Raw genomic sequence first — 62449 nt, forward strand, 5'->3', positions numbered from 1 at the left:
CCCTGAGCAAGAGGCAATAGGTTCATGGTCCCATCTGTCTGGGTGTTGGGTGCCCCCTTGTGGCAGAATAATGTTTCTCTTCCCACATTACTTAGAAACCCAGTACCCCAGTCATCTGGCTCCAAGGCCATCCTATCCCTGCCCTCCCCAAAGCTTCCCCATGTGTGCAGAGCAGATTGGGTTTCAGCAAGACCCAGGGATTTGGAGGCGCCCTTAGGGAGGGCCGCTGATGGGTAGATGGACTCGGTTCCAAGGACTCCAGTCTGGGGCTGTTGAAGCATCTGTCTTTGTTATGACCCCAGAGAGTATTGTTGAGTATTGTTACTGTTGTTCAGTGGCTAAATTGTGTTGGACTCTTTGTGACCCCATGGATTGTAGCCCACCAGGATCCTCTGTCCATGGGATTCTCCAGGCAAGAATTCTGGAGTGGGTTACCTTGCCCTTCTCCAGGGGATCTTCCCAACCCTGGGATCCAACCTGGGTCTTCTTCATGGCAGGCATATTCTTTACCATCTGAGCCACCAGGGAAGAGTCTCTTATCTGAACTTAAAGGCCCCTGTACTTCCCAGTCTATTTTAGCCTGGGCTCTAGACCAGTGGTCCTTACTCAGCTTTTCTGGGTCAAGAGGCTCCTTTGGGAATCTGAAAAAGACCTTGATCTCTCTTTGGAAAATGCACACAATATTGTGACTAGACTCAGCGAGTTAGTGGACTCTTTGGGGAAGCAGGGAATAGTCTGTAAAAGCCCCTACTCTAGACCTTCTGCTTCTGTTAGCTTCTCAGAGGCTTGATGCCCTTGAATGACTTGCTGCCTTTTTGGGGAGACTGACAAAGTCTACTTAAGGACAATATCTCTGATGAGGGAGGAAGGATTCAGGGTAAAATGTTCTCTCGTGAGAGAAGGAACATTTGCTTCAAAGAGGCTAAAGAGCTGCCCTGTGTAGAGAAATGATTGTTCCTTTTGGGACAGTATCTGAGAAAGATCAATAACAAAAATAGTTAATGCGCCATAATGAGACGAAAGGCAATCTACTCTCTAGAAGGGCTTCATAAAGCAGTTCCTCTTAAACTCTATTTCAGATAGTCTGAAATGTCTCTGAAAGGTCTCAGCGGCAAGACAAAATATGTAGGAGATTCAAAAAATATAATAACTTGCTTCTAGAATAGAACTTAGACAAAACTCACTGCTTCTAGAATAGAACTTAAACAAACTGACCCACATCCCTTAGAGTTGCACCTTCAAAGGGATTTTATTTTGGTTGTATTCTATTCATTTGCTCACCAGCCATTTACATAATGCATATTGAAGAGGGAATTCCAGAGTTGGTAAGAAATTCAGTTCAGTTCAGTTTAGTCGCTCAGTCGTGTCTGACTCTTTGCGACCCCATGAATTGCAGCACGCCAGGCCTCTCTGTCCATCACCAACTCCCGGAGTCTACCCAAACCCATGTCCATCGAGTCAGTGATGCCATCCAACCATCTCATCCTCTGTCGTCCCCTTCTCCTCCCGCCCCCAATCCTACCCAGCATTAGGGTCTTTTCCAATGAGTCAACCCTTCGCATGAGGTGGCCAAAGTATTGGAGTTTCAGCTTCAACATCAGACCTTCCAATGAACACCCAGGATTGATCTCTTTTAGGATGGATTGATTGGATCTCCTTGCAGTCCAAGGGACTCTCAAGAGTCTTCTCCAACACCACAGTTCAAAAGCATCAATTCTTCGGTGCTCAGCTTTCTTCACCGTCCAACTCTCACATCCATACATGACCACTGGAAAAACCATAGCCTTGACTAGATGGACTTTTGTTGGCAAAGTAATGTCTCTGCTTTTAAGTATGCTATCTAGGTTGGCCACAACCTTCCTTCCAAGGAGTAAGCGTCTTTTAATTTCATGGCTGCAATCACCAACAGCAGTGATTTTGGAGCCCAAAAAAATAAAGTCTGACACTGTTTCCACTGTTTCCCCATCTATTTGCCATGAAGTGATGGGATCAGATGCCATGATCTTAGTTTTCTGAACGTTGAGCTTTAAGCCAACTTTTTCACTCTCCTCTTTCACCTTCATCAAGGGGCTCTTTAGTTCTTCTTCACTTTCTGCCATAAGGGTGGTATCATCTGCATATCTGAGGTTATTGATATCTCTCCCAGCAATCTTGATTCCAGCTTGTGTTTCTTCCAGCCCAGCGTTTCTCATGATGTACTCTGCATATAAGTTAAATAAGCAGGGTGACAATATACAGCCTTGACATACTCCTTTTCCTATTTGGAACCAGTCCGTTGTTCCCTGTCCAGTTAATTCAGGCATTCTTTTTTTATTTGGCCATGTCCCATGGCATGTGGAATCTTAGTTCCCCAGCCAGGAATCGAACCCATGCCCCTTACATTGAAAGCACAGCCTCTTAACCACTGGACCACCAGGGGAGTCCAGGTATCTCTTATTCTGATTCCTTTATTCTCAGACAAGCATCATGAGGACCAGAAAATTAAAATGCCACTCATTCATTCATTCATTCAAGTTTAGGGATCACTTCCTATGTGTTAGGAACTGGACTTTGTGTGAAGAATAAAAGAGGAACAAACACTGAGAATAATCTAAAGGGGGTAGAGAGGTATGTAGACAAGCAACCGTAATTCAATAAAGACAATTGTTCTAAGGGAGGCTACTTCAAAAAAAGAGGAAGCTTAAACCCCAAACCCAACAACATCTGCTAAAGGAAGATGATGTCACAGGGGAGGCAGTGGTTGAGCTGATACTTGGTGGATGAGTAGGGGGTTGCTGTGTTTGCTCTAGGCTTTGGAAACAGTGTACAGGTTGATCCATGCAATATGGGGCCAGGCCAAGGGCTGAGAGGGGCCTGAAACCCAGCCTGTACTCCACTAGCACGAGGAGGTACTTTTTCCTAATTTTCACAAAGGCAAGAATACTTGTGAAATACTTCACTGGTAGTATGAACTACCGGTCCTGAGATGTGGGCATAGGTGGAGAAACATACAAGAGCAAGCGATGTTCTGAGAACTGTTAGTTCTGAGAACCATGATTGTCTTAGAAGGGCTAATGTAAAAGCAGAGGGCAAAATGATGAGTCTGGCCAGGTGAGTGAAGCCAGGTCATGAAGAGCTTTCTCCAAGGTCATGAGGACAGTAATGGTGATGTTGGGAGTGGAACCTGGGTGTTTTCCTGCCAGACCATTACTCTTCCTGCAACACCAAATGAACTACCTCTAATTAAATGCTGAGCTCTGTGCTGGTGGCCAGCAAGGGCACTGTGAGGAATACGCACAAGGCCTTGCCCTTGGGGTTTACAATCAGGGAAAAGCACAAGACCAATGGACAAACAGTAAAATGCGGTTAAGTGGCAAATAGAGGGAGAAAAGCAAAATCAGCACCCAGGGGTGATTTGCGTAAGGCCTGTGCCACAAGCCAAAAAAAAAAAGAGAGAGAAAACTTGCAGTCTAGTGAAAAACCAACTAACGAACCAACATTGTATGGTGTCTAATGATTTACAAAGCACATGCTTTGTCACATTTACTTTTCACTACAGCTCTGTTGTTTCCCCACTTTACAGATGTGGAAGCTCTGCGAGCACAGCCCCCAGTTCTTGCCCAACTGCTCCCTCTGTGTCTGCTCTTCACTCAGGGCTGCCGGTCTGTGGCCTCCTCTGCTCGGTTTCCAGCCATCAGCTCCCTCCCTCCTTTCTCACTTCCTTTTCTGTACTTTTTAGATCCTACCCTATTTCTGACTCTCTTGTCAATATTATAAAATCCTTTGCTTCTCTCTCTCTCTTTTTTTTTGGCTTGGTTGCACAGGCTGTGAGATCTTAGTTCCCCGATGAGAAATAGAACTCAAGCCCCCTTCAGTGGAATTGTGATGTTTTAGCCACTGGACCACCAGGGAAGTCCCTCCCTTGCTTCTCTGACTTTTAATCACACCTTCGTAGGAACACCCCAGTCCTGGATGAACAGAACTATTTCCTCCTCCACGTGTGCCGTTAGTTCTCTGAGCACCCTCAGGCAGCAGCACCCACATGTCAGCATAGACAAGGACTTCAGTTTATGACTAACTGAGCCCCCAAGCTCTGCCAGGTGAGCCTGCTACATCCTACTGGTCGACCTGCTCTTTCCTTCCCTGCAATGACCATTCATACTTCCTCTAGTCAGACTTCCAAGTGCTGTCTCATTCACTTAACAGACGACTTGGTTTCCCTCTTTGCCCCAAATCCAAACACCCCCAAACTGACAGATACACCTGCATTTGCCCCCATCCTCACCCTCCTCCTCGCTTTACAACAGACCAAGTTCCCTGCTCCAGTCTAAGTCCAGTTCCTGCACATGCATTCTGAACCCCGTTTCTTTCAGCTTGCTTAGGAGCCTTCTGCTTTTGATTATTCCTCCCATTCTGAGGCTTCGATAATTTCTTCTCTACTGGCTCCTTCCCCAAAACTTTAAAATATGCTTAAGTTTCTCTTCATCTTAAAAAAAAAAATCTTCCAGTCAATGTTGTTAAGATGTCAGTTCTTCCCAACCTGATCTGTAGATTCAACACAACTTCAATCACAATTTGGTGTATATTGACAAGTTATTTTGTGTATATTGACAAACTGATTTAAAAGTTTATATGAGGGACTTCCCTGGTGGTCCAGTGGTTAAGAATCCACCTTGCAATGCAGAGGATGAGGGTTTGATCTCTGGTCAGGAAACTAAAATGCCACATGCTTCAGGGCAACTAAGCCCATGTGCCCCAACTACTGAGTCCTACCACAACAATGAAAGATCCTACATGATGCACCTAAGACCTGACACAGCCAAATAAACATGTAAATAAAATAAATAAATGTTTTTTAAAAAATTTATATGAGAGGCACAAAGACTCAGAATAGCCAACTCATTATCATAGAAGAACAAAGTCACAGAACTGATACTAAAGCTACAGGTATTGACATTTTTTACTGTTTACTGTATTATTACATTTTAGTATTGTATTTTATATTAAATTGTATAAATATGCTCCAATTGTGTAAATATTCTGTTTATATGGCGTTCACCTTTTCAACTACTGGAAAACAATGCCCATATCAACATCCTCCTGAATGTCTCTTTATGCCTGTGAATAAGAATTTCTCTAAGTCTAGAAATATAATGCACATCACATGTCAGAAAATGTGTCTTCTGTTTTGCAAACTATAGGCAGTTTGCTCTCCAAAATGGTCTTATTCATTTACAGTCCCATTAACAATGCATGAGAGCTCTATATGCTCCAAAGTGAAACTGTTAGTCACTTAGTTGTGTTTGACTCTTTGCGACCCAATGGACTGTATGTAGCCTCCCAGGCTCCTCTGTCCATGGGATTCTCTAGGCAAGAATATTGGAGTGGGTTGCCATTCCTTTCTCCACGGGATCTTCCTGACCCAGGGATTGAACCTGGGTCTCCCACATTGCAGGCAGATTCCTTATTGTCTGAGCCACCAGGGAACCAAATCTGTCCCAGTTCTTGGTCTCATCAGATTTCTTAATTTTTGCTAGCTCTGATGTGTGAAATAGTATTTGTTATTTTAATATGGATTTTCATGACTACTGATGAAGCTGAATGTTTTTTCGAAATATTTTTTTGGCATTTCTTATGAGTGATTTGCTGGTTTACACTTTGCTTTTCTGTCTGGTTGACGGTCTGGTTCTTACTGATTTTTTTTTTTTTTTAACATGCGGAAGAGTAATTCTTTGTCAGTTGTATGAGTTGTTACTATCTTCTGCTAGTCTGTCCTTTGTTTATAGTGTCTTTTAAAGCACAGAGGTTTACTTTTTGTTGTTGTTGCCCTGGGTCTTCACTGCTGTGTGGCTTTCTGTAGCGTCAGTGCTCGGGCGTCTCATTTTGGTGGCTTCCCTTGAAGCGGAGCCCAGGCTCTGGGCTCACAGTTTCAGTGGTTGCAGCCTGTGGGCTTGGTAGTTCTGGCTCTAAGGCTTCAGTTGTTGGGGCGCAAGGCTGAGTTGCTCTGAGGCTTGTGGAATCTTCCCGGACCAGGGGTCGAACCTGTGACCCCTGCATTGGCAGATGGATTCTTATCCACTGTATCACCAGGGAAGTCCAAGTTTTACGTTTTCATATAATCAAGTATACTAACCCTTCACAGTGTTCCAGCTCAGTAAATGACATCGTTACTCATTCAGTGCTCAGGCTACAATTATGGGAGTCATCCTGTCTGCAAAATTCTCCCTTACTTCCCACATCCAACCTGTTAGCCAGTTCTATTTACTCTACTTCCCAAGTGTCTCTAGAACCTATCTTTTTTTTTTAATTAAAACTTTTAAAAAAGTATTTTTTGGCTGCGTCACACAGCATGTGGTATCTTAGTTTCCAGACCAGTGATCAGACCTGTGTCCCCTGCAGCGGAACTGCGGAGTCTTAACCTCTGGACCGCTGGGGAAGTCTCAGAATCCATCTTCTTTTCATTCCCACTGCCACGAGCCTTGCCCAGGTGAGCACCCCCTCCTTCAGGTATGACTGCTATGGGCTCCTCCTAACCCTTCCTCCCTTGCCACCAACCCCATTCTCCCCACTGCAATCAGAAGCACTTAAGGTTACATTTCTGGTGGTGATCATTTAGAAATGTATAGAAATATTGAATCACTATGGTGTGCACCAGGAACTAACATGGTGTTGCAGGTCAACTGTGCTTAAGAAACAGACAAACTCATAGAAACAAAGAGATCAGATTTGTGATTACCAGAAGATGGGAACATTGGACAAAGGTAACCAAAAGGTTCAAACTTCTAGTTAGAAAATAAATAAGTACTAAGGATGTAGGGTGGGTCTTCCCAGGTGGCTCTAATGGTAAAGAACTCCCCCGCCAATGCAGGAGACATAAGTGATGCAGGTTTGATCCCTGGGTCGGGAAGATCCCCTGGAGGAGGGCATGGCAACCCACTCCAGTATTCTTGCCTGGAGAATCCCATGGACAGAGGAGCCTGCTGGGCTACATTCCATGGGGTCGCACCGAGTCAGGCACGACTGAAGTGACTTGGCACACAAAGATGTAGTGTACAATGTGATAAATATAATTAACACTGCTGACGTTATATATGAAAATTGTTAAGAAAGTGAATCCTCAAAGTTCTCATCACAAGGAAAACATTTTTTTCTACATCTCTTATTTTGTACCTGAGATGACAGCTATTCATTAAAATTATTGGGGTGATCATTTCATGATGCATGTAGGTCACTTCACTATGTTGTACACCTTAAATGTACACAGTGCTGCATGTCAATCATATCTCAATAAAACAAGGAAGAAATAAAGTTACACATGTGATCATCTTATTCTTCTGCTTAACACTCTAGTGTTGCGGTCCTCAACCTTTTTGGGACCAGGGACCAATTTCATGGAGGACAGATTTTCCATGGATGCAAGGGAGATGTTTTTGGAATGATTCAAGTGAACTACATTTACTGTGCATTTTATTTCTATTATTATTACATCAATTCCACCTCAGATCATTAGACATTAGAGCCCAGAGGTTGAGGACCCTTGCTTTAGTGCACTTCTGAACCGAAAAGAAAGTCTGGCAAGATTATTGCTCCCATTTGCATAAGAAAATGCCTAGATGACCAGTTCAAGTTCGATGCATGAAACAGGACACTCAAAGCCGGTGCACTGGGACAACACAGAGATGGGATGGGGAGGGAGGTGGGTTCGGGGGTTCGGGACGGGGGACACATGTACACCCGTGACTGATTCATGTCAACGTATGGCAAAAACCACCACAAAATGGTAAAGTAATTAGCCTCCAACTGAAATAAATAAATTAATTAAAAAAAAAAGAAAATGTGACTTTTCTTGATCTCATCAGAGAATTGAGATCAGAGGACCAACCATTAACCTGGAATTTAGAAGGTGACAGACACGGACATGGAGAAATAATACTTGTGAGCTGGGAGCTGAGACACAGAAGGGCTTGTATTCTCTTTCAGACTTTTCCTTCAGGAGCCCCACAGTTCACCCAAAAGAAGACAGTGGGAGTGGTGAAGTGTTCTGAGCAAGTCTCCCCACCCACCCTCTCTGGTGCTGTCGCTGTTAAAATTCTGCTCCTCTTGGACAAAACTTGATCTGCAAGAGAAAGATTGTCAAAACCCACAGGCTGAAGGCAGTGGTGGAAGCCCATTGAAATGGGGGCAGGGGAGAGTTGGGGGGGGCAGGGAAAGAAGCTCTTCCCTTGAGGGATGATGACAGGAACACGTGCTGGGCCAGCAGTGTATCTGGAGACGAGGGGGAAACGCTGGCCCCAAGACCCAGGCTCACAGTGCCTGCCTAAGATTGTGGCTTAGCGATAACACCAGACAACACGAATCCTCCTCCACGTCTCATGACCACGTGAACAGCCTCCAGCCAAGACAGCAGAGACACACCTGGAAGAGCTTACAAGAGACAGATTCTCTCTGATGAGCAGCACGAAAGGAGGGTGCAAAGCCAAGTGGGGAGACACAAACAAGGGTCTCGTTGGAGGAACAGCTAGGAATTGTGGTCCTGGAGAAGACTCTTAAGAGTCCCTTGGACTGCAAGCAAACCAAAGCAGTAGTCAATCCTAAGGGAAATCAATCCTGAATATCCATTGGAAGGACTGACGCTGAAGCTGAAGCTTCAATACTCTGGCCACTTGATGTAAAGAGCCGACGCATTAGAAAAGACCCTGGTGCTGGGAAAGATTGAGGACAGGAGGAGAAGGGGGCGACAGAGGATGAGGTGGTTGGATGGCATCATTGACTCAATGGACATGAGTTTGAGCAAGTTCTGGGAGATGGTGAAGGACAAGGAAGCCTGGTGTGCTTCAGTCCATGGGGTCGAAAAGAGTCAGATATGACTGAGTGACTGGGGAACAACAACATGATGAGAACGCCATAAAAATTCCTAAACCACCGGGTTTAGTTCTGGGATGGTGAACACATCCACGAGCTGGAAGGGTAGTGCTCCCCAGCCTCCATGGGAGCAGTAGCTCCTGTATGCTGGACATTTCCAGACCTTGTTCTATGTACTTCTTTATTTGGCTGCTTATTTTTCTCCTTTTTAACAAACCTATAATAGTAAGCAAAATGCTTTCCCTGAGCTCTGTAAGCTGCTATAGCGAATTATCTAACCTGAGGAGAGGATCTTGGGAACCCCTGATCTGAGCCTGTTGGACAGAAGTGTGGGTAACCTGCGAACTCGGAGTACTTTGTGTTAAAACTGAACTAAGTTGTATTAATAACACACCCAGTAGGTGTCTGCAGAGAACTGGAGGGTATCTTGCTGCGGAAAACTCACACATTTTGTGTCAGAAGTGTCGTGAATAGAAACAGATCCCGTTAATTGCTGTCAGAGCAGTGGGATTTGCTAAAACAGCCCTGGTTCCTGGAAACTTGTGGTTTGGGAAAGAGAAAGTATGAAGGGTGGGGGATGAGGAACCTCTGATCCCTGATGGCTATCTAGTCATACGTAGTCTGAAACTGTGGCTATGGTTACCAGTGGGATTTAGAAATGGTGGTGGACTGGATTCCTGAGGAGTTGGCTTATTGAGTACATAAGGAAACGCAAAATAATCAGAAGCCTGCTAAGTACACAGTCCCACGGTTATTGTTAGCTGACATAGCGAAAGTGAAAATAAAAGAGAGTGCTACGGACTTAATACTGGACCAAGCTCACACAGAGGTCTGAGCGTTGGCCACCAGCCTCAAAGCCACTCCCAAAGCGAAAAGTTGTGCCAGAAAAACAGAAAGCACGACAAGGCCTCTGCTTATCTCTAAAGTGGTCAACATGGAGGGAGGACGAAACCAGGAAGCGATTGAAGCCAGGGAGTACGGGAGAAGGAATGGCCTCACTCTGTAGACTGGAATCGTCGGCTCCCTGAAGACCGTTTAGGGAGATAGATTGTGAGCGTGTTTAATTTGGGGGCTGTGTCTTTGCTTTTGACACTGCAGAGGCGGAAGAGCATGTTTGTGTTGATGCCGGGCCACTGTTGAACGATCACATATGGCTGGGTGAAAGCCACTGTAAAGTGTATTTATCCTGAGAGGAGGGACTATTCCACTCCCCCTGTCAAAGCCAAGTGGAACATTCCAGATGAAGTGGCTTATATGCTTCATGTACAAGCACCAAGGACTGGCTTTAGGATGACCCGGATACTCACCTGATAAACACGCTCATTATCCAGTCTTAGGAAATGCTGTGATTATAGGGTGTCTTTAGTACACACCCTGGTGCCTCAGCTGGTAAAGAATCCACCTGCAATGCAGGAGACCAGTGTTCAATTCCTGGGTTGGGAAGTTCCCCTGGAGAAGGGGATAGCTACTCACTCCAGTATTCTTGCCTGGAGGATCCCATGGACAGAGGAGCCTGGTGGGCTACAGTCCAGAGGGTTGCAAAGGATTGGACACGACTGAGCAATTAGCACTTTCACGTTTCACTTTAGTATGCATACCTCATATAACTTTCCTGCTGCAAAATTGGACAACAATAGCAGAAGCCCTATCAAACTTGCTGTTTCAGCTTCCTTGTGATTCTTAAAAAAAAAACAACATTTTTTAAAATTTATTTATTTACTTATTTTTGGCGCACCGGCTCTTCCTTGCTAAGCAGGGGCTTTCTCTAATTGTAGCGAGCGGAGGCTGCTCTCTAGCTGTGGTGTGTTGGCTTCTCATTGCGGTGGCTTCTCATGTTGCAGAGCATGGGCTCTAGGTGCACGGGCTCAGTAGTTGTGGTGCACAGGCTTAGTTGCCACATGGCATGTGGGATCCTCCTAAACCAGGGATAAAACCTGTGTTCCCTGCATTGGCAGGGGGGTTCCCAACCACTGGACCACCAGGGAAGTCCCCTTGTGTGATTCTTACTGATACTGAGAACATTAAAGTAATTAACAAGAAAACAGGGTGAGACAGAGGGGAGCACCCTGGGCTGTGCCAGCAGAGTAGAAGTCTTTAGATGGCTATTGAGAAATGAGAGGAATGATGGTGGACTTTTGATGGTGTTGAAACATAGTTGTTGATAAACTCTACTGAAGTTTATCCGACGGACCAATTGGATCCTCTGCTGGTCCATCAGCATTAAAAGGCCCCAAATTAATTTATTCCATTATTCCATTTTGTAGGAGTTTTACAAATTGGAAGGCAAAAATTATGATAAGAATTGTGCAGGGCAGTGGTTAGCTTAATCCAGGTAAAGACTGATGGATAGGTCAGCGTCTTCTTGGTCCTACCTCCCAGCTGGGGACTCAAGGCCATATGCAAGTGAGTGGATAAACAGCTGGGGTGTCTCGGGTAGGCGTTTCTGGGACTCCTTGATAGGAGAGCTCAATACACTGTGATTTCCATTGACAGATGAATAGATCAAGAAGAAGTGGTACATATATACAATGGAGTATTATTCAGCCATAAAAAAGAATGAATTTGAAACAGTTCTAATGAGGTGGATGAACCTAGAATCTGTTATACAGAGTGAAGTAAATCAAAAAGAGGAAAACAAATATAGTATATTAACGCAATTATATGGAATCTAGGATGATGTCTTTAAAAATTTCTGTGTACAGTTTATTTATTTAAATTTATTTTTAATTGAAGGATAATTGCTTTACAGTATTGTGTTGGTTTCTGCTGTACATCAACAGAAATGAATCATAGGTGTACATATGTCTCCTCCCTCTTGAGCCTCCCTCCCATCTGTCACCCCAACTCAGCTCTAGGTTGTCACAGAGCTCCACTTTGAGTTCCCTGAAGCATACAACAAATTCCCACTGGCTCTCTATTTACATATGGTAGTGTATATGTTCCTAGACTACTCTCTCCATTCATCCCACACTCTCCTTCCCCACCTGCAGGATAATATCTTTTAATAAACCAAAAAATTTACATAATACAAACAAATAACTGATTACACTATTTTTGCCAGGGTGGGGGGAGATGAAAGAAATAAACTCCAAATTTAGTTCAACGTTTATCTTTATACAGGTCGGTACTCAGCAGAGAATACTTGATGAACCAAGATCTGACTTGCAGCTGCCAATGCAAAAAATGAAAGTCCTCATTGCTAATGTGCATTGCTAGGTAATGAAGGTTTGAATGCTGGGGGCAGGCAGGGCTGCTCCGAGGGTTATCAGTCCAGCAAATGTGGGTTATCACTCCAGGCACTACCTGCGATACTGCCTAAGAGGAGTGCCTCTCGGAGGTAGGAACGGACGTCCTTTCTCTTCCTGAGACTGCTGCAGTTTTAACACCACCCCCACCAAGAGTGGCCTAGCCAGGGCAGGAGCCGGTGTCTCAAAACTGTCATGGAGCTGGATCAGCAAACGGTAGCTTTTGCCCAGACGGAACTCTGGATATTTCTCACACACTCTCAGCACTCACAGCCTAGACGTCTGCTTATCAAAGTTGCTTCTCCATGTGTTCTTATCCATATAAGCCCCCAGAGATGCCCCTCAGAAGCTGAGCTCTGGGTGCTTATCAAAGACAATAGATGAGGTAGGGACATCCTGACCCAAGGCACTTCATTCTTACATCGAAACAACTTTCTATTTTTTTAAAGTAATAAGTAAAAGTAAGACTTTATTTTTAAAACATTTTTTATTGGAGTCTAGTGGCTTCACAATGTTTAGTTTCTACTGGAGAGCAAAGTGAATCAGCTATACGTATACATTTATGCCCTCTTTTTTGAATTTCCTTCCCATTTAAGTCACCACAGAGCATTGGGTAGAGTTCCCTGTGCAGTAGGTTCTCATCAGTTATCTGTTTTATAGTCTTCCCTGGTGGCTCAGTGGTAAAGAAATTTCCCTGCTAATGCAGGAGACACAGGTTCGATTCCAGGGTTGGGAAGATCCCCTGGAGAAGGAAATGGCTATCCTCTCCAGTATTCTTGCCCTGAGAATCCTATGGACAGAGGAGCCTGGAGGGTTATAGTCCATGGGGTCGCCAAAGAGTTGGACACAACTTAGCGACTAATCAACAGCAACAAATAGTATCAATAATGTATATATGTTAAATCCCAATCTCCCAATTCATTGCCCTCCCAAGCAACTTTATTTCTAAAACAACTTTTTAAAAAATCTTTACCATGAACAAGTGGATTAAAACAGCTTCACTGACTTAAATAAGCAGATCTGAAATCATATCAAACCAATACACAATAGGATTTCCATCTGAAATGGAACCTGCGGAATAGAAAATGGAGACACACATGCGTACTCAGGAGAAGGGAACTTAAAAATAAGAGACTGATTTCCATCAAATGCCTGACTTACGGAGACAAAGACTTATCTCCTTACCAATGAATGCCCACCAAGATTTTTTCCCCATTCTCAAGCCAATGAACCTACTGCTCAGACCCTGCCAATAAATCCAGCCCACCCGAAACCTTCAACTTGTAGCTTGCTGGAGATTGCATTTCCCAAATTGTGATTCTTTTACTGTTTCAGAATAAACTCAATTTCTGGTCATTGGACCTTGCCTCAGTTTACCTCCTTTGTTCAGATCAATACTGACAAGGTCAAATGGCAGCCTGCAAATCTGAGTGGGCAGTGCCCTGGAAGACCTTCTGTTCATAAGATATGATGGTGAACTAGACCAATGGTCAGTGACCAAAGGGAGCTACAGTGATTGGCCAGTATCTTTGAACACCTATTCTTCAGGCTGTATCTATTACAAAGGGTATCACTTGGGAAGCAGTTTCTGACAGCTGCTTCCTGCTGGGCCTTCAGACTGAGTGGTGTATGGCTCCCAGCAGAATTATGGCTGTGCAACTATAAATCTTGATGATCAAATTCAAAAGAAGACCCCTGATTATAATTGACAAGATACAATGGCAGCATGCATGCCCAATGTCCCATTCCCATTGGGTGCTGTGCGCTAATACACATCACCCTTGTTTTGTGGATGGAAAGCTATTAAGCACAATAGGGAAGAACAATGGGTCCTTGATGGAATTAATAGACGGGGACATCACGTGGTGGACTGGAGTTCCTGGAGACTGGCCGTGCCCTGAGACATGGGACACCGTGAGAGGCCCCTGGGGGCACACTCAGACGAAACTACCTCTAGGTATGTGTGCTCAGTCATGTCCGACTCTTTGCGACCCCACGGAGTATAGCCTACCAGGCACGAATACTGGAGTGGGTTGCCATTTCCTCCTCCAGAGGGTCTTCCCAACCCAGGGATCAAACCCATCATCCCTTGCATCTCCTGCATTGGCAGGCAGGTTCTTTACCACTGAGCCACACCCACCTAGTAGTCATGTATGGATGTGAGAGTTGGACTATAAAGAAAGCTGAGTGCCGAAGAATTGATGCTTTTGAACTGTGGTGTTGGAGAAGATTCTTGAGAGTCCCTTGGACTGCAAGGAGATCCAACCAGTTCATCCTAAAGGAGATCAGTCCTGGGTGTTCATTGGAAGGACTGATGTTGAAGCTGAAGCTCCAATACTTTGGCCACCTGATGCGAAGAGCTGACTCATTGGAAAAGACCCTGATGCTGGGAAAGATTGAGGGCAGGAGGAGAAAGGGATGACAGAGGATGAGATGGATGGATGGCATCACTGACTTGATGGACATGGGTTTGGGTGGACTCAGGGAGTTGGTGATGGACAGGGAGGCCTGGCGTGCTGCGGTTCATGGGGTTGCAAAGAGTCAGACATGGCTGAGCTACTGAACTGAACATTCACCTAACCCCGGTGTGGGGGACCCAACGTTTTTGGATGCAAAACATGTATCCTAACTGCACAGGGGTCATTAGTACCCAAAGGCAACAACATGTACAGTGGACTGGCCCACAGGACAGGTAAAGGCCTTAGGGGACATAGGTGCTGGTCTAGGTATCGTGGGACAAATTGGAGTTTGCTTTAATGAAGAATGACATTCAGAAGAAAAGATTTATTAATTAGGCTAGGCAGAGCACAGGGAGTTCTCAGGAGCAAGGCAAATGATATGAGTCAGCTTGGAAAAACAATGAGGCTTTAGCAAAGTGGGTCAGGCAAACTCAAGCAATAATGCTGGATAATGCTGGACCCAGCGTGGGAAAGGGCTTGTACCCTGGCCTGAAAAACTGCCTTGACCAATTTATTACAGATGGAGGTTGAAGTGGCCATGGGGCAGTGGCCCTCCATCTTAGCTATTGAAGCCCAAAGGACTCACCTGTGGGAATCTTATGGCCCCACAAACATATGGAAGTTCTTTACGGGGTTGTCTCAACCCAGATTAAAGCAAAATAAAACATGTACTATGGTGGCTCAGATGGTAAAGGGTCTACCTGGGTAGAGACCCGGGTTCGATCCCTGGGTCAGGAAGATCCCCTGGAGAAGAGAATGGCAACCCACTCTAGTATTCTCTCCTGGAGAATGCCATGGACAAGAGGAACTGGGCAGGCTATAGTTCATGGGGTCGCAAAGAGTCAGACACAACTGAGCAACTAAGCATGCATAGTATAGCTAGTATAGCTGTTCCATAAACCTAAAAAAATCTGTCCTATAAATGCTACACTCAGTGTAAATGCTCTGACAGGTCTCATCAATTTGCTGTAAGGAGTCCGTGGCCAGAACTCCTATTCAATATCATACAAGAAGTCTTAGCCAGTGTAATAGTGAAAGTCACTCAGTCGTGTCCGACTCTTTGGGACCCCATGGACTATACAGTCCATGGAGTTCTCCAGGCAAGAATACTGAAGTGGGTAGCCTTTCCTTCTCCAGGGGATCTTCTAAACCCAGGAATTGAACCCAGGTCTCCCACATTGCAGGCAGATTCTTTACCAGCTGAGCCACAAGGGAAGCCCAGCCAGTGTAATAAGTGAAGAAAACAAATAAAACGCATACAGATTAGAAAGAAAGAAAACTGTCTTTTTTTGAAGACAACATGACTGTCTATTAATCTACAAAAAGCTTCCTAAACTAAGAAGTGAGTTTAACAGGGTTGTAAGCTACAAGGCCAATATACAAAAGTCAATCATATTTCCATATATCAGTGACATACAATTAACATTTGAAATTTTAAAAATACAATTTATAGTAGCTTCCTCTCTCCATAAAGTACAGATCTTGCACACAAACGTGTAGGATTTGTATGCTGAAAACTGCAAACCACTGTTAAAAGAAATCAGAAAAGATGTAAATAAATGGAAAGACATGTTTATGGGTTGGAAAACTCAATATTGTAAAGATGTCAGTTCTCCCCAATTTGAATCATAGAGTCAATCATCTTCACTCAAAAATCACAACAGGTTTTTTTTTCAAAGAAATTGGCAAGTGGATTCTAAAATGTATGCGGAAAAGAAACTGAAAGGGACTAAAAAAAGAACAATAATTGGAGAAATTACATCACCCAATTTCAAGACTTAGGAAGCTACAGAAATCAAGACTGTGATGTTAGCAAAAGGATAGACACACAGGCTGATGGAGCCAGGAGAGAGTCCAGAAATAAAGCCGCACAAATATTATCAACTGACCTGACAAAGAAACAAAGATAATTCAACGGAGGAAGAACAGTCTTTTTAACAAATGGTGCTGGAATAATTAGATATTTATATGCAAAAACCAAGTACTTCAACACATACTTCATACTTACACACACAAAAAAGGCTCATAAGCATAAATTTAAAAAGTGAAACTGTAAAACATCTAGAAGAAATGTTTCCCTTCTATTTATTTATTCAGTTCAGTTCAGTCGATTAGTCATGTCCAACTCGTTGCAACCCCATGGACTGCAGCACACCAGGCTTCCCTGTCCCAACTCCCGGAGCTTGCTCAAACTCATGTCCATCGAGGCAGTGATGCCATCCAACCATCTCATCCTCTGTCGACCCCTTCTCCTCCTGCCTTCAATCTTTCCCAGCATCAGGGTCTTTTCCAAAGAGTCAGTTCTTCGCATCAGGTGGCCAAAGTATTGGAATTTCAGCTTCAGCATCAGTCCTTCCAACGAATATTCAGAACTGATTTCCTTTAGGATGGACTGGCTGGATCTCCTTGCAGTCCAAGGGACTCTCAAGAGTCTTCTCCAACACCACAGTTCAAAAGCATCAATTCTTCAGCACTCAGCTTTCTTCACCATCCAACTCTCACATCCATACATGACCACTGGAAAAACCATAGCCTTGACTAGACAGACCTTTGTTGGCAAAGTAATGTCTCTGCTTTGAAATATGCTGTCTGGGTTGGTCATAGCTTTTCTTCCAAAGAGCAAATGTCTTTTAATTTCATGGCTGCAGTCACCATCTGCAGTGATTTTGGAGCCCCCAAAATAAAGTCTCTCATTATTTCCATTGTTTCCCCATATATTTGCCATGAAGAGAAGGGACCAGATTTATTCATTAAGTTTTTTTTTAAATTGGATAACTGCTTTACAATGTTGCGTTGGCTTCTGTCATACAACAATATGAATCAGCCATAAGTATATATATATATATATATATCCCCTCCCTGTTGAGACCTCCTTCCTCAGTCCTGGCACCATTTCTTAAAAAAAAAGTTTTCTCCTTTTATTTTGTTGAAAAAAAAATGTATAGTTTTTTTTTAAATCTAAATACCCTGGGACAATGATTAAGGAATCATGATGTCTGGCTCTAGCCTATGGCAAAAGCAGGAGGCTTTCATTCTCTGTCTAAAAATACAGCTCACATTATTTACTGCTCAAAAAAGGAAGTTGGATTTAATACTTTCAAGGTCAACCTTAAATAACCCATCCGCTGGGTTGGATCAGAAGCCTCCTGGAGTGTGTGCCTTGGAGCTTCCCCACCTTGAAGGGCCCCAGCAACAGTCATAACATTAGACCCAGAGGGTGGCCTTTTATGGAAGGAGCCGTCAGCTGCAGCAGCTCCCCTCGCAATCCTTCCAGCTAAGACTGTTTCTACTGGGCAGCACGGTAGATAAATTCTGGGGCCCCAAACATTTACAAACAACAAGAGAGCCTGAGAAGATCTGGAGCTTTTGGGGGGAAGAAAAGAAAATACAAGCATATTCAGATATGCTGTGGTTTGGTACCAGACCACTGCAATAAAGCGAGTCACACGAATTTTAGGGGGTTTCTCGCTACATCTAAACGTTATATGTACACTGTACTGCAGCCTATTAAGTATGCAAAATAGCATTATGTCTAAAAACCAATGTATATGCCTTCATTTAAAAATACTTTATGGCTAAAAAATGCTAACCATCATCAGTAACTCAGGGTTGCCATGTTTTGTTTAAAAAAATCCATAATAAAGTGAGGTAAGCCTGCAAGACAAGAAGAAATAAAGTAAAAGTCACGGTGTTCCTTCTGATTGAAGGAAGCTGGCCTCCATCTCTTTATCAGCAGAATGTGAACTCGGCCTCTCAATTTGTCTAAAGTGTGGATCTTCCCCTTCACCCAACCTTGCCAAATACGGCCTTCTTTGGTGTTCCAGGGACTATGACTCCATACTTCTGATGCAGGGTACAGGTTTGATCCCTGGTCGGGGAGGTTTGCTGCATGTCACGCAGTGCGACAAAATAAACAGACAAAATAGAAGACCTTGCCAGACACTTTTGCACTTTGCTTTGAACCTGGAGGTTTGAGAGTTGGCTGAGAACTTCATGCCTGCGGGGTATGGAGGAGGTCTGATGATTTGAGAAAACCAGTCCATTTTATCTATTCAGAGAAATTCTCTTTTTTACCCACCAGGAGTCTAGAGCCAATCTAACAGGGCCTATCCCAACCATGTGCAGCTAAACTGGGCAACCGCCGGTGACTTACCCTCTCTGGGCCTCAGTCTCCTCATCTGTTAAATGGGAATAGTCCTCATACCTGCCTCCTGAGGGTGTTGTGAGGGCTGCATAAGGTGAGGCTGCATGGCATTGAGAACACTGCCTGCCACATTGTCAGAGATTCTTGGCCAATACTGTCATCACCTGGATTCCATATACCAGCCTCTCACACAAATACCTCGTGGGATTATAGCTGATAACATATTATATTCCATAGTTTTGACCTGTACCTTTGACATGGCCACAATGGAATTGCGTTTCTCTATAAATCCCAAGGAAATCAATGGCCTAGGTCTCAGTCTCCTCTTTATTTGTATGTGGGTACAGTTCATAAATACACTCACCAATTTTTTTCCTCCCCATCCAAAACTCGCCCTTATACCTCGAACCCCACCCAAGCCCTTGGTTAGAGAGACTCGCTTTCCTGTCGAGGAGGGGAGGGGCCGGTGGTTCTCCTTGTTACTCTAGCTTCTTGTCGGGTCTCCCTCCGTCCTTGAAGTGGGGGCCCTCAAAGGGCCTCTGAAGCTTGGGGATGTTGAGCACCATGACTCTGCCAGGGGGGTCCCAGTCCTTGAGTGCCCGTGTGACTGGCTCCATCCCGTGCCAGGCTTGGGATTCAAATGCCAGGGGACAGCAGTTAGGGTCCCATGCCCTGTCCATGCCTGAGGCCGAGCCGGTGCAGCCCCATTGGGCAGGGAGTCTGCAGTGGAGTCCCGGGCCTACTCAGGAGGCCTTGAGAGTCCCGCCAGGGCGCCGTTCCCAGCCAGCACCGGCCCTGTTCTCAGAGAGGCAATGTCTGAGGCCTGGCCCCTCAGGGTCCAGCTCTCGGGGCCCTTCCCAGGTCCTCAGTCAGGCCTGTATGGGGAGGGTGGCCTCCCTCCTCCTGGCTCCTCCAGACACCGTCCGGCGTGGCTGACGCTTTGAGTCCTTGGCCCTGTCAGAGGCCGTGGCGCCCCAGTGTCTCTGTCTCAGCCAGGTGCCAAGCCTTGCCATCCTCCTGGTAGGGCATGGAGAGCCCAGGAGGGCGGGGGGCACCCTCTTCAGGGATGGGGTACGGAGGCTCTAGAGGGGCGGGGGGGTCTCCGGGGCCCCGGGCTCCCCCCAGGACCGGCCCGTTGTAGATGTAGATGTTGCCGGTGACCGTCATAGAGCCGCCGGTGACATGAATGCCGTTGGTGCCTGGGGGAAGGAAGGCAGAGTGAGGGGGCGAGGGGTCAGGGTTGAGGGGGGCCTCCCGCGTGCTGCCAGCACCGGACTCCGGCTTCCCCAGGGCCCCATCCGCCATCTCCCCTTTCTGCCCTGTCTCTCTCCATGTGCTTTGCTTTCCCAAGCTCCGTGTTCATTCCCTGTTTTCTTGGTTTTCAGTCTCGTCCCTTCTCTGTAGTCAGGACACTGGCTGTTGCAGTCTCCTCTTTTCTGCCCGGTTCGCACGCTCTCCCCTGCCCGCCCTCCCTCCCTGTCCCCTCTTACCGTGGGCCACCTGGCCTTGTTCTGGGGGCTCAGCATCCAGGTCCCTGGCCTGGCTCAGGGGACTCTGCTGTTGGAGTGCCTCTTCCTCCAAACCCGGGTTCGCTGGGATGCTGGCCAAGTCCAGGGCCAAGTCTTCAGGGGCGAGCAGAAGTGGCTTTACTAGGTCAGGAACATGTGTGTTGACCCTTGGGGGCTCCCAGTTTCCATCAGCAGGATTTGATTCCTCTGCCTGCAGGACAGAGGCCGAGAACCAGCCAAGGACGGGGACCTCAGACTCCATCTTCCTTTAATTCCTACCCCCACCCCATGCTAGGCAGCTCCACGCCCTCCTCATCAAGCTTCCTGCCTCAGGGCCTTTGCACTCGACATTCCCTCTTCCTGGAGCACTTTCCCTGATACATCCTGACGTCTGGCTCCCTGTTTTCTTCAGCTCTCTGCTCAAATATCAGCTGACCACAGAGGCCCTCTCTGTCCACTCTAAGATAGTATACCCTCATTGCTTGCCACTGTCACTGCCCCCCACCACCATGCTTTATTTAGCAATTGGGCTCAGTTGCTTCAGTCGTGTCTGACTCTTTGCAACACTATGGACTATAGCCTACCAGGCTCCACTGTCCACGGGATTCTCCAAGCAAGAATACTGGAGTGGGTTGCCATTTCCTCCTCCATATTTAACAGTTGTCACTACCTAATACACAGTCGTCTAACTTTATCCTTGCTCCATTGGTATGAAACTCTGCCAGGGTAGAGACTTTGCTTTGCTCACTGCTATTTCTACAGTGCCTGGGACATAGTGTGCTCAATAAATTATTAGTTGAATGATTAAATGGATGTTGAAGCTGCAGATTCTTTTCCTGCCTGCCTCCCACCTCTGTTCACCTGTCCCCTGCCCCTCCTTGCTGCCTCCCTAACCTCCCCATTACCTCTGGGTGCCTCTTGAGCAAGGATCCTGGAATAGAAAATGAAATGGCAGGATTCAGACCCCCAGGCTTTCCCCTCCACACCCTACCCCACAGTATGGCACTGCCCACCCTGGGCTCCCAGAATGATCAGTCTGTCATTACCCTTATCTCCAGCCTCAGAATGAAGGGGCTGGATAGATGTGATGTCTGTGTTGGGGGCAAGTGCTGGGCGTCTTGAGAGTGTGAAGGGGCAGAAGTGTTGACCCTGGGGGAGCTGAATATTCCCTCCAGCCCCCTACCCCATCTGGATGGGCACAGACCCAGGCAGACATCCCTGCTGGCCTCTGAGTCTTTCCTACCCAGCTTTCTGCAGAGAGATCGGTGGCTCTTCCAAGTGCAGGCAAAGACGGTGGTGAGGAGCAGAAAGGAGACCAGCGGCAGCAGGATGGCCAACACTAGCATCGTTCCTGGAGGACAGCAGACAGGACGAGGTGTGAGCACCCTAGGAGAGCAGTGGGTGGGTGGGGCAATTGGGGAGCAGCTCTCCGGTTCTCAGGCCACCCAGATGGAAAATGGGGAGCAGGCTTCCCCTCCTGCTACTGCTGCTGCTCAGTCCTGTCCGACTCTTTTCAACCCAGGCTCCTCTGTCCTTGGGATTTTCCAGGCAAGAATACCGGAGTGGGTTTTCCATTCCATTCCCATTCCCTCCTCCAGGGGGTCTTCCTGACGCAGGGATGGAGTCTCCTGCATTGGCAGGCGGATTCTTTACCACTAGTGCCACCTGGGAAGTTCTTTCCCCTTGTAGACCCACTGCAGTTCCTAAAGGAGGAGCTGGAGAAACTTCCCTTGGGTTACAGAGAAGGGGCACGGAGCCTGACTGGGGTCGGGGGGGGGGGGGGGATACCCCCTACCGAGAGCCAGGAGAACCAGGAGAAACTCTGCCTCGGATGGAGATGTTTGGGGCGAGTGTGGTTGGCTACCGGCACAGAGGCAGCCCTGTGGGTGAGGACAGGCACTTGGGCTGAAAATGGGAGTGGGAGGCAGTAAGGGAGGGTGGGCTGGGGCTGTGAGCAGACTCAGGCTGCAGGGTAAAGCCACGTTTCTGCAGATTTGACTATCTGACAGCAAGAAATACAGCAGCAGGAGCTGTATTCTGTCCTTCTGTAGCCATGGGAGTGTTTACAGGGGTGACAGTCGGTGTCCTGGCTGCTGAACTCTGCCTGTGGCTGCCTGGATGAGGGGGTCTGCTGGATCTCCACTGGCTTGCTTGGGGCAGCTCCCAGGAGTGGGAGGGAAGGGGAGGCTGGGCTCCTCAGGTGTCCGTGTATAGCCACGGGCAACCATTGTCTTCCTGCTGGCCGTGTGCTGCCATTGACAGCATGGAGTCCACAATGCCTGTCACTTTTTCTGTCACCTGCTCCTGAGGAAACTCAGGAGGACTTGGACATTTAGACACTGGGAGTTCACCCTTGGTGGTCCATCTAATTCTGTGGCCTAAGTGAGTCCAGAATGGGAGGTGTGGGGAAGAATTAGACCGAGAGTCTTGGACACCTGGGTTCCTGCCCAGTTGTGTGCTTTTCATATACAAAATAAGAAAATTAGCTTACGTACTCTCTGAAAGTCTAGCTCTAAATACCAATCTGAGAATTACAGAGCCAAGGACATGAAGACCTATTAGCATCAAAAGATATGTGCTTCCAACTGGGGAAGGATAGGGGGAAGGGATAGTTCGGGACTTTGGAATGGACATGGACGCACAGCTATATTTAGAATGGATAACCAACAGGGACCTACTGTATAGCACACGGAACTCTGCTCAATGTTATGTGGCAGCCTGGATGGGAAAAATGTTATTTTTTTCTATTGTGTGGAAAAATGTCTGGGAAGATATATTCAAAAATGTTGAGTGGATATGCCAGCTGATGGTTCTGCAGCTGAGGTTTAGTTTTGTTTATCTGAATTTTCTAATCTTCTACAGTCTGCATGTATTATGGCATGGGTTTTGGAGTAAGGAAGACCTAGAACAGGTCTTCATAATACTGACTACCACATGGGTGATCTTGGGCAAGTCACCTAACCTCTCTGGGCTTTGGTTTCCTCATCTGTCAATAAGGATAATAATAGGACTATTTCATAGGATCATTACGAGGTTTAAATGAGTTAGTGAAAGTCAAGTTCACGGAGTGTCTGACACACTAGCTCTTATTAAATGGAAGCTATGATTATAAATGCTCAGCCATTTTTTAAAATTAAGGAAATAAACTTTCCCCTGATTGATAACAATGACAGTCATTAGAAACATCCTATAATTCTCTATAGGGCTTCCCTGGTAGCTTAGCAGTAAAGAATCCGCCTGCAATGCAGGAGACGCGGGTTCGATCCCTTAGTGGGGAAGATCCCCTGGAGGAGGGCATGGCAACCGACTCCAGTACTCTTGCCTGAAGAATCCCATGGACAGAGGAGCCTGAGAGCTATGGTCCACTGGGACACGACTGTAGCGACTAAGTACGAGCATGCATAATCCTCTTTCAGGCAAGGAAAGCAATAGTTCCACAGAAAAGACCAAGAAAGCATCAAATGTAGAATCTTCTCTCTAGTGACGGAAGGTGTAACCTACTATACTCAATCAATGGGTTATGTGAGGGTGGCATGTCCAAAATGGTGACAGTGATACCAGGTACAGTTATATCTGTATCTATATATCTATAGTTAAATCTATATCTATATCCATGTCTCCGTGTAGACGTAATATTGTATGTAACTTTTAAGTTATATGTAGAACATATAACTTAGAAAGTACGTGTATGTATGTGTAAGTAACCTGGCCCAGGGATACTCCAGTTTTTCTTTAAGGAGCTTCTTCTTGCCTCAACTCTGAGAGGAAAGGGTTCATCATTTCCCCGTTATTTTTAGATGAGTGGAATTAAGGCATCTTCCCAGATGCCCCCTCCCCATGCCCCTGGCCCCACACCTGGCATGTTGGGGGGCTCTTGTGGATCTCTGCAGCTGGTATCAGACTGGGCGGTGCCCGGGGCTTCCTCCACGAGGCCCTGGTCCTCACACCTGTGGAGGAAAGAGCCCAGCTCAGGGGGCCTCTCGGCTGGAAGTGGAGCTGGTCTGTGGAGCTGAGTGTGAGGCGGACTGTCATCGGCTGGGGCTGGGAGGGTGGGAGGAACGCAGACCGGGCACCCTCACCTGGTGTGGGGCTGGCAGCGGGCGGTGGGAGAGGAGGTGTTCTGGAAGTGTCCAGCTTTACAGGGGACACAGTTGCTGTTAACCTCTGTGACTTCATCTGGCAGGAGAAAAGCGCAGGGCAGCCAGGATGAGTGGGCACAGGGGGCTTCCGTCCAGCTGCGGGCTTCTGTGATGCCTGCTGGACGGCCCCCTACCCACCCACCCTCCCCAGTCTGTACTTCGCAGCATCTTTCCTTCTCTCCCCATTGCCCAGCTTCCTCTCAGTGCTGGGAGGACCTTGAACCCTGCACCGTCCCAACTCCATTTCTCTGCAGGTTCCATCTGTGAGCCTTTCTCAGGGAGGGAGAAGCATTTTCTTACACGGAGAACTAGCCACCTGGAGTGTCACCATGGACACAGCACCCTGCACCCATTCAAGAGCGCCTGCCCAGCCTCCTTCCCACCCTCTGCTGCCAGTGACCTCTGACCTTTGAGCTCGGCCTCGGTGCCAGGTGGGCAGTCGGAGAGTGGCTCGCAGTGCTCACATTCAGAGTTCCAAAAGACGCAGTACATCCCCGGCTGGCAGTGGCACTGGGTCTTGCGGTTGCTAGTGCAAGGCATGATCTCCACGAAGCCCAGCACTGCGGGGGTGACGAGAGGGGGTGCTCGGCACAGGGGCTGCGCTCCAGGACATCCCAGCCCCCCACCCCCACCCCGGAACACCCCACTCACTCTTGTCACAGGGGCGGCACAGCTGGCAGAAGGAGAGATGGTTCCAGTGCTCGTTGTACGAATTCTCGGGGCACGTGGCACAGACGGTGTTCTGGTGGCGGCTACATTCGGTGGAGATATGTGTGCCTAGGTTGTGAGCGGGGCAGAAGGGTCAGGGGACTGGGGTTCCCACCGCGCCCTCTGCTGCTCACTGTGTGACCCTGGGCCTGTCCCGGTGCCTACATAGGATGGCCGGCCGGTGTCTCTCACTCTCTGTTTCTGCCAGCTGGTTTCCCTGGGAGCTGGTGTCCAGTGTCCATCCGAGGCAGCAAGGCAGGCTGGAGTCCCCTGTACCCCGCCTCCCCGTCCCAGACTTCCTCTGGCCCTGGCTTCTCACCTGGGGGGCAGCGGGAGCAGCAGAGGCGATGCTTGGACTCGTAGTACTCCTTATCCTGGTCTCGGCAGCTTTGGTTCTCCGTGTGGTATGGGAGCCCCTTCAAGAGGAGATGAGTCAGGGGGGAGAATTATTGAGGGGTCAGCTGGGAGGAGCAGAGGGACATCAGAGAGGATGACCCAGACCCCTCTCCCCTAGCCAAGCCCACCCCCACCTACCTGCAAGGGCCCCTCCCTCACCAGCTGGGGCTGGGATGCGGCCAGGAGACCCCAGACACCCAGGATGAGTAGCCCCCAGGCCAGGCCGCGGTGGGAGGTGGCCCACAGCAGGCGCATGGCGGCCAGTCAGCCTGCCAGCTGAGCAAACGGATGGAGGCCTGGGAGGGAGGTGGGAGCCCGGACGTCCTGGCCAGTGGTGGCAGAGCCCGGAGGCTGGGGCAGGACTCGATGGACGCGCCCCAGGGGCCGGAGCGGCCGGGTCTGGCCTGGCCTCCAGGGCTCCAGCGCCGGGGCTCAGGAAGTGGGAGTGGAGCGGCCGGCGTGGGGCGGGGACAGGGAGCGCTGGAGCCCAGGCGGCCTCTGTCGCAATCGGGAAGAGGAACAGGCAGGGCGGGAGGGGCGGCCGGGAAAGCACGTGAGGGCAGCGGGGCCGGAACCGGGGCCTCCTCCCTTCTCCACAGGCCTGACTGGAGAGGAGGACGCAGGCCAGGCTGGGCCGGCTGGTGGGAAAGGGGTGAGGGAGCCAGCGGACGGTCCTTGGATGGGCACTCGGGAGCCCGGCTGGGGCAGAGGGGACCCGGGAACAGACGGAGTTCCAGACAGAGCCATGTCCGGCCAGATCTGAAAAAATGGATGGGCTTGGGACTGTCAGACTTGGAGGGTGCAGAGACCCACAGGGAGCCACGGACAGCCAGCCAGTCCGGCATCTGGGGACCAGAAGTCCCTCTTGGCAGACTTGCTGGACTCCTGGGTTCCCGGCCTGTTGTATGAATATTTAACATAAACTGCAAACGAGTCACCCCCCACCCCTCCCCTGAGTCAACCCAGCCCACAGAGCAGTGGGCACAGGTCACCTAGGAGACACTCCAGAGGGTACAGCGGCCCCTGCCCTCCTCCCCCCTCCACCTCCGTGTCCTCAGAGAATGTGGGGATGTGAAGCCTGAGTTCTCATGGTCAGGGTGGCCAGGCCAAGGCTGGGCAACAACCACCCTCAGTCCTAAGACCTCACCTTGGAACCTTCGGATCCCAGAGCTGACAGCCCGCCTGTCCAGGCCTCTCACCTTTAGGATGAGGACACTGAGGCCAGGATGCCATGTAAAAGAGACCAGGCTTTCAGGAGGGCTTGGTCTGGCCCCTGCCCTGTTTCTTCCTACCATTTCCTTGCAATTCATTAAGGCATCCTCTTCCTCCCCCGCCCACACCAGAGAGTCCGGTTTCCATGTCTCTGTGCTCCTGACTAACTCCCACCTGTCACTGAGGGTCTCCTGGGCTTGGGGAGGCACCCCACCCTGGGCTGCACAGCCACTCCACCCAGACCCCTCCCTGTGACCCGCCGCTTATCATCCTCTGGCCACTGGCCTTTGTGCTTGGCAACAGCCTGCCCTGAAACTGCAAGTCTGGGTTCTGGGAGCTTCGCACAGAGTCCGGTACGGACCACGTGTCCAGTACATATTTATGGACTAATCTGATGATACCTTGCCCACGTCACACAGCCAGTCCATGGCAAAGCGAGCCTATAGTCTGGGCTCTAGATGTCTAGGTCCTAGCTCAGTCTAGCAACTGCCTCCTCATGACTCAGGGGAGCCCCTCTAGGCATGAGGGGTTGACTTGCTGGGCGTACATCCTTACCGCGGTTGGTCTGACTGACCGGACAGGCTCCTGGTGGAGAAGCAGGGGATCCCTGGGCAGGGGTGCCCCTGTGGGGTCAGGGGAACCACAAAAGAGTAAATTGGTCTGCCTGAGTTTTAGACACCTCTCTTTTCTCCTGGTACAGGCCCAGGACTCGTATCCTTCCAGTGAATGTCCTGGGCTCTCCTGGCGGCGAAGAGGTGGCAGAACGGGCGTGCACTGCTCAAAGGTCAAGGAAATGGAGACTGGGACTGGAGCAATTAAATGCAGAAAGGTCTGTGTGCGTTTTGACTTTAGATCCTTTTTTCTATTTTTTAAAGACATTTATAAAAACTGAAGTTTAGTTTATTTACAACATTGTATTAGTTTCAGATGTTGTTGTTTATTTGCTAAGTCATTTCCGACTCTTTTGCGACTCCACAGACTATAGCCTGCCTGTTTCCTCTGTCAGTAGAATTTCCCAGGTAGGAACACTGGAGTGGGTTGCCATATCCTTCTCCAGGGGATCTTCCCAACCCAGGGATCAAACTTAAGTCTCCTGCATTGGCAGGTGGATTCTTTACTGCTGAGCCACCAAGGAAGCCCAGTTTCAGGTGTACAGCAAAGTTATTTTCTCAGATTCTTTCCCATTATAGGTTACTACAAGATATTAATTATGATTCCCTGTGTTATATAGTAGGCCCTTGCTGTTTATCTATTTTATATATAGTAGTGTGTATCTGTTAATCCCATATCCCTAATTTATCACTCCCTGTTCTCTTTCCCTCTTGGTAACCATAAGTTTGTCTTCTAGGCCTATTAGTTTGTTTCTATTTTGTATATAGAATCATTTGTATTATTTTTTTAGATTCCACATTTGTGATATCATATATCATTTGCAAAAGTAGGAATGCAAAAGTAGGAAGTCAAGAAATACCTAGAGTAACAGGCAAATTTGGCCTTAGAGTACAGAATGAAGCAGGGCAAAGGCTAATAGAGTTTTGCCAAGAGAGTGCACTGGTCATAGCAGACACCCTCTTCCAACAACACAAGAGAAGATTCTACACATGGACATCACCAGATGGTCAACACTGAAATCAGATTGATTATATTCTTTGCAGCCAAAGATGGAGAAACTCTATACAGTCAGCAAAAATAAGACCAGGAGCTGACTGTGGCTCAGATCAGGAACTCCTTATTGCCAAGTTCAGACTTAAATTGAAGAAAGTAGGAAAACCGCTAGACCATTCAGGTATGACCTAAATCAAATCCCTTATGATTATACAGTGTAAGTGAGGAATAGATTCAAGGGATTAGATCTGATAGAGTGCCTGAAGAACTATAGATGGAGGTTTGTGACATTGTACAGGAGGCAGGAATCAAGACCATCCCCAAGAAAAAGAAATGCAAAAAGGCAAAATGGTTGTCTGAGGAAGTCTTACAAATAGCTGTGAAAAGAAGAGAAGTGAAAGGCAAAGGAGAAAAGGAAAGATATACCCATTTGAGTGCAGAGTGCCAAAGAATAGCAAGGAGAGATAAGAAAGCCTTCCTCAGTGATCATTGCAAAGAAACAGAGGAAAACAACAGAATGGGAAAGACTAGAGACCTCTTCAAGAAAATCAGAGATACCAAGGGAACATTTCATGCAAAGATGGGCACAATAAAGGAGAGAAATGGCATGGACCTAACAGAAGCAGAAGATATTAAGAAGAGGTGGCAAGAATACACTGAAGAACTGTACAAAAAAGGTCTTCATGACCCAGATAATCACGATGGTGTGATCACTCACCTAGAGCCAGACATCCTGGAATGTGAAGTCAAGTGGGCCTTAGAAAGCATCACTATGAACAAAGCTAGTGGAGGTGATGGAATTCCAGTTGAGCTATTTCAAATCCTAAAAGATGATGCTGTGAAAGTGCTGCACTCGATATGCCAGAAAATTTTGAAAACTCAGCAGTGGCCACAGGACTGGAAAAGGTCCGTTTTCATTCCAATCCCTAAGAAAGGCAATGCCAAAGAATGTTCAGACTACCACACAGTTGCACTCATCTCACATGCTAGTAAAGTAATGCTCAAAATTCTCCAAGCCAGGCTTCAACAGTACATGAACTATGAACTTCCAGATGTTCAAGCTGGATTTAGAAAAGGCAGAGGAACCAGAAATCAAACTGCCAACATCCGTTGGATCATCGAAAAAGCAAGAGAGTGCCAGAAAAACATCTATTTCTGCTTTATTGACTGGGCCAAAGCCTTTGACTGTGTGGACCACAACAAACTGTGGAAAATTCTGAAAGAGACGGGAATACCAGACCACCTGACCTGCCTCCTGAGAAATCTGTATGCAGGTCAGGAAGCAATAGTTAGAACTGGACATGGAACAACAGACTGGTTCCAAATAGGAAAAGGAGTACGTCAAGGCTGTATACTGTCACCCTGCTTATTTAACTTCTATGCAGAGTACTTCATGAGAAATGCTGGGCTGGAAGAAGCACAAGCTGGAATCAAGATTGCTGGGAGAAATATCAATAACCTCAGATATGCAGGTGACACCACCCTTATGGCAGAAAGTGAAGAAGAACTAAAGAGCCTCTTGATGAAAGTGAAAGAGGAGAGTGAAAAAGTTGGCTTAAAGCTCAACATTCAGAAAACTAAGATCATGGCATCTGATCCCATCACTTCATGGCAAATAGATGGGGAGACAGTGGAAACAGTGACAGACTTCATTTTTTGGGATCCAAAATCACTGCAGATGGTGACTGCAGCCATGAAATTAAAAGACGCTTGCTCCTTGGAAGGAAAGTTATGACCAACCTAGACAGCTTATTAAAAAGCAGAGACATTACTTTGCCAACAAAGGTCTGTCTAGTCAAAGCTATGGTTTTTCCAGTAGTCATGTATGGATATGAAAGTTGGACTATAAAGAAAGCTGAGCACCGAAGAATTGATGCCTTTGAACTGTGGTGTTGGCGAAGACTCTTGAGAGTCCCTTGGACTGCAAGGAGATCCAACCAGTCCATGCTAAAGGAGATCAATCCTGGGTGTTCATTGGAAGGACTGATGTTGAAGCTGAAGCTCCAATACTTTGGCCACCTCATGTGAAGAACTGACTGATTTGAAAAGACTCTGATGCTGGGAAAGATTGAAGGCAGGAGGAGAAGGGGACAACAGAGGTTGAGATGGTTGGATGGCATCACCGACTCAATGGACATGAGTTTGAGTAAACTCTGGGAGTTGATGATGGACAGGGAGGCCTGGTGTGCTGTAGTCCATGGGGTTGCAAAGAGTCAGACATGACCGAGCGATTGAACTGAACTGAACTGATATTATTTGCCTTCCTCTGTCTTATTTCACCTAGTATGATATCCTCTGTGTCCACCCATGCTGCTGCAAATGGCAATATTTCATCCTTTTTTATGGCTGAGTAATATTCATATATATATATGTACATATATATGTACATATACACCCCCCCACACACACACACACACGTACCACATTTTATTAAATCAATTGTCTGTTGATGGGCACTTGGGTTGTTTCTGTGTCTTGCTTATTGTAAACAATGCTGCTATGAACCTTGGGGTGCACATATGTTTTCAAATTAGTTTTTGTCTTTACTGGATACATGCCCAGGAGTGGGATTGCTGGATCATATGGTATCTCTATTTTTAGGTTTTTAAGGAACCTCCGTACTGGCTATATGCAGAGCCAGCTGGAAAGGACTTTTGTAACTACCTGGGCGGCCTTACACACTCCACCCTCTTGCTCTCTCCTTGAGAAGCCTGGTGGTAAAGTGTCATTTAAAAAATAATTAATTAATTTGGCTGCACTGGGTGTTCTGTACTTGGGATCTTTAACCTCATTATGGCATTCGGATTCTTTTTTCAGTTGCAGCATGTGAGATCTTTAGTAGCAGCATGCAAACTCTTAGTTGTGGTGTGTGGAGTCGAACTTGGACCCCCTGCTTTGGGAGCTCAGAGTCAGGGAAGTCCTGAGTGTCATTTCTGAAGTCACATAGTTTAAAAGTAAAAATGGAAGTCATAGAATAATGCCTAAAACATGGTCCCATTTATGGAAAAGCTATATATTTTGTTTTTTAAAAGTACATGGAAGTCTATAAAAGCACCCAAAAAAGATACAGATGGAGACAAATGACAGTGGCACCCAGAGTGGGGACGGAATGGGACTGAGGGAGGCTTTTATTGATCTGCAAACTTTTGTGTTATTGGAAAACTGTGTTGAGAGCAAAATGTGTTCAGGTTTTTATTTCCCTGCACCTTAATAGATAATATTTAAAACGGAGCTATAACACAGGTGCAGGCCTCAGGTTTCTATTTTTTTTTCACCAGAGCAAGCTTGCTCTGGCCCATTCCAGATCTGGAATGCTGCTGTCTCTAAGCTGCCACACCTCGGCAGGTGCTTCAGGGACACTGGGCTTGCTCCCCAGCTCAGCCCAGACCAGGCCTCGCGATCCTGCTCACTGAGCCTTTGAAGGGAAAACTGTTTGCCTTGCAGCCTTGGGCCAGTGACTGGATTTCAGGCATCAACCGGCAAGCAGACGTGGCAGGGACATACCTCTCTGAATCTCTGAGATGGGACCGGCAGGGTGCTGGCTACCCCTCCTGTTGGCAGTATGTCCTTTAGGAAGGTGGGAACGGTAGACAGAGCTTCTCACGGAGCCTGGGAGACAGTCCAGGACCCAGATGGCTGGTGGGAATATGCGAACCCGTCTGACTTTCAAAACCAGGTGCAGGGGAGCCCCAGTTCCCCTCGAGACTGTGGCTGGTCTGTCTTGGGGTGTGTGGCAAAAGCCCTAAGCAGACAACCCCTCACTTGCTGAAGAATTCTGCTTCTATTCAAGCTACTGCTGTTTGGTTTTGCGTCCACAGAAAACTGGCCTGTCTTTGCAGAGGGTACTTACTTCATCTGGAAAATGAAGAAAAAGCCAGCTTTTCCCTTCTCCACAGAGGGGTCCCCTAAGGCGTTGGGGAAGCCATGGGGTGGGTTTTCCTGATTGACAGCAGCTCTCACTTTAAGAGGCCACGGGAGACCGGCCACAGATGGGAGTCTTCATTTGTTTCACAAGACCCAGCTGAGATGCCGCCTTGTCCGGGAAGTCTTCCTGAATCTCCTGGGTTAGTGCCTCTCCCTTCCTCCTCACCCCCAGGCTCCCTCAGCACTTGGCTCCCCTGTTACCAGGATCCTTGTCTTATGACTTCATGACCTCGAGGGCCTGTCTTTTCCTATCCAGCTGCATCCAGGCTCAGGCTGGGCCTGTCTGCATGTCCCAGTCCTCCTCCTCCCGGAGGCAGAGGAGCCAGTGGGCTACCTCCTACGGAGTCACAGTGGCAGACCTCTGGCCTGGGCTGTGTGCTTGGGTCTCTGTGCCTCCTGGGCCCTTCTCTGATCCCTTCCCCCTTTCCTGCTTGGTCCCTCTGTCCCTGGGCTCCCGGGCTCTGCCCAAGTGCCCTGGTGGCCCCTCTTCTCCGAGCACACATTCCAGCAACCCCGTGACCACAACTGGGGACACGACACATTCCTGGCCCGGCAGCCAATGGTGTAAAAAGGAACAGAATGTCCCAGGGCCCGGCCCAGCCCCCAGTTCCACCTGGGCCCCTCCCTGGGCTGGACAGGCTAGGGGTGGGGGTGAGGGGTCAGGAGGGCAGGACCAGCTGGGAGAGGCAGAGGGGTGCTCCTGGGCAGGGTTGGGAGGTGTTCACACCTTAGTGAGCAGGGAGGAAGCCTGCAGGCCCTCTTCTTCTCCAAGGCCTGGGGGTGAGGCTGACCCAGGGGTGCCCTTGGAAGGATTCTCCAGGGAGGGGCCCTGGTTCTTGGAAGCCCACTAGGGGCAGTCCCTCCCCCTGCCTCTCCTTCAGTGGCGGGGGAGGGCTCCCTCCTCCTCATCCCCCCTTCTCTGCCTGTCCTCCATCCCTCCCTCCCAGTCCTTCCCCCTCTCCTCTGTCCACCCACCTCCACTATCTGGCCTTCCCTGTTCTCCTGGTCCCCACACCTTAGTCTCACTCATCCTGACTTGTCCTTTTTCCTTACTTTGCCCTCCTGTCTTTGTGTTCAGCATCACCTCCTGGTTCAAGACCTCTGTCCCTCACCTGCCTTCTGGTCTCCTGGTCTCCCTGCCTGCTGGCTCCCCAGGACTCTCAGCCCTGACTTTTCTCCCCCCACCCACCCACCACCTCCCTCTTGCTTTTCCAGTCCGGTGCTGCTGGTCATCTGCCCTCAGGAGCCCTCCTCCCTCGGGAGAGCTCTCAACTCTGACTCCTCCTTGGCCCCTCCTCCTGCCCGGCTCAGCTTTAATTGAGATGCTAATGAGGCTTCTGCCGCTTCCACCCCGGCTGGCGGGCGGGCTCCCTGTCTGGCCGCTGCACCTGTCAGGTGAGGGGGAGGAGAGGCCGGGCTGCCAGATTCAACTAGAAAGGAACCAGTCCCAGGCCAGCCACAACCTGGGAGTGGGAAGCAGGAGGCAGCCCAGACCTCTCAGAGCCCAGCCGTCCCTGGGACCAAGAGGGAGTCAGGTCACAGCCCGTGGTCAGGCCCGGGGACCAGAGGGGAGAGTCCAAACTTCAGGGGAGAGCGGGCCGGGCAGGGAGGGAGAGGAAGAGGGGCAAGATCACAGAGCCTGGCACCCGGAGAGGAAATAGGCAAGGAGAAAAGCTGAGAGACCCGAAGAGAGGCGAAAGGCAGAGAGAGGGACAGAAAGGGAGAGACAGAGACAGAGAGAAGCTAAGACACAGGTATTGGAGGAAGAAGACCAAAGACAGAGATTGACTGAACAGAGGAGACAGAAAAGGAGAGTCTAGGACAGAAACCAAAGGGAATCTTATCAGGGAGCCAGAGAGGCCACTCAGGGGAGGCTTGGCTCCAGCTCTTCTGACCAGACTCTGGCAGGTCAGCAGGCTCCCAGGGACGGGGGCTGGGGAAGAGGGGGAGAAAGTGGGCAGGAGGTGGGAGGAGAGTGGGATGAGGGCACGGGCCCCAGGTGATGAGGATGGAGGAGGCAGCCGGAGCCCAGAACTCAGCCGGGCCCCTCGCCCTCCCCGACCCCACCAAGGGCTCATGAAGGGAGACAAGCCTGAGGAGCCAGGGCTGGGCCCCGAGCCTTCGGGCCCCCTACCGCGCACAGAGGAGGAGGCCTTGCTCGAGTTCCACCGCTCCTACCGGGAGCTCTTTGAGTTCTTCTGCAACAACACCACCATCCACGGCGCCATCCGCCTGGTGTGCTCGCAACACAACCGCATGAAGACGGTCTTCTGGGCTGTGCTCTGGCTCTGCACCTTCGGCATGATGTACTGGCAGTTCGGCCAGCTCTTCGGAGAGTACTTCAGCTACCCCGTCAGCCTCAACATCAACCTCAACTCTGACAAGCTCATCTTCCCCGCCGTCTCCATCTGCACCCTCAACCCCTACAGGTGGGGCTCCTTTCCCCGAGCCCTGGAGAGAGTTCAGAGGGGACGGGGTTGTCCACTGCGCAGGCAGACGCTCAGTCCCAGAGGTAGGAGACAACACCGGTAACCCAGGTCAGACGTCCCTCTGGGCAGGAGAGGGGAGCCCTCGACGTGATGGCGGGCGGCTCTGCCCAGGGAAGACTTCCTAGTGCCTAAGTCTTCTCCAGAAATGGCTTGTTGGATCTACAGTCTCCTCCTCCACCCCTTCATCCTCCTGAAAGTGGGAGGGAACACTGATGAGGTAGAGATGCTGATAAGCTCAGAAGGGCAGGGTAGGAATCAGTCTCTCCTTATCAGGAGATGAAACTGATGGAGAGCCTGCAATGAGATGATTGCAGGTGTCGTACGGTGGGGGGGGCGGGGCGGTGGTGGTGGGAGCTGGCTGGGACTGGGCCCTGGCAGGGTGGTCTGGGTTGAGAAGGGCAGTTTGTGTTGGAGAAAGCAAAGTGGGGGAGCGGTGGTGGTGGAGCCTTCCAAGAGCCTCGAGGAGGGGATGGGGGGTGAGTGGGGGTGTAGTCACAGAGCCAGGACAACAGGGCAGGATAGAAGCTGCCCTGGTCAGGCTGTTCCCTCAAAGGCCCAGGTGACCCTGCTGAGCTGTGCAGTACACCTGTCCAGGTGCAGTGTTTGGGTGTGTCCTGAAGTTTTGGGTTTCACCAGCATTCTTTGCCAATTTTCGGTTTGGAAGCCAGAGGGGGTGGTGGTAACCATGGAGAAGACAGGAGGGCAGGGTTGGGTGTTTACACACAACTTTTTCTGTGTGTTCACTGGGTCCTGCCACACCTCATACCTTGGGACACCCGCGGCAGGCCAGACACGGCTCTAGGCACCCGGTGAATGGGTTCATCAATAATTCCTACAATCGTTGCTGAAGGCCAAGTACTTTGCTAGGTATGGAAAGATAAGATGGAAGAGATAGGCATATAAACAAATAACCTCAGCGCACTGTGACAGGTACCATAAAAATTGTGAGCTAGAGTCAGAGTGTAAGGTTTATGAGCGAATGTGTATGTGATCACATCAATGTGTGTGAGCAAACAAATGAGGTGTGCGTGCAATTGCGAGTGACCGGGATTGGTCACATAACAGGGATGGTGTACTCTGTCGTGTCCGGAGGTGTGTCACGAGTTGATCAGGGTTGGGACATCCTGGCCTGCAGAGAAAACACTGCTCTGCCACTTCACTGATAAGCTCTGGTATGAGGCCCAGGTTAAGAGGCCAGTTACTGAGAAGCTGCTTCCCGCACCAGACCACCGGATGCAGTTAAGAACTCGCCGGGCAGCTCCTTTAATTCTTCCAGCATACTCCGAGGCAGATACTGTTATTATTCCTGGGTTACACTTGAGGAAACTGAGGCAGAGAGAGCTAAGCACAAGGTCACAGACTCCACTGTGACTTTCCCTGTTTGTGGTGGTTGTTGTTCAGTCACCAAGTCATGTCTGACTCTTTGCGACCCCATGAACTGCAGCACCCCAGGCTTGCCTGTCCTCCGCTATCTCCCTGAGTTTGCTCAAACTCATGTCCATTGAGTCAGTGATGCCATCCAACCATCTCATACTCTGTTGCCCACTTCTCCTGCCTTCAATCTTTCCCAGCATCAGGGTCTGTTCTGCCCTGTTTGCAAACCCCTGCTTCTTAATACCCAAAATATGAATGTGGAATAATGGAGTTTCTGCTCAGATGTTACGTCTCATTTCTTTTTCGTTTGTTTGGGTTTTTTTGTTTGTTTTGTGCAGCACGTAGGATCTTAGTTCCCTGATCAGGGATCAAACCTACACCCCCGGCATTGGAAGTGCAGAGTCTTAACCACTGGACCACCAGGGAAGTCCCTACATCTCATATCTGAGCTTGTCTTATTCCGTCTCTCAGCCTTCTTTCTCTTCCCCTGGTGCCTGCCCCTTTGCTTCTCTTCTTCCCAACTTCAGTGCTCCCAGCCCTTTTTCTTCCCCTACTTCTCCTACCCTCATCCCCTGGGGCAGTGGGGAGGGGAGGACAGGAAGGCATGAGGAACTAGCCAATAGTAGGCTCTCAATAAAGACTGTGGTTGAAAGATGTGGGTGAGAGACAGACAGTGCAAGGATAAATCTTTTGAGGCCTGCATATTTTCCAAGGTTCTGCAAGGTGCAAGGCCTGAGGCAGTAGAGGAAAATGCCCCAAGGAATGAAAACCAGAGCCCTGGCCTCTGGGGCTTGCAGGCTGGGAGGCAGGTGTTCTCACTGATTAAAACAATCCCTCCTGAAGGAGCTAGTGGGGAGACACCCAGCACCTTGGATAGGAGAGGAGTCAGAGAAGGCACCTCAAAGCCAGGGAAGGATATGGAGCCCCTACTATGTGTTCAATTCTGCACTGGGAGTTCTCTAAGCACTACCTCATTTAATCTTGACAGGTCCATGGAGACAGGCATTATTATTTCCATTTTGCAGATGAGGAAGTAGAGGTGAAGTAACTGAGCAGGGTCAAACAGCAAGTAATAATAAAAAATAACAACAAGAACTTCTCTGGCAGTCAAATGGTTAAGACTCTGCACTTCCAAAGCAGAGGATGCCAGTTCAATTCCTGGTCAGGGAACTAGGGCCTCACGGGCCATAGGGTGTGACCAAAAAAAAAAAGAAAGAAAGAAAAAACATGTATGATAATGGCTAACACACATAGTACTTAATATGTGCCAAACAAAAAAAATTTATATTAATCAAATGATTTAATTTTCACAGCAGATCTCTTATGTAGATACCAGTATTACTCCCATTTTATAGATGAGGAAACTGAGGCCCAGAAAGGTTAAGTAGTTGCCTAAGTTCACACAGGGAACTCGTGGTGAAACAGATTCAAAAATCTGCCGCCCCCCCCATCACATAGAAGCCAGTGCATCTAGGGTCAGTAGCTGAGTCGAAAACGAAGTATGTTTGCTTTCAAAGTTTTTTCTCCCATTGCAGTTTAAGGAGGGGCCAGGCAAAGGCATCCAGCATTGAGGGCTGGTGGGAGCACGTGGGGGGAAGAGCAGCAGGAGTCCAGAGGGAGGGAGAGGGGAGAAGGGAAGGATCTGGGTTATTGGTTCCTGTTCCAGGAGAGAGTCAGGGGTGGGTGGACAGGTTGATGCAGCCTGGTGGGTGGGGACCTGCGTGTGACTCATGCTGCTAGCTGGCGTGGGTGCTGGAGGCAGAGGCAAGATAGGTGACTCGGACTGGGAAGCAGGGAGGGGGGGGAAGTCGTGGACGAGATAGAGGAGTTTGTGAGATAAGTAGAGGCAAAGTTAGCCCAGGTGCCCACCTGCAGGTGGCAGGAGTGTGGCCAGCAGAGGGGGTGGGGTATTCTGGGCTGTTCTGTAACTGCCAGGAAAGTGGATAAGGCTGAAGACCTTGATACTCAGCATGGAGGTGTTGGGAGTCCAATGTGAAAGGTCAGCCACAGCGATCCTCATCCCCTTTCTGGTTAACAAAGGGCTTTTTTCACCTAAGAGAGGGGGCCAGACAAAGCTACATCCACGGCAAACAGAGCTCAAGAGCATATTTTTTTCATTCAATCCTGGGAGGGACTGGGGCTGGTTCTAAGGAAGAGTGTGGCATTCTTGGACAGCAAAGAAGGTCATGGAGTCTTCCTTCCCTGTAGGGAGAGGGACAGCGCCCCCAGAGAGCTGCACTGAGGGAGGGGAAGGCTCTGAGCCAGGCCATCCAACTTTGACCCTGGGGGGGACCCTGCACTGCCCCCAACTCCCCGCCCCCCAGGATCTGGAAAGCAGGCTCTGCATTGGCAGGTCTGGCAGGGACAAAAAGCCCAGACTCTTAGAGCTGGAACCCCCTCCCCCCCCACCCAGTGATGGACTCCTTTGTGTCAGGAATGTCGCTTATTTCTGCAGCAACTGCTGATGGAAAGTTCTTCCTTAGGTAAAGCTGCAGCTTACCTCACCGTAACTTCTGGCCTCTGGCCCTGGTTCTATCTTTGAAGCAGCTCTAAAGACATCTCTTCCTTCTTTGCCCAGTGGTCATCAGTTCACGGACTCCAAGGACAGCAGTCACCAGGCTGTCATCTCAGCATCCATTATCATGATCTTACCTTCGGCACAGGCTTGCCGGAGAAGGAGGGAACTACCAGCCCAGAGTCAGAGGAGAAGACGGAGGCTCTGAGAACCTAAAGGCTTTGCAAAGGTCACCCAACTGTTTAGGTGGACGAATCAGAGCTGGAATCTGGTCTTCAGCTCCACTTTTCTTTTTTTTTTTTTAATTAATTAATTTATTTATTTTTGGCTACACTTGGTCATCGCTGCCATGTGCGGGCTTTCTCTAGTTGTGGCGAACAGGGGCGCAGGCTTCGCATTGCCATGGCTTCTCTTGTTGTGGAGCACCAGCTCTAGGCGCGTGAGCTTCAGTAGTCGTGGCACACAGGCTCAGTTGCTCAGCCCCATGTGGGATTTTCCCCTACCAGAGATCCAGCCTGTGTTCCCTGCATCGGCAGGTGGATTCTCAACCGCTGGACCATAGGGAAGTCCCTCTACTTCTGTTAAGATCACAAAGTCACAGGGCAGTTGAGTGGCAGGCAGTGCTCTCCTGTCTCCTCAGCTTTCTCTTCTCCAACAATAGGTTACTATTATTTTACTATTATTGTTCTTATTAAAGAACAGTTATGACCATAAAAACAATAGCTGCAGTTAGACAGTACTCATTCTGCCAGCTCTTTTTCTCACTATGTTTCTCATATGTTAATTCACTTAATCCTTATCACCACGCAGGTAAGTGGTGAGGCTAGGAAATGAACCTGGGAAGCTGATTAGAACTCAGTTCCTATAACTTTTACTGCTTTTTTTTTTTTTTTTAACTTTTAATGTTATATTGGAGTATAGCTGATTAACAATGTTGTGATAGTTTCAGTTGCACAGCAGAGCAACTCAGCCATACATATCCATGTATCCATTCTCCCCCAAACTCCTCTCCCATCTTGCCTGCCCCATAACACTGGGCAGAGTTCCCTGTGCTATACAGTAGGTCCTCATTGGTTATCCATTTTAAATATAACTGCTGTTCTTTTAATGACCAATAACAAACAAATCTCAGAATGTGAAACACACACCTTCGACCTGAGCTACATTTTCTCCTATGAGAGGATGAGGGGCAGCCTGCTAGACTTTTATGAGGGAGATGGTGGCTGAGAACTGTGAGGTTTGGACTAGGCATATTAGGACCACTGCGTATGTGTGTTAGTTGCTCAGTCTTGTCTGACTCTTTGTGACCCCATGGACGCAAAGGCTCCTCTATCCATGAAATTCTCCAGGCAAGAATACTTGACTGGGTAGCCATTCCCTTCTCCCGGGGATCTTCCCAACCCAGGATCGAACCCAGGTCTCCTGCATTGCAGGTGGATTCTTTACCATCTGAGCCATCAGAGATTGTCCTCCATACCGGTGGTACCATTTTAGACTCCCGCCAGCAGCAATTTCAGATGCTCCACATCCTCACCAACATTTGATGTTGTCAGTCTCTTCATTTGAGCTTAATGGATGTTAAATGGTACCTCATTATGGTTTTAATTTACATTTAAGGACTAATGATGTTGAGCACCTTTTCATGTGTTTAGTGACCATTTGAATATTTGGGGGGTTCCTTATTAAAACAATGTCATTTTCTTTTTGATTTGTAAGAAGTTTTTATATTTCAGGATTTCTTCTTTAGATATTTTTTATTCTAAGAAATTTTGCCTACCCAAGGTCGTGAAGGTATCTTTGATGTTTCCTTCTATAATCTTTATGGTTCTGAATTTTTTGTTTGCGTTGCTTAACTTAATTTTTGTATACAGACTAAGGTAGAGGTTGAGGTTCTTTCTTTCTTTTCCCCCTTTTTTCATACAATATCCAGCATCATCTTTTTAAAAAGTTATTTTCCTCATTGAGCTGAATAGGTGCTTTGGTCAAAAATCAGGCTGACGGTATATATATTTGAGTTTATTTCTGGACTCTATTCTGTCTCATTGATCTGTTTATCCTTACATAAGCACTACACTGTTTTAATTACCATGGCTTTACAGTCTTAAAGTTAGGTAGAGTAAGCACTCCAACTTCGCTCTTCTTTTCCAAACTTGTTTTGGCCATTCTAGATTTTTGCATTTCCAAAGCAATCTTAGAATTGACCCGTCAATTTCTTCAAAAATGTCTGCTGGAATTTTGATAGGGCTTGGCTTGAATCTGGGCTTTCTGGGTGGTTCAGTGGTAATGAACCCGCCTGCAACGCAGGAGATGTAGGTTCCATCCCTGAGTCCCGAAGATCTCCTGTTGAAGAAAATGACAACCCACACCAGTATTCTTGCTTGGAAAATTCCATGACAGAGGAGCCTGGTGGGCTACAGTCCTGGGGTCAAAAAGAGTCCCACACAACTTCTCCACTGGGCACGCACGCATGGCGAGAATCTAGAGAGCAATCTGGAAGGCGGCATAGGAGTACCTGATCTACTAACCTCTGCAACTCCTTTTATTTTGGTCTTTGATTTATTTCAGCAGGATTTTTTTGTGTACAGGTCTTGTACACCTTTCATCAGATTTACTCCAAGTATTTGATGTTGTTCATGCTATTTAATATGGTGCTGTGATTTCATTTTCCATTTTTTTGATCGCTAGCATGCAGAAACATTTTTTGCACACTGGTTTTGTATCCCGCAACCCTGTTTATTTATCGGTCCTAGGTGTTTGTTTTGTTTCGGTAGATTCTATCCCTAAGGCCCTGCTACTTTGCCTGGACTTTCATGATGGAGATGATATAGACCCTGTATTGAGAAGGAATGTGAGGATTTATACTGGGCAGTGTTTAACTCACGGTTTTTGAGCCCCACCTGAAACTCATTAAAACTGAGTCTCTGGTGTAGGAGGGCGGGGAAAGGAGAGTGTGTGGTATCGGTATTTTTAAAGTTCCTCTGAAGGTTCTAGAAGTGCAGTTGAGACTCCCTGATTTAGAAAGTGTCAAGTGGCAGATGGTCAAAGGCCACCCTCGCTGGGTGGGGCGGGGGGCGGCGGATGGCCCGTGCACCTCGGGTCCGTGGGAGTGTCTCGGCCTTGCCGGCCCACCCCATCTCCTGCCCTGGGAAACGGCGGACAAGTTCCGGGTTCCCTTCCAGGCCAGGAAGAGTGGGAAGAGATCACCTCTCGCCTCTCCCTTACGACGTGCGGCAATAAATGCCGTCACCGCCGGGACTCACTGTCGCTTCCAATCACCCAGCGGACACACCTGTCTGCGCCTCCCCTCGCCCCTGAGATAGCCCAGGAGACCCCAGACCTATTCCCCGCAGACTTCTCTGGGCTGAACTGATCTCACCCGTTACAGACGGGGAAACTGAGGCACGGGGGATGGTGGTGGCGGGGGAGCGAGGATTGTCACCAGGCCGCCACCTCCTAGTTCGACCGTTCGCCATCGCCCCTTCCAGGTACAAGGAAATTCAAGAGGAGCTGGAGGAGCTGGACCGCATCACGGAGCAGACGCTCTTCGACCTGTACAAGTACAACTCCTCCAACACCCTCGTGGCCCGCTCCCGCCGCGACCTGCGGGAGCCGCTGCCTCACCCTCTGCAGCGCCTGCCCGTCCCGGCTCCGCCCCACGAGGCCCGCCGAGTCCGCCACACCGGCTCCAGCGTGCGGGACAACAACCCCCAGGTGAACAGGAAGGACTGGAAGATCGGCTTCCAGCTGGTAAGGCCCCGCCCCGCCCCGCCCCGCTGGTTCCGCCTGCGCGCAGGAGTCGGCTCAGCTCCCCGCCCCTCGCGACCCTCCTTCGCTGCCAATGACACGACGCGGGAGTCCGCGCGCTGGCAAAATAAACAGGTTACACTCACAAATAAATTTGAAAATTAAAATTAAATAACGTCTCTCTAGGCGCCAGCTTGTGGAGGCTCCTCGCTTGGGGCCTCTGTGGGAGCGTTTATGGAGATGGGAAGTCAGATCTACTGTGAAATGCCCTTTCTGAATTCGGATCCCCAGTGTGAGACTCACTTGGGAGCTTCCCGGGTGATGAGGCACTGGGGCTCCAGCAAGCTCAAGACAGAGAACTGTTGTTGTTTAGTAGCTCAGTTGTGTCTGACTCTTGGCGATCTCTTAGACTGTAGCCCACCAGGCTCTTCTATGGAATTTCCCAGGCAAGAATACTGGAGTGGGTTGCCATTCCCTTTTCCAGGGGATCTTCCCGACCCAGGGATCCAACCCAGGTCTCCTGCGTTGATAGGCAGATTTTTTACCACTGAGCCACCAGGGAAGCCCAAGACAGAGAATAGGGAGACGATAGCAAGAAAACTAAAAAAATAAATGGAGATGGGAGGGAGGCTTAAGAGAGAGGATATATATATATGGGCTTCCCCGGTGGCTCAGACGATAAAGAATCTGCCTGCAATGCGGGAGACCTGGGTTAGATCCCTGGGTCAGGAAGATCCCCTGGAGGAGGGCTTGGCAACCCACCCCAGTATTCTAGCCCGGAGAATCCCCATGGACAGAGGAGCCTAGCAGGCTACAGTCTATGGGGTAGCAAAGAGTTATACAGGACTGAGCGACTAAGCTCACACACACATATATACATATACATATATATATGTATGAAGCAGAGAAGCAGAGAGATGGTACCCAGAGACCAGGGTTCCAGTCCCCCTTTGGTGCTGGGACAAACTGCTTGATCCCTCAGTATTCCCATCTGTGAAATGGGGAGAAGAATCCTTGCTTCACCCTCCTCAGAGGCTGCATAAATGACCCCAAGGTGTGTGCAGCTCCCGGCCTCCTCCATCAATCCCGTGCTCTCCAGGTCTGCTCTTTTCCAGGCTTCGGTTTCTCCCAGCCTGGCTCCCTGCCCCTATCTATCAGTCTTTAGGACCCCAGACCATTCATTGCTTCACCTTGCCCCACCCTGCTTACCCTTGCTGCTGGTCCTCTGATGCTCTGGTCTCTGTGTCCAGTGCAACCAGAACAAATCGGACTGCTTCTACCAGACGTACTCATCAGGGGTGGATGCTGTGAGGGAGTGGTACCGCTTTCACTACATCAACATTCTGTCCAGACGGAGACAGGACACCTCACCCTCGCTGGAGGAGGACGTGCTGGGCAAATTCATCTTCACCTGCCGCTTCAACCAGGACTCCTGCAATGAGGCGTGAGTCCTTCCCTGCCGCCGGGCTTCCTGCTCCCCACCCCCCGCACCCCCCACCCCAGGTCTCCTTTGCTGGGCCATCCTGAGACCCAGCATGGAAGGCACCCTGGAATGCTGGTTGAATAATTGAATGCCTGCAGGTGGGGAGGAAGGGAAAGTACTGACCTCAGGTCGAAACCTCTGCCTGGGGAATGGCCCTGCAGGCCATGTGTGGCTCCCTGCTCCCTGGGTCTGAGTGCGGTAGTGTCAGATGGGAGCCTTGGAAAGGCCGGGCTTGAGGTCTGGCTTTGAGAAACCAAGGGCTGAAGCATGGCTCCCTATTTTTCTGAGGCCTCTTTCTCACTGGCATCAAGCTGGAATGCCTGGAAGGTCCCCTGCTCCACTGGCTCAGATGATGCAGGCAGCAGTGGCGTGGCGGACACAGCATGGACTGAATCAGGGGCTAACCCTCAGTTCCTGCTCTGGCTCTGTTTCTTCTGGGCCAGGTGACTCTGGACATTTCACCCCACTCTTCAGAGCCTATTTCTTTGTGAAATGGAGGGAAATGAGATTCTTTCAGTGTTCATTGAACCAATATTTTTGACTATCTGGACTACGTGCCAGTCACTGTTCTAGGCATTTGGGATACATCAAGGAAGAAGAAAAAATCCTTGCCCTTCTGACACTTTTTCTTTCTTTGGCCACACTTGGTGGCATGCAGGAGGATCTTAGTTCCCTGACCCATGTCCCCTGCAGTGAAATCTCAGAGTCTTAACCACTGAACCCATGGGGAATTCCCTTGGCACTTTTCCTTAAGTGATGAAGATGATAACATCTATCTCCGAGTGCATGAGATAAGGAGTTTGAGGGCACTTTATACACTGCAGTGAGTCGTGGGTCTCATGGATCGTGGGAAGTGACAGTCACGCAGGTGAAGTGACTTACCTTAGGACACCAGGCCAGCCAGAGCCAAGGGTCCCCCTCACACTACTGCACTGCCCGCCTGGCATTCTTTCAGTCACCTCTCCTGTCATAATGTCCTTGCAAAGAGGTTGTGGCTGCTGCCAGCTTTCTGAGGGCTGGGTGGGAGGGGAGGCTAGGAGTAAGGGAGGTCCCCTTCTGAAGGCTCTGCTCGCCCCTGCCTTCCCCTCTGTATTCCTCGAAGTTCAGGCACGGTCTCCCTGCCTCTACCCGGCTGAGGAAGGGCCCGAGGCAGCATCTCCACCCCACAGGGACCCTGTCCCTTCCTTGTCACTGAAGACTGTCGGCAGGGCCAGGTGTCACCTGCTTCTGTCCCCACCCCGGCCCAGGAGCACACGGTCCGCCCTGCACACACCTTTGTTCCTGTCTCGGGTTTGTGTGTTTGTTTGAGGACAAGTGAGACAGTGGCAGCACCTGAGCCTGTGGCAGCCCACATCTGCCACCGAGTTGCTCTGGCACCCTCTTGCTTTGCCCGCCCCAGGCTCCCGCCTTCTCATCAATGGAAAGTCCATAGTTCATCTCAGTCTTGACACTTAGGTCACTTCCTCACTTCAGAGCCTCATCGTTTCTCACCGGGGCTATCATAACCCCCCTAATCTGTCTCTCTGCCTCTTGAGCCTCCTTTTATTCTGCGACCGCAGGAAGCTTTATTCTTCGGCGTTCTGCCTGCACTTCACTGCACTGAACTATTCCAGACAGTCCTGTGTGAAATCCGTCAGTGTCTCTCTGGCCTTCGGGATCGAGTTGAAGTTCTTTATTATGGCTTTCTCAGGCCTCTCCTACTCTGTATTCAATTCTCTTGCCTCTCTCTCTATGATCTTTTCTTTAATAACAGCTTTGTTGAGTTGTACGTCGCACACCACAAAATTCATCCTTTAAATAGATACAATTCAGTAGTTTTTACTATATTTACAGGATTGTGCAACTATTAACACTGTCTAATTTTAGAATGTTTTCCTGTCTCCCTATGTCGTCCCCTCCTCCAAGCCTTGGGAACCTCTAATCTACTAACCACTGTCTCTATGGATTGCCTACTGGGAACATTTCATATAAATGGATGTGGTCTTTTGTAACTGGCTTCTTTCACTTAGTAAAGTTTATCCATGTTGCAGCGTGTATCAGTAATTCCTGCTTTTTTTTTTTTGACTGCGTCACAAGGCAAATCTTAGTTCTCCAACCAAGGGTCCAATCCTGGTTCCCCCTGCAGTGGAAGTGTGTAGCCCTAACCACTGGACTGCCAGGGAAGTCCCCCAATTCATGCCTGTTTTTCACTAAATAGTTTTCAATTGTATGCTTATGTCACATTTAGTTTATCTATGCTTTGGTGGATGAACATTTGGGTGTCTTTCACCTTCTGGCTGTTATGAATAATGCTGAATGCTGCTATGAGCATTTCTGTACATGTGTGTGTATGGATGTATGTCTTCATTTCTCTTAGGTAGATACCTAGGAGTGGAACTGCTGGGTCATATAGTAATTCTATATTTAATATTTAGAGGAATGTCAGACTGTTTTCCAGATATCTGTGCCATTTTACATTCCCACCAGCAGTGTGTGAGGGTTGCAAATTCTCCATATCCTTGCCTTGTTATATCTGTCATTTTGGCTTTAGCTGTCTTAATGAATCCCTATACCCCCCCCCTTTTTTTTTGGCTGCACCATGAGACTTGTAGGATCTAGCCCTGACTAGGGATTGAACACGGGCCCACAGCCATGAAAGCTCTGAGGACCACTGGACCACCAGGGAAATCCCTGATTTCCTATACTCTTAAGAGCAAATTTATATAGCCCTTACTCAGTGCTAAGCACTGTTCTAGGTGTCATTTAATCCTCCCAGAATCCCTATGAAGTCAGTACTAGTATCATCCCCATTTTACAAATGAAGAAACTGCGACACAAAGAGATCAAGTGCTTGGGATGGTCCCCCAGCTGATAGTCGTTAGAGCTGGGGTTCAAGTCCAGGTAGCTTTGCCCTGGAGTCTGTATTCTTCACCATCATATTACACTGCTTCTCATACACCCTCGTAATGCACTCAATATGCTTCTCTTTGTATGTGTTTTTACCAAGTGTGTGTGTAAGGTGGACATAAATGGTATTGTATGATGTATCTCATATTGCCTTTCACTTTTTAAACTAAGCTCTGTGAGTTTAAGATTCATCCCTGGTCTGCTCTGTGGATTCCACCTGCTGCAGACAGCCCGTGGTGTCCCTGTCCCCTCCCCTCTGAGCAGGGCTCCCAGGCCTTGTAGGACTGGCTTCTTCCTTCTTTGTCTCTCCCTGAGCGCAGCCTGTGCTCTGGAAATGCTGCCATCCTAGCTCTTCCCAGAATGTGTGCTAGTATTTCACACCCTGAGCCTTTGCTCTTTGAGGACGATCGACTATTCCAGATCATTGAGCTCCAGCTCCTTGTTTTATAGATGAGGACAGTGAGCTTAAGGAAAATGGCTTGCTTAAGGCTATATAGTCAGCGCCCCCTCCTCATCTCTGTCCAGCCTTCTTCCCTCCCCTACTTCTCTTCCTTCCTCCTCTACCTCCCCCAGCCCAAAGCCCTGTCCCCCTCTTCTCCCTGCCACCCCCATGGCTGGGGAGTTAGAACAGATACCCGCTGTTGGCTGGGGCGTTCAGTTCAGTTGCTTAGTCGTGTCTGACTCTTTGCAACCCCATGGACTGCAGCACACCAGGCTTCCTTGTCCATCACCAACTCCTAGAGCTTGCTCAAATTCATGCCCATTGAGTCAGTGATGCCATCCAACCATCTCATTTTCTGTCGTCCCCTTCTCCTCCTGCCTTTAATCTTTCCCAGCTTTAGGGTCTTTTCCAGTGAGTCAGTTCTTCACATCAAGTGGCCAAAGTATTGGAGTTTCAGCTCAGCATCAGCCCTTCCAATGAATATTCAGGACTGATTTCCTTTAGGATGGACTGGTTGGATCTCCTTCCAGACCCAGGGTCACTGAAGAATCTTTTCCAGCACCACAGTTCAAAAGCATCAATTCTTCAGCGCTCAGCTTTCTTTATGGTCCAACTCTCACATCCGTACGTGACCACTGGAGAAACCATAACTTTTAGTTAAATACCCCTCGTTCCCGTGTGGGCTCTGGCTGCAGTCCGTGCAGCCTCCCCGTTGGGAGATGTGTGATTTGCTGTGAAATCATGTTCCTATTGTAGCAACACAAATCTGGGACTCCTTTCTCTCTGTTCCCAAGCCTGTCCCAGCCCCGCTTTGGACCTCCCAGTGGGAGGCATGCTGTTGCAAGACCCCGTTCCTGCCCTTGGATCTGACCTTCCTGGTCTCACTGTCTTGCCCCTGACCCCCACCACTTCCTTTCTCTTTCATTCATGTATCAACTATTTGTTCTCCATCTCCTGTATCTCCTACATGCCAAGAACCATGCCATTAACCCAGAGATGATTCAGCCATGAAGGCGATGTGGTTCCTGTTCTCAAGGAAATTATAATCCAAATGGGGAAGTAAGATGTAGACATGTGAGAAGCCAGAGATGCTGCAAGAATTCATAATGTAGTGCAGCACCGAGATGGGAGAGGCCATGAGGCCAGTGAATTCTAGTGGCCTGGTGGAAGGAGCCTGGGCGAGAAGGTAGCTGACCTGGGTCTGAGTCCCGTCTCATGTTCGCTGTTTGTGTCACCTTGGGCAGCTACTTGACCTCTCCAAGCCCGTGCTTCCTCTCCTGTGAAGTGGGGATGGTGCCCAGTGAGAGGGCCTGGGTGAGGCTCCAGCACCGTGTCTGCACATAGTAGGTGATCAGGAAACAAAGGGCTCTGAAAGTCTTGCTCTCCCTGACACCTGCACCTTCCCCTCTGACCCCTCTCTCTCTCTCTCCTGAATAGGAATTACTCTCACTTCCACCACCCAATGTACGGAAACTGCTACACTTTCAACGACAAGAACAGCTCCAACCTCTGGATGTCCTCCATGCCTGGGGTCAACAACGGTGCGCCATCCTGACCCCAGCCCCAGCCCCTCCGCTGCCCTGTGTGCCCACATCTACCTGCCTTGAGCTCCTGTCCTAGAGATGCTCTGGGCCTCACTGCAGCACGCCCATCTGTATCCTGGAAAATCCTCTTTGCTTTTTCTCCCCTGTGGGCATCATGTGGTCCATCCCAGGTGTGATAGGAATCCTGTCCTGGCTCTGGCTGGCCCTGCACCTCAAATCCAGCTCGTGCGTGTATGTGCTTGGTTACTAAGTCATGTCTGAGTCTTTGCGACCTCATGGGCTGTAGCTCGCCAGACTCCTCTGTTCATGGAATTCCCAAGCCAGAATACTGGAGTAGGTTGCCATTGCCTTTTCCAGGGGATCTTCCTGACCCAGGGATCGAACACATGTCTCCTGCATTGGCAGGTGGCTTCTTTACCACTGAGGCACCAGAGAAAGCCCCTGAATTCAGCTCAGGGGTTGCCAAATCCATTTGCAGGTCTTCCTGAACTTGCTGCCCTGAGAGGCTTAGAGACTAGGCAGAGTGGGAGGGTAGGTTTCCACACCCTGATGCTTCTCTCAACCAATGTGCCCCGCTCCCCGGCTCTGTTCCCTCCATTCCCCCCAGGTCTGTCCCTGACACTGCGCACAGAGCAAAATGACTTCATCCCACTGCTGTCCACGGTGACTGGGGCCCGGGTGATGGTGCATGAACGGGATGAGCCTGCCTTTATGGATGATGCTGGCTTTAATCTGCGGCCCGGTGTGGAGACCTCCATCAGCATGAGTAAGGCAAGGACGCTGGCTGGGAGACCTGGGGAGGACCCCAGATGAGGGGCAGAGAGAGGTCTTGGAGGGTGACAGCCAGAGGACCGGAAGAGGTTGTGCCGGTTGAGCTTTGAGCGTGTAGCCGTCTTCAGGAGCAGAAATCTGGGGCGAGGGGCCGGGCTGAGTGGACGTGAGGAAGCAGGTTTCTGAGGAGAGCACTGGGAAGGGGTTCGGAACATGCTGAGGGTTCCAGGGGATGCTCCGGGCCCAGTGTCCTCGGAAGGAGCCCTGGGGGCATGTTGTGAAATGACCAGGGAGGTAGGAGAGACGGCGGGAAGGACATTCAGCCTGGGACTGAGGGAAGACAGGGGTCAGGAAGAGGCCTGGACCACTTGCTCTGACCTCTGATCTCTGACCGCTTGGTGTCTCTGCGTTCTTAGGAAGCCGTGGACAGACTCGGGGGCGACTATGGCGACTGCACCAAGAATGGCAGCGAGGTCCCAGTGGAGAACCTTTACAATACCAAGTACACGCAGCAGGTGAGGCCCAGCCTGTTTCCATGGCAACCGTCTCCCAGCGTAGGTCAGCTGTAGCCACCAGGTGTGTGTGATGGGCGATGGGGACGGTGGAGAGAGGGGTGGAGGTGCACTGGGGGGGCTGGTTTGTCCTCCCCTCCCCTGCCCTCCGGGGCTGTGTGGGGGTGGCCAGGCCTGACCCCGTCCCCCTTCACTCTCCCCTCCTCCAGGTGTGCATCCATTCGTGCTTCCAGGAGAGCATGATCAAGGAGTGTGGCTGTGCCTACATCTTCTACCCGCGGCCCCATGGTGTAGAGTTCTGTGACTACAGGAAGCATAATTCCTGGGGTGAGACTGCAGGAGGCCGGCCCCGCTCCCACTGAGCCAGGACTATCCCAGGAGCCCTGCATTCTCAGCGTCCCCACTGTGGCTTCCGGCTCCCACATTCCCCAACCAGTTCTCCCACCGACTCTTGTTTCCTGGTTCTTAGATGCCACTCTGTCCATTTTCCTTTCACTCTGTCTCTCTTCTCTGTTCCTCCCTCACAGTTTTTCTCTCTGTTTTCACTTCTGTGTGTTTATAATGGGATGGCCCCATTTAAAAGTGAAATGGGATCTTATGGGACCTCCCTGGTGGTCCAGTGGTTAAGAATCCACCTTGCAAAGAAGGGGACGCAGGTTGGATCCCTGGTTGGGGAACTAAGATCTCACATGCTGTGGAGCTACCGCACCCACAAACCGTAACTAGAGAATCCATGAGTTGAAAGGAAAGACCCTCATGACACAATTAAGACCTGACACAGCCAAATAAATAAATAAGCAAATAAATATTTTTTTAAAATAAAAATAACTTGCAGCAAAAGGAAGGAAGAGCACATGAGGAAGATCTCCCCAGATTCCTTACCCTGCATGTAGCATCCTGCTCACTCCCTAGGGGACCAGCCGGGGCTGGTGCTTGGTGCTGGTGAGACGGTACTGGGTGCAGGAAGAAAAGACTAGAAGTTGTGTGAATCTGCCTCATTCCCTAACACCTTCTGGTTTATGTATGTTTTAACACGTACGTAATGTATCAGTTCAATAGGAGCAGGTGTATCATTTAGAAATGGCTTGTGGAAGAATTAAAACATTAAAACTAGAGGAGAGCACAGTCAAAAGAATCTGGAAGACACTAAACTCTCCTCCTGGCCCTGGTCTAGGAGCACACCAATCCCTTTTCCTTTTCTTTACAGCTGAGTTATTCAGCAGGGAAGCTGAGAGAGAAAGAAAGTCCCCAGCAAGAGAACACAGAACATAGATGGCAGACATAGAACATAGAGGGAGGGCGTCCTTGGTCCACACCCCCTTATCTGGCAGAGCCGACCGCTCCGAGGGGACAGGGCAGAGACCTGGCGGACCCCAGAGTGGAGTGCGCCCTCCTTCTGTGCATCTCTCCACCTGCTTTCTTTCCTGGTGCTGCTCTCTCAGTCCTCCCCCGACCCGTGCCCTGCAGTCTCGGCCTCTGATTTCTGGCTTTCTGGCCTTGGAGAATCACAGCACATCTGAGCTGGAGAGAAGCTCAGAGGCCTTCTTGCCTGATGGGCCCCTTTCTCAGACGAGCAAGCTGAGGCCCAGAGGGAGGACGGGATGTCCCAGGACATGCAGAGCAGGCACTCTGCCCACTGTTCCCCAGGCCCCCAAATGCTGATTGCTAAGTGGTTGTGAGTTTGAAAAAGATCTGTGCAAGAAAAATGACCTTGCTGTTTGTTAGAAGCTGTGAGAATGAGGGAGAGAAACTTGGCTGAAGACACAGTCTGCTGAGTTTCCTAAGGACCGCTTGCTCCCCAGCTTAACTGCTTCCCAGTCTTCCTAATTAAAGATTAATTCTGTGATTAATTACATAAACCCTGGTATTCAGAGGGATTTGGGTCAGAAATGAAGAAGGACCCGGGTGATTGAAAGTATCAAGAAAAACAAAAAGCCTGACTTAGAACCTGGGAAATAGGGGTAAAGGGGGAATCCATGGTCCCATTGAAAGTGAAAGTGAAAGTTGTTCAGTCATGTCCTACTCTTTGTGATCCCATGGACTGTATCATCCGTGGAATTCTCCATGCCAGAATACTGGAGTGGGTAGCCTAGCTGTTCCCTTCTCCAGGGGATCTTCCCAACCCAGTGATCGAACCCAGGTCTCTGTATTGCAGGCGGATTCTTTACCAGCTGAGCCACAAAGGAAGCCCAAGAATACTGGAGTGGGTAGCCTATCCCTTCTCCAGCGGATCTTCCCGAACCAGGAATCAAACTGGGGTCTCCTGCATTGCAGGTGGATTCTTTACCAACTGAGCTGTCAGGAAAGCCCTTAAAAGTGAAAGCCTCTCAGTCGTGTCCGACTCTTTGCCACCCCATGGACTATACAGTCTATGGAATTCTCCAGGCCAGAATACTGGAGTGGGTAGCTTTTTTCCTCTCCAGGGCATCTTCCCAACCCAAGGATCAAACCCAGGTCTCCCGCATTGCAGGTGGATTCTTTACCAGCTGTGTCACAAGGGAAGCCCATGGTCCCATTATTCTTTTTCTGGTAACAGATGTATTCAGTTCATTTCAGTCACTCAGCCTTGTCCGACTCTTTGCAACCCCATGAATTGCAGCCCGCCAGGCCTCCCTGTCCATCACCAACTCCCAGAGTCTACCCAAGCCTATGTCCATCGAGTCGGTGATGCCATCCACCCATCTCATCCTCTGTCGTCCCCTTCTCCTCCTGCCCCCAATCCTTCCCAGCATTAGGGTCTTTTCCAATGAATCAACTCTTCGCATGAGGTGGCCAAAATATTGGAGTTTCAGCTTCAACATCAGTCCTTCCAATGAACACCCGGGACTGATCTCCTTTAGGATGGACTGGCTGGATCTCCTTGCAGTCCAAGGGACTCGCAAGAGTCTTCTTCAACACCACAGTTCAAAAGCATCAATTCTTCAGCCCTCAGCTTTCTTCACTGTCCAACTCTCACATCCATACATGACCACTGGAAAAACCATAGACTTGACTAGACAGACCTTTGTTGGCAAAGTAATGTCTCTGCTTTTTAAAATGCTATCTAGGTTGGTCATAACTTTCCTTCCAAGGAGTAAGCGTCTTTTAATTTCATGGCTGCAGTCACCATCTGCAGTGATTTTGGATCCCCCAAAATAAAGTCTGACACTGTTTCCACTGTTTCCCCATCTATTTGCCATGAAGTGATGGGACCAAATGCCATGATCTTAGTTTTCTGAATGTTGAGCTTTAAGCCAACTTTTTCACTCTCCTCTTTCACTTTCATCAAGAGGCTCTTTAGTTCTTCTTTTCTTTCTGCCGTAACGATGGTGTCATCTGCATATCTGAGGTTATTGATATTTCTCCTGGCAATCTTGATTCCAGCTTGTGCTTCTTCCAGCCCAGCGTTTCTCATGATATACTCTGCATATAAGTTAAATAAGCAGGGTGACAATATACAGCCTTGACGTACTCCTTTCCCTATTTGGAACCAGTCTGTTGTTCCATGTCTAGTTCTAACTGTTGCTTCCTGACCTGCATACAGGTTTCTCAAGAGGCAGGTCAGGTGGTCTGGTATCCCCATCTCTTTAAAGATTTTCCACAGTTTATTGTGAGATAATTCATTTCCTGGATAACTCACTCATTGAAAGTGTACAGTGCAATTTTAGTATTGTGTGTGCCTAGTCACCAGTTGTGTCCGACTCTCTGTAACCCCATGACCTGTAGCCCTTCAGGTTCCTCTGTCCATGGAGATTCTCCAGGCAGTATCGTTTTAGTTTCTTTGCACAGTCGTGGAACTGTGTGACAATTGTTGCAATCAGTTTAGAACCTTCTCACTGCTCCAAAAAAAAAAAGATTTGTACCCATTAGTGGTCTCCAAGCTTGTCATTCCCTGTATCCACAGGCCCTCCTCCTCCCGCCACCCAGCCCCTCAGAACCACTCAACCACTTTCTATTTGCTATAGATTTGCCTCTCCTGGACATTTCATAGATCACAATATGTGATCCTTTGTGATTGGCTTCTTGTACTTAGCGTTAATATTTTCAAGGTTCATCCACCTGGTATCAGGGTTTCCCTGATAGCTCAGCTGGTAAAGAATCTGCCTGCAATGTGGGAGACCTGGGTTTGATATCTGGGTTGAGAAGATGCCTTGGAGAAGGGACAGTATTCCAGTATTCTGGCCTGGGAAATTCCATGGACCGTATTACAGTCTATGGGGTCTCAAAGAGTTGACTGAGTGACTTTCACTTTCACTTGCCACCTGGTAGCATATATCAGTACTTCATTCTTTTTATGGCTGAATAATATTCATTGTATGGATAGACCGCATCTTGTTTATCCATTTATCAATTAATGGACATTTGGGTTGTTTCCTCTTTTTAGCTGTTGGGAACATTGCTGTTGGGAACATTTGTATACAAGTTTTTGTGAGGTCAATGTTTTCACTTCTCTGGGATGTGGAATTGCTGGGTCATTTAGTAGGTTTAGGGTTTCCCCAATGGGTTAGTGCATAAAGAATCTGTGGGCAATGCAGGAGAGGAAGGGGACATGGGTTTGATCCTTGGGTTGGGGAGATCTCCTGGAGAAGGGCATGACAACCCACTCCAGTATTCTTGCCTGGGAAATCCAATGGACAGAGGGGCCTGGTGGGCTAGAGTCAGACCCGACTGAGCAACTGAGCACACACACGTGTAGTATAGTATTTTATGTTTAACTTTTTGAGGAACTGCCAGACTGTTTTCCACAACAGTGGCACAAATTTATTTTCCCAGCAGTTATGAGTTCCAATTTCTTCATGTCTTCATCGACGCTTGTCATTGTCCTTTTCCACTATAGCCATCTTGGTGGTGGTGGTTTAGTCACTAAGTTGTGTCCAACTCTTCGCGATCCCATGGACTGTAGCCTGCCAGGCTCCTCTGTCCATGGCATTTCCCAGGCAAGAACACTGGAGTGGCTTCTCATTTCCTACTCCAATAGCCATCTTAGTGGGTGTGAAGTGGTATCTCACTGTGGTTTAATTTCATTATTCTTATACAAAAATTGTTCCCACTTTTCTTTTTCACTTTTCAATGTTTGTCTGTATCCGGAATTTGCCTGCAATGTGGGAGACCCATGTTTGATCCCTGGGTTGGGAAGATCATCTGGAGAAAGAAATGGCAACCCATTCCAGTATTCTGGCCTGGAGAATCCCATGGACAGGGAAGCCTGGCAGGCTATAGTCTATGGGGGTGGCAAAGAGTTGGACCCATGACTGAGTGACTAACACTTCGCTTTAACAAAGGTGTAACCTGCTGTTTTTATTTTGTGCTGGACTTGACTTTATTTCTTAAACATGTTCCGGTGCTGTCACTCAGGAGCCCTTCCTATTTTGCTCCATAATACTCTTGTGCAGTGGGTGCCAGGGGTCTTGGGAGACCTGGAGGGTGTGGATAGAGAAGGTGGAGGGGGCCTAGGAAAATGAGCACCTCTCTGCACCTGCAGGCTACTGCTACTATAAGCTCCAGGATGCCTTCTCCTCAGACCGCCTGGGCTGTTTCACCAAGTGCCGGAAGCCATGCAGGTGAGCAACCCCTCCCAGAATGCAAGTTGGTCGTCTGGGTACCACAGAGGGTCCTTGGTCCAGCTTTGAGTGGGAGAGCCCCACCCCCACCGCCTTCACTGAGCACCTTCTCCATCCCCAGTGTGACCATCTACAAGCTCTCTGCGAGTTACTCACAATGGCCCTCCGTGACATCCCAGGTAGTGTATGTGTGTGTAACACTGCGGTCTTCTCTGGGCATTATGTGTGTGAGTGTGTTTGACCCCACCCCCAGCTCTGTAAGCCTGAAGAGTATGGGGGTGACCCCAGTGACACCTCATCCCCTCCCAGGACTGGGTCTTCCAGATGCTGTCCCGACAGAACAACTACACCATCAAGAACAAAAGGTCAGTCCTACCCTGGTCCCGGGCTTCCCTGCCCGCTAATGCAGGAGTCTCGGGTTCGATCCCTGGGATGGAAAGATCTCCTGGAAAAGGAAATGGCAACCCCCTCCAGTATTCTTGCCTGGAGAATTCCATGGACAGAGGAGCCCGGCAGGCTCCAGTCCACGGGGTCTCAAAAGAGTCGGACATGGCTGAGTGACTAAACAGTAACAATAATTCCTTTCCTTGGGTCCCAGCCCGGGGAAAGGAATCTGTGGGAGGGAAAGCAGACCCAGGAAGAGGGATGGGTACAGCTGATTGGAGGAGAGTGTTTTTGAGCAGCAGAGAAATTAACCCTGGGCCGTCTCTTCCCACCCTCTCCCCCACTCCAAAGGGATGGAGTTGCCAAACTCAACATCTTCTTCAAGGAGCTGAACTACAAATCTAATTCTGAGTCTCCCTTGGTCACGGTGCGTCCTGCCCCACTGAGCCTGGGATTCTCTGGGAGTGGGGGGTCTTAGTCAGGGGGCTGTCTGTGAACACAGGGGATTACCTCTGTGGGGCCTGAGGGTTTGGGCCTCGAAGGTGGGGGCCCAAGGGAAGGAGAGAGGGCGAGCATCAGAAGGATGGAAGGATGCTCGCTGGGGTGAAGTCTCAGGGGGGAGGGGGTGCTGGATGATGGGGAGAAACCTCTCGAGACAGGCCTGGGTGTCAGCCATCCCCACGGTGGCCTCGTTCTTGGTTTTCCCTGGAAGAAACCAACAAGCAGCCCTGTGTTCCCAGAGGAGGGGAGCAGAGGCCAGGGGCCCTGGGGCCAGGAGAGGCCGAGTGGAGTGGAGGATGGGCTCCCTGCCAAGTGCTCAGCATGCCTGTCTCCCTCACAGATGGTCACCCTCCTGTCCAAACTGGGCAGCCAGTGGAGCCTGTGGTTCGGCTCCTCTGTGCTGTCCGTGGTGGAGATGGCTGAGCTCATCTTTGACCTCCTGGTCATCACCTTCCTCATGCTGCTCCGGAGGTTCCGAAGCCGATACTGGTCTCCCAGCCGAGGGGGCAGGGGCGCCCAGGAGGTGGCCTCCACTCCAGCCTCCTCCCTCCCCTCCAGTTTCTGCCCCCACCCGGCTTCCTCCTCCTCATCCCTGCCGCACCCTGCCATCTCCCCAGCCTTGTCAGCCCCTCCACCTGCCTATGCCACCCTGGGCCCCCACCCAGCTCCATCAGGCTTGGTAGAGGCCAGCGCCTCTGCCCACACTCCGGGGGAGCCCTGAGAGGGAAGGACGGTGTCCCCTCCCCAAGGCAGGCACTTCCCTTGGTGGGAGGGACCCAGCCTTGGCAGGATTCAAGAATGTTTGGCGGCTTCCTCTCAGAACTACTCAGCTGCCCTTGGTGTGTGCGTGGGTGGCGGGGAGTAGGGGTGGGGGGGTGAAGCAGGATGGATAGGGGGCTGCGGAAATTGCCTGGAGACCCCCGGCCAGCATCACCCCGGTTCCTGCCCGTACTCGCTGGTCCTGCCTCGAGAACACTTTGCTCTCTCCGACCCCAGTGCAACCAAGTCCTCTTTTCCCTTGGATCAGCCAAGCCAAACTTGGATCTCTGACAAACAGCTTTCCTAGGAAACAACTAACAACCAGAACAAAATACAGACAAGGGCACACCAAGGCGTGTGTGGTTTCCTTCCTAAAGATGGCTGGCTTCGGCCCCAGAACGGCCCTCCACACTGCCTTCCAGTGACACCGGCGTTTGCTCCTCTTCTTGAACTGGGGTGGGGAACCCCACCCCAAAAGCCCCCTCGGTTAGTTGCTAGGCAGTTCTGTTTGCCTGACTCCCAGGGCAGGGACTAGGGCAGCCCAGTGTAGTGAAGACCTGGATTCCCAGTCAGCCTCACTACCCCATCCCCCCCACGGAGCCTCGCCCAGCACCTCTGCCCTGTGTCCTTGTCCTTTGTAATTCTGCGTATTTGCTCAAGCTATTTCCTTAGCCTGGAAGCCTCCCCCACCATCTGCTGGAGAACTCCTATGGATCCCTGAGAACCCTGCTTGGATACCATTACTTCTGTGAAGCCTTCTTCCCCACCCTGTCTTCCCCAGATCTTACCACTTCCCTCTCCCGTGGCCTCCCATCACACACCATCACATCTGTGGAAGTGCTGACGCTGCATTTAATTTTCCTGTTCATTTGTGTCTGTGTCCCCAGCATGACTGAGTTCACTGTGGTTAGGGATTGAGTCTTGTTCATTCATGTATCTTCACAGTCTAGCCCAGTGTCCCACTTGGAGCAAGTAGGCAGGTACTTAATAAATGTTGTTGCATAAAGAATGTCTGGAGGGACTTCCATGGGTCTGGGAACTAAGATCCCCCATGCCATAGGGCGTGGCCTACAAGAAAATGTCTGGAGAGCTGGATGGCACCATGAGGGGGCCAGGGAGTGGGTGCAAGTCCTGGGTCGCTGCCCAAGCACAGTCCTGGGTTGGGGAGTGGGGCACAGGACAGTTTCCCATTTCCCTGGCTGCACAATGGGAATGACCATCATTCAGGGGCCTTGGGAGAGACAAACCATCTTGCTAGTTCTTCCACAGGCATTTCTGGGCATCTGCTATCTGCCCATCACCATGTTTAGGTGGGAGGTGAAGACAGGTGCCCTCCATCAGACCTGCTGTGCGATGCTTGGGGTACGTGTCCCTGTCCATGGCCTGGACCCCTTTCCTTCCTGACTTTGGTCACCACCATCTGTAATCCTCCTCTCCTGCGGAGTACCACTCACCACCCAGCTGCAGCATCCTCACCCGCCCACCTCTCCATCAGCTGCCCGGTGCTGGAGGAAGAGGATGAGATTCAGCCCAGCTTCCTGAGGAATCTTGAAGCCTGTGTACACTCATTCTCACATCATCACAGAGAGAGCAGCAGCGGGCATCTTCCCAGCTTTTATTTTAACAAAGGAGACGCTGAGGGATGTGGGAGTGCAACCCCGGTTTCCAGATCCCCGGCTCCTCCCCCCACACCAGCATCAGCCCTGGGAGCCAGGTGTCACCCTTCCTCACCCTCTTTAGGACCAAATCCCAATGCCTTGATCTGGCTCCCCTCATCAACCCCCGAACCCTTGTGATCTCCTTGACCTGAGGAGCCACGTGAATCTTGGGAAAGAGGGGGAAATGGAGGAGGGAGTGAGAAGGTAAAGGTTGTGAGGAGGAAATGATGTGATGACTCTGGACTTCCCTTTCCTAGACTCATAGCGATGAGGGGAAAGTGCTGGTGTCACAAAAGTTTCCTCTCTGAACCCTCAGGTTCAGCCTGCTCCTGTGCTCTTTGGCCCCAGCCTGCCCTGGCTCCCTTTGTCCTGACTGGGTGGCTCCCTCTCCCCTGACTGGACGGGCGGGGCCTGTCGGACAAGCTGGAGCTATTAAGGAACACAGAAGGCAGCCCCTGTCTCCCCCAGTCCTCGCTGGAGTTTCTCCTGCCAAAAAGCAGGTCCACCTTGAGGGCTCCCTTCCATCAGTGTGTGTTGCTCCTGCACACTCAGTTTGGGGGGTTTTTTTAGCTTTAAAAATAGTTTATTTCCTTCTTCACCAACATCCACACCCCCACATACACACACATGCATATCCTGACCATTATTCAAAGCATAACAAGTTCAATAAAAACTGATGTTAATGTATTCATCTGACGTGATTCAAGATAAAGTGGATTTTAAAAGCAAATGGATGCCAATTATGGGGGCTTCCCAGGTGGCGCTAGTGGTAAAGAACCCACCTGCCAATGCAGGAGACACAAGAGACTCGGGTTTGATCCCTGGGTTGGGAAGATCTCCAGGAGGAGGAAATGGCAACCCGCTCTAGTATTCTTACCTGGAGAATCCCATGGACAGAGAAGCTTGGTGGGCTACAGTCCATAGGGTCACAAAGAATCTGACACAACTGAAGCCATTTAACATGCAAATGTGGAAGGGGACTAGGGCAGGTACCAGTCACATGGGGCATGCATTTTTCTGGAGTGTTTATTTTTTATTTTTTGGCCGCACTGTGCGGCATGCGGGATCTTGGTTCCCCAACCAAGGATTGAACTCCATGCCTCCTGCATTGGGAGCGCAGAGTCTTAACCACTGGACGAGCAGGGAAGTCTCTCTACTGTTCATTGAAATGGGTAGTGATCAACACATGTGCATCATATGAGCATTTATCCAGAATGAGCACATGCAGGAGAGGGGTGCTGTCTCTTTCCTCCTTTCTCTGTCTCAGGTTGATCAGACGGGTAGAGGAGACAGAGTTCATGCTGTCTCATTTTCCTTATGGAGCTTATCAGGTAAAGTGACTTGTCCAAGTTCATGATTCGTACAGAACCAGCTGAGAAGCCAGGTCTCCCTGTGACACATAGGGTTGGAATGACTGGGCTGGGGCTGGAACCCACGTCACCCCAACTGGGAGTCCAGTGTCCTTTCGATGACTCTGTGCTACTGCGGGGTGCGTGACACGTGATGGAGAGAGGGGGTTCTGTTACCTGAAGCTCCTTCCCCTTCATCCTTTGCTCCACAAGCCCTAACAGCAAATCCTAGTTTGCCCCCTCTTCTTCTTTTTTTAAAAAAATATTTATTTATTTAGTTTTGGTCGTGTGGGGTCTTAGTTGCGGCACACAGGCTCTCTAGTTGAGGTGTGAGGGCTCAGTAACTGGAGTACAAGGGCTTAGTTGTCCCGGGGCCTATGGGGTCTTAGTTCCCCGACTGGGGATCAAACCCATGTCCCCAGCATTGGAAGGCAGATTCTTAATCACTGGACCCCAGAGAAGTCCCCTGCCCCTCTTCCATTTCTCTGTCTCTCCCTTACCATGATTCCTTCTTCCCGGGAGGGCTTAAGCTTGTGCTCTCACCTCTTCCACAAGACTAGTTAGCTGTTCATATTCCTAGATCCACCTACCTTTCACCATCTTTTTTAAACAGAATTTTAGAGAATAGTTGAATACCATGTTTCTCAAGGCTTTAAGCTTGATGAGTAAATAGGCATTCATCCTAAACAATGAAAGAAACTCTCCTTTTTTGCCGGGCTATGTGCAATGGCATTGGCAGATGGAACAGACTATTACAAATTTCTTGGAACATTAAAAATAGGACACTGACACCTGAAACTAACACAACATTGTAAATCAAACGTATTTCAATAAAAATTTAAAAGAAGAAAAGAAAAAAAAAAAACCCAGGACATTGAAGTTGTTAGTGTTAATACAAAATATAAACATTATTACCACTGGGGAATTCCCAAGCTGTCCAGTGACTGTGCTTTCAAAGCAGGAGTGTGGGTTCAACCCCTGGTTGGGGAACTAGGATCCTACATGCTGAAAGCCATAGCCAAATAAATAAATAAAACACATTGCTGCCACTGACTGATCCTAAAGGAAATCAACCCTGAATATTTATTGGAAGGACTGATGCTGAAGCTGAAGCTCCAATACTCTGGATGCTGGGAAAGATTGAGAGCAGGAGGAGAAGGGGGTGACAGAGAATGAGATGGTTGGATGGCATCACTAACTCAGTGGACATGAGTTTGAGCAAACTCCAGGAGATGGTGAAGGACAAGGAAGCCTGGTGTGATGCAGTTCATGGGGTCACAGAGTAAGACATGACTTAGCAACTGAACAACCACAACAACCACTGATTGAATGCTTAGTGTATGTCAAACCCTTGCTAAACACTTTACGTCATTTATCATCCACGCATGCAGTGTGAGGGGTACCAGCAAGCTTCCCATTTTTAACATGAGGAGCCTATGGCTCTCTTAGCGTCTTCACACTGGAAACTGGGCAATTTGACTCTTGCACTGTATTTCAATGACTTGGCTTCTTTAAGAGCTCTGCTTTGGGTCCACTCATGCTGTACTTGGAGCCTCCCTGGGTGATGGTAGAGGTGATCCTCATCCTCTGTGGGTACAGCTTTAATCCTCTAGTATCTCAGAAGCTGGAGGATGGGGTAGAGTGAAGTCAGCCAGAAGTAGGGTCATCAAGGCTCCATTCACACCTACCCAGGATCACAGAGGGGAGGCCAGGAAGGGCCAGAGAGGGTGGATTCCAGGGTTGAGGGTTAGCTGGTGGATCAAGAGATCAATGGGTAAGGAGCTCCGATGCCAAGTCATAAAACCCTAGGCCCTCCTCACTCCTGTCTGGTCTCTCTGTATTTCTAGCAGTCTCAGCAGCTGGAGAACCCAGGGCCTGGATTGGGTCTTGGGGATGCTCATCGCATCCAGAGAACATTTGAGTGAATGTTGTACTCCGTTGTGTGATTCATCTGGGAGATGTCCTGCACAGATGGGCATGGCATAATACATCCTCAGAGTCGAGGGTGGAGTCTGACAGACTCAAAAGGATTGATAGGGAAGTGGTGATTATCTGTTGCAACAAAACAGGGCCCTTGGTCCGAAGTCAGGAGTCTGCGGGCTGGGCTGGCCCAGCAGGGCACAAGACCTGCACGTCTCTGGGCCTCAAAGCGTGAAAACTTACACACTGCCATATGTCAAATAGACCGCCAGTGGGAATTTGCTGTGTGACTCAGGGAACTCAAACCAGGGCTCTGTAACAACCTAAAGCAGTGGGAGGTGGGAGGGAGGTTCAAGAGGGAGAGGACATATGCATATTTATGGATGATGCATATTGA

General features: G+C 49.4%; 2 protein-coding genes and 1 long non-coding RNA gene across 15 annotated transcripts; 2 read left to right on the forward strand and 1 right to left on the reverse strand.

Annotated features, from left to right (window-relative positions):
• Window positions 1-18998: 18998 nt before the first annotated feature.
• Window positions 18999-25874, reverse strand: LTBR (lymphotoxin beta receptor). 13 transcript variants are annotated; one of them, XM_081588235.1, is made up of 11 exons: window positions 25600-25874; window positions 25364-25460; window positions 24988-25113; window positions 24737-24896; window positions 24560-24609; window positions 24277-24373; window positions 24053-24144; window positions 21441-21548; window positions 21103-21128; window positions 20180-20408; window positions 18999-19888 (listed from the first exon to the last, which is right to left on the reverse strand). In XM_081588235.1, exons 1-11 carry the CDS (start codon window positions 25693-25695, stop codon window positions 19647-19649), a joined length of 1323 nt encoding a protein of 440 aa, XP_081444361.1. In that variant the 5' UTR covers window positions 25696-25874; the 3' UTR covers window positions 18999-19646. The 13 variants fall into 13 exon arrangements, with proteins under 13 accessions (XP_081444361.1, XP_081444365.1, XP_081444360.1 ...); XM_081588239.1 differs by lacking the exon at window positions 24560-24609 and having other exon boundaries at window positions 24744-24896; XM_081588234.1 differs by lacking the exon at window positions 24560-24609 and having other exon boundaries at window positions 24744-24896; window positions 25579-25874.
• Window positions 25875-26031: 157 nt separating this feature from the next.
• LOC145544853 (uncharacterized) lies at window positions 26032-30713 on the forward strand. Its single transcript, XR_014081673.1, has 2 exons — window positions 26032-26092; window positions 27353-30713. It is a non-coding gene; the product is annotated as an uncharacterized LOC145544853 (long non-coding RNA).
• A 3451-nt stretch (window positions 30714-34164) lies between these two features.
• SCNN1A (sodium channel epithelial 1 subunit alpha) lies at window positions 34165-58131 on the forward strand. Its single transcript, XM_081588248.1, has 12 exons — window positions 34165-34610; window positions 42045-42306; window positions 43554-43747; window positions 48552-48655; window positions 49266-49429; window positions 49846-49944; window positions 50151-50268; window positions 55403-55481; window positions 55603-55660; window positions 55791-55846; window positions 56217-56292; window positions 56707-58131. The coding sequence occupies exons 1-12, from the start codon at window positions 34258-34260 to the stop codon at window positions 57085-57087; spliced, it is 1944 nt and encodes a 647-aa protein (XP_081444374.1). The 5' UTR covers window positions 34165-34257; the 3' UTR covers window positions 57088-58131.
• The last annotated feature ends 4318 nt before the right edge of the window (window positions 58132-62449 follow it).

The sequence above is a fragment of the Giraffa tippelskirchi genome, chromosome 4 (genome assembly GCF_054371585.1).
Source record: "Giraffa tippelskirchi isolate mGirTip1 chromosome 4, T2T-mGirTip1v1.2.pri, whole genome shotgun sequence".
Classification (NCBI taxonomy): domain Eukaryota; kingdom Metazoa; phylum Chordata; class Mammalia; order Artiodactyla; family Giraffidae; genus Giraffa; species Giraffa tippelskirchi.

Excerpts from the sequence above, each read along its gene's own strand:
- LTBR (XM_081588235.1), bottom strand. The coding sequence starts at position 25,695 with ATGCGCCTGCTGTGGGCCACCTCCCACCGCGGCCTGGCCTGGGGGCTA. Across the intron at positions 25,461-25,599 it reads CCGCATCCCAGCCCCAGCTG|GGGCTCCCATACCACACGGA; the intron begins GTGAGGGAGGGG and ends CTCCTCTTGAAG. Across the intron at positions 25,114-25,363 it reads CTGCTCCCGCTGCCCCCCAG|GCACACATATCTCCACCGAA; the intron begins GTGAGAAGCCAG and ends CTCACAACCTAG.
- SCNN1A (XM_081588248.1), top strand. The coding sequence starts at position 34,258 with ATGAAGGGAGACAAGCCTGAGGAGCCAGGGCTGGGCCCCGAGCCTTCG. Across the intron at positions 48,656-49,265 it reads CATGCCTGGGGTCAACAACG|GTCTGTCCCTGACACTGCGC; the intron begins GTGCGCCATCCT and ends CATTCCCCCCAG. Across the intron at positions 50,269-55,402 it reads CAGGAAGCATAATTCCTGGG|GCTACTGCTACTATAAGCTC; the intron begins GTGAGACTGCAG and ends CTGCACCTGCAG.